This window comes from Chelonoidis abingdonii, chromosome 8, assembly GCF_003597395.2.
Source record: "Chelonoidis abingdonii isolate Lonesome George chromosome 8, CheloAbing_2.0, whole genome shotgun sequence".
Lineage (NCBI taxonomy): Eukaryota > Metazoa > Chordata > Testudines > Testudinidae > Chelonoidis > Chelonoidis abingdonii.
The window spans coordinates 106,009,292-106,072,870 of record NC_133776.1 but is presented as its reverse complement, the minus strand read 5'-3'; the positions used below and the strand labels follow the sequence as shown (position 1 = coordinate 106,072,870).

The 63,579-nt window shown below is 53.1% G+C and overlaps 2 protein-coding genes across 6 annotated transcripts; one reads left to right on the top strand and one right to left on the bottom strand.

The window, feature by feature from the left end:
* Window positions 1-2,838: 2,838 nt before the first annotated feature.
* Window positions 2,839-53,659, top strand: ZMYM3 (zinc finger MYM-type containing 3). Of its 5 annotated transcripts, none has more exons than XM_032794888.2 (25): window positions 2,839-2,897; window positions 17,911-18,807; window positions 20,337-20,380; window positions 20,742-20,814; window positions 21,487-21,778; window positions 22,219-22,396; window positions 22,888-23,100; window positions 23,895-24,045; window positions 24,407-24,522; window positions 26,421-26,507; window positions 26,903-27,053; window positions 27,632-27,804; window positions 28,196-28,361; window positions 33,186-33,244; window positions 33,993-34,152; window positions 35,072-35,187; window positions 35,386-35,560; window positions 36,197-36,343; window positions 38,126-38,229; window positions 40,192-40,360; window positions 40,563-40,714; window positions 49,563-49,677; window positions 50,955-51,209; window positions 51,285-51,402; window positions 52,076-53,659. In XM_032794888.2, the coding sequence occupies exons 2-25, from the start codon at window positions 17,925-17,927 to the stop codon at window positions 52,272-52,274; spliced, it is 4,296 nt and encodes a 1,431-aa protein (XP_032650779.1). In that variant the 5' UTR covers window positions 2,839-2,897; window positions 17,911-17,924; the 3' UTR covers window positions 52,275-53,659. The 5 variants fall into 5 exon arrangements, with proteins under 5 accessions (XP_032650779.1, XP_032650781.1, XP_074925030.1 ...); XM_032794890.2 differs by lacking the exon at window positions 2,839-2,897 and adding an exon at window positions 3,109-3,608; XM_075068929.1 differs by lacking the exon at window positions 2,839-2,897 and adding an exon at window positions 3,503-3,608 and having other exon boundaries at window positions 50,955-51,115; window positions 52,076-52,164.
* A 96-nt stretch (window positions 53,660-53,755) lies between these two features.
* On the bottom strand, window positions 53,756-57,821 carry LOC116833391 (gap junction alpha-3 protein-like). Its single transcript, XM_032794896.2, is given in 2 exon segments — window positions 53,756-56,481; window positions 56,484-57,821. Coding segments are annotated over 2 exon segments (978 nt in total). The 5' UTR covers window positions 56,617-57,821; the 3' UTR covers window positions 53,756-55,636.
* Between the last annotated feature and the right edge of the window lie 5,758 nt (window positions 57,822-63,579).

Sequence of the window (63,579 nt, the reverse complement as noted above, 5' to 3'; positions counted from 1 at the left end):
GAGAATGTGAAGTGAGGAGATTTTGGAGGGTGTTCTTGCGGGGATGGGGTGTCTCGGAAGTTGGGGTGTGAGGGGGTGGGGTGTGACTGGGGGGTCCTAGTGAGAATGGGGAGGTGAGGGGGGTGAGGGAAGGGGTGTCCCTTGAGGACAGGGTTTGTGAGGGAAAGGGATGTGGGGTGGATGGGGACGTGAGGGGGGGGAAGAGGGTGTCTGGGAGTAGGCGGGTTCTAGTGGATGGGCAGGGTCAGGTTGGGGGAGGTTCCAGGGGTTATGTTGTGAGGAGAGCTAGGTTGTTTCTGAGGAGGGGGACTGTTGTAGAAATGGAGTATGGGGGTCCCCATGAGGTGGTGGGTCCTCCTCACAGGCTGTGTGTGAGGAGATTGTGTCCCTGGAGGGCAATTGGGGTGTCGTGGCGCTGGCGGTGGAAGGAGGGTTTCCTGGGGATAGGTCCAGGGTAGTGGGTGGAGGAATGGGGGGGTTCCAGGCAGGATGGGGGTTTACGAGGGTGTGAGAGAGGTGAGGGTATCCATGGTGGGAGGGGGACTATGGGTGAGGAGGGATGGGGAATACCAGGGAGGAGTGGGTGAGTCCCAGGGTATGAGGAGAGGTGAGGGTACTGTGGGTTGGGAGGGTCCAGCAGCGTGGGGGGGGGGGGGGGGGGTGCCAGAAGTGGGCAGGTCCCAGTGGAGCAGGAGTCCAAAGGGGTGGGGAAGGGGTCCTGGGGAGGGTCTCCATAAATGGGCAGGGCCCAGGAGGGATCTGGTGTGCATGAGGTGTCCCTGGGGGAGGGGGCCCATGGGCATGGGGCAGAAGAGTCCCCTGTGTGTGTGTGCCCCAGTGGAGGTTGGGCAGGGTCTGGAGCTGAGGAGAGATAGGGGTGTCTGTAAGGGGGAGGGGTCCCTGGGAATGGGCGTGGTGGGGTGGGGGTGTCCCAGTGGGGTGGGATCTGGGGGTGTCAGTGGGGTGAGCAGGGCTGCCCAGAGGATTCAGGGGGCCTGGGGCAAAGCAATTTCGAGGGCCCCTTCCATAAAAAAAAAATGCAATACTATAAAATACTGTATTCTCCTGGGGGCTCTCTGGGCAGCCCTGGGGGTGAGGGGGTGCATGGGAGGGTGCCTGGCAGTGGGCGGGACCTGGGTTACAAGAAGTGGCGGTGTCCGTAGGGAGGAGACGTCTCTGGGAGTGTACGGGGCCCAGCGGAGCAGGGGGGAGCAGTGGGAGTGTCCGTGGGGGGCAGGGGGTGAGGAGAATCAGGGGTGTTACTGAGGGGGTCATGGGGGGGTGCCCAGTAGTGGGCGGGGCCCAGCGGGTGAGGAGAAGTGGGGGTATCCATGGGGGGCGGGGGTGACGGGAGTCAGGGGTGTTAGTGAGGGGGCCATGAGGGGGGTGCTCAGTAGTGGGCAGGGCCCAGTGGGTGAGGAGCAGTGGGGGTGTCCATGGGGGCAGAGGGTGTTAGTGAGGGGAGTGGATCATGGGGGGGTGCCCAGCAGTGGGCGGGGCCCAGTGGGTGAGGAGCAGTGGCAGTGTCCATGGGGGGCGTGGGGGATGTTACTGAGGGGACAGGGCCATGGGGGGGTGGTGTCCAGCAGTGGGCGGGGCCCAGTGGGTGAGGAGCAGTGGAGGTGTCCAGTGGGGAGGCGGGGGGTGTTAGTGAGGGGAGTGGATCATGGCGAGGCGGGGCCCAGCAGTGGGCGGGGCCTGGAGCATGATGAGCAGTGGAGTGTCGGGGGGGGGGCGGAGGGTCGTTAGTGAGGGGACAGGGCCATTGGGGGGTGGCCTAGCAGTGGGCGGGTCCCGTGTGGTGAGGAGCAGTGGGGTGTTCTGTTGGGGGCGGGGGGATGTTCGTGAGGGGAGTGAATCATGGGGGGGCAGCAGTTGGGCGGGGCCCAGTGGGAGAGGCGCAGTGGGTGGGTGTCCATAGGGGTGGGCGATGAGTGGGGGAGGGGGTCATGAGGGGGTGCAGCAGTGGCGGGGCCTGGAGCGTGAGAGCAGTGGGAGGTGTCTGTTGGGGGGGGCGGGAGGTGTTAGTGACGGGACAGGGCCATGGGGGGGGGGTGCCTAACACTGGGGGGGGGGCCAGTGGGGGAGGAGCAGTGGGGGTGGTCCGTTGGGCAGGGGGGATGTTAGGAGGGAGTGAATCATGGGGGAGGTGCCCAGCAGTGGGCGGGGGCCCAGTGGGAAGGAGCAGGGGTGTGTTCATAGGGTGGGGGACTGTTAGTGAGGGAGGGAGTCATTGAGGGGACGTGCAGCAGTTGGGCGGGGCCATTGGAGCGTGAGGAGCAGTGGAGGTGTTTCTTGTGGGGGGGCGGGAGGTTTTAGTGACTGGGGGACAGGGCCATGGGGGGGGGGCTGGCCTTAACAAGTGGGCGGGCCAGTGGGTGAGGAGCAGTGGTTGGTGTCCGTTGGGGAGGGGATGTTAGTGAGGGGAGTGAATCATGAGGGGGTGCCAGCAGTGGGCGGGGCCCAGTGGGAGAGGAGCAGTGGGGGTGTCATAGGGGTGGTGATGTTAGTTGAGGGTGAGGGGGTCATGGGGGGGGGTGCCCAGGCAGTGGGGCGGGGCCTGAGCAGTGAGGTGGCGAGTGGGGGTTGTGTCCGTTGGGGGGGCGGGAGGTGTTTAGTGGAGGGACGGGGGCCATGGTGGGCGTGCTGTGGCAGTGGGCGTGGCCCGGCGGGTGAGGAGCAGTGGGGGTGTCCGTGGGGGGGGGTTGGGTGGGCGGGTTGCCCGGGGGCGGGCGGGAACAGTCCGGCGCGCCCAGCCCGGGCTTTTTTGTGCGTGTCCCGGCCCCCGCCGAAGCCCCGCCCGGCCGCGCTTGTACTCCCGCCCGGGGGAGACGCTCCAGCTCCGGGAGGCGGCGGCGGAAGCCCGGAGCGGGTCGGGGCGGTCACGAGTGGCGCAGGTAGGGCCGGAAGCGGGGGGCCGGGAGCTTGCCCCCCGCGACGCCTCCAGGGTAGGGCCGCGCGGGGCCGAGGCCAGACATCGCAGGGCCCGAGGCGGGGCCCGCTCCGCAGCGGCCTCCCCCGGGCCCGAGAGGGTTAACGGGGCAGACGGCTCGGGGGAGGGGGGGGGAGCGGGCTGGTGCTCCCGCTCCGGTGGTAGATCCGTTCCGCATTTTGCGAACAGCCCCCAGGAGGGGACGATGCAGGCGGTGCCGTTCCTGATCCCGGGTTCCGCACCGTGATTTCACACCCCCAAGCGAGCATGGCGGGTAGCTGCGGAGGCAGCGTCCCTCACCGGGCCCGGCTGCCACACCGAGTTTCCCGGGCTCTCCCGATTCTAGGCTATGCTCCAGCTTCTTTGGGCTTTATCCTCCGTTCCGAAAATCCGCCCCGCGTTTTCGGGCCGCTCTGCAGATCCCAGGCTCTGCCTCCGATCCCGGACACTGGAATCTGCTCCGGGTTTTCGGGGCTGCCCACTGAAAAGAAGTCTCGCGAGCCCGAGCCCCGCCGCAGCCAATAGGGAACCGCCCCCCTGCCGCCGCAGCCAATGGGGAGTCGCCCCCGCCTCCCCTCGGGCTGCAGCGCGCTGAGGGCTCGGAGCGGCGCCTCCATTTAAAGGGGCCGCGACCCGAATCCGGGCTCCGGGCAGTGCGGGCGGCGCGGCGAGCCAGGTACGAGCCGCGGCCGAGCTGGGGGCGGGTCCTCATTGGTTGCGGTGGCTTAGCGCGGCCTGCGGGGTGGCGCGGTCCCCGATAGGGAGGGGGTGGCGGCTCCAGCCTTCTCTCGCAGGGCGCCTTCTGCCTGCGCTCCCGGGTGGGGGCGGGGCTGGGATACCCGTGGGGAGAGGGGCCGGGCCTCTGGGAGGAGGGGCCCCTTCTGGGCACGGTGACTGGCGCGCGCCTACCCTTGTCTCCTTTTCCGCGCAAGGGGAAGGGGGCGCGCAGTGACCCTTCCCCCACCCCCTTTTCCGCGCAGGGGGAAGGGGGCGCGCACCGACCCCGCCCCTTTTCCGCGCAGGGGGAAGGGGGCGCGCACCGACCCCGCCCCCTTTTCCGCGCAGGGGGGAGGGAGCATATATGTGCAGAGCCGCTATGGGGGAGGGGGAACAGGGTTGCGAGCGCAGGGGCGGGTACTGCACCCCTGATGGGGGAGGGTACCCGTGTCGTAAGGAAATGGGAGAGAAGATGGTAGGGGTCTATGGGGAGAAGGTGGAGCAGGTGAGGTGCTGTCTCTAGGAGTGTTTCTGTCTGTGCTGGTGGCAGGCGGCCGCAGCTGAGTGTTGATGCCTGTTGGCACATGGGGCAGTCCGGGTCCCCTGCCCCACTGCCCAGAATTTCAGACCAGGCTGTGCTGGCGTGGAGTGCTTCCTTTGGGTCTCCAGGAAATACAGTGTGTCTCTTCTACCCCCATGTCCTGACGTAGTCATTAGAAGCCCTGCAAGCCTCTGGTTTGCCCACCTAAGATGGTGCATTGCCCGTGGGTGGCTATACAGTGGTTGATTGTAGCTTGTGCTTTGGCCTCGGGGGCTTCTTGTTTCCCTCAGACGCCAAATGGGATCGGAATATTTACACCTATTGAGCTTGTTTTCCCAGTACCTTTTTCCACATCAGAGTCAAGCAGGGCTTTTTCCAGAGCCCTTTCCCCTTCTCTTTGCCACCTGTTTTGCATGCCCTGCAGAGACTTTATCTGCAGTGTCCCATGTGCTTGGCTCTCCACACATGAGAATAAAAAGTTTGCATTTGAAAGGGCCTAAAAATACTGTTGCTGATGGAGGGGTCACATTAGACTCCGGCTCCCTCTTCCTGAGCTATGTTGTGGGCCCTAGAGTGGGGAAAAAGGAGAAGATGCCTTTGTGCCCCTAAAGCAACAGTTCTACCAAGAGGGTGTGCCTGGGGGAGGGGGAATGGGATGGGGCAGGGCAAAGCTCTGCCTGGAGGTTGGTGTTGGATTGGTTGTGGTGGGACATGTCTGTTGGTGGTGCCTGCAGAACATGCTTGCTTGGAGTGGGCTGTGGCTGTTGATGGGAGGAGGTATGCCTCTGAGGGGTGAAGGTGGTGGTTTACCTGCCATGTGGGCTTGTTCAGGGTAAGGGTTGAGAAGTGGCTCTGTGCTGCAGGGAGTGGTCTTGTGGGATGGGGTATGGTGCATGGCTTTGGGATGCAGAGTGGAGATGAACCTCTTAAGTAAGGGAGAAGGAGCCATTATTTGAGTTACTTTTCTGCTCCAGTAGAAGCTTCCTCTCATTTCCTGATGTGTTGTGTTGTGTTCCAGCTCTGGTTCTAGCCTGCAGCTCGCTCACCTCTCATCGGTCTGCTGCTTCCTTGTAAACTGTGCTGCCATTCCCTCAAACTACCTCCCAAATTCAAAGCTCCTGATTAGAGCATGACTTTGTCATCAGCTCCATCCTAGCTTCATTTCTCATCTTGAAAGGGATAGTAGCACATTTGCCCTCTGGGGTTGATGGAGCAAAAGCGAAACCAAGCTGCACCCCATTGCTCCAGCCATGCCTCTTGCCCATTCACAAGCCAGGCCCCATTCCAAGTTCCCTTTGTGCCTACTGTCATTTCTGCCTCCCCCTTAACCCCCCAGCTGCTGGGGGCAGGGATGCAGTGTAACAATCCCACCCAAACAGCTGGTCACTCTAGACTGCCAATAAAAATCTGGCATCTGGGACAAAGGACCAAAGTTAGGTCCTATAGCTTTAAATTGGGTGGGTGGGAGAGAAGCCTAAGATTGTGTCTAGGCTACAAGCATCTGCTGGAGCTATGAGTTTGGGCTGTGAAGTGGTGTGATCCCTGACTGATATAGCTGTACTGGCAGCAGCTTGTAGGGTATGTACAGTGGCAAAACTGCACTTTTACTAGTCTAGCTTGTTTTGCTCAGAGTTAGAGGGTATAGCTGAGTTCACACGAGGAAGCCTTTGCTGGTATAGGTCTGGCCTAAGAGACACCATCCTCTACCTCTTCCTCCTTCCCCAATGAAAAGTGTTCTTGGTTGATGGGCATGGACCCTACCAGCAGATTCCTGTGGCTATCCCATGGCCACAGCTGATACTTGAAGTTCATCAACATAAAGGAAGAGAAACCTAGGATTTACCAAAGGAGTGGAAAACACTGGTCTATCCAAACCAGCATCCTTCTTCTGCCAATTCCTGATGCTCTTTGGAAAAGTGAAAATTCCCTGTAATGCCTCTGGCCAATTGTATACACCTGCATATGGGGAGAAAATTCCTTTTCTAAGAACCCAATCTGTGCTGGATTCTCACTGATGGGTCTTTGGTTCCTAGGTCGAAACTGGTTAGAACCCTCTCCTAGCTCTTCAGGTTTTGGGGCCCTAGAAAACAGCGTGGCATCAGTTTCAGGCTGCTTACTGGCAGTTTTGTCTGCTATAACCACGGAGTATAAATGTCTCCAGATGTTCAACACCATGGCTAGTAAATGAGCTTGCTTCAGGGACTGCACCTCAGCAAACCAGCACTCCCGCTCTTCCCCATGTCTCAGCTATACTCATCTGGTGGTGGTTTGTGTCTGAAACTGCTTTCCGGGCAGCTGTGGTCATCTATGGGAAGTTTTGAGGCCATGGTTGTGGTGGTGCATGTTTTGGCAACTTCCTTAGCATTGAGGAGCCACTATTCTTTGGCCTTTTCCAGAGCTCCAATACCTGTTTTTATCTTTTGGCTGGTATTGTGAAACTGAGCATGATCCACTTCAGCGTATCTTTCTGTTTGCTTGTTCTTCACTTAGTGCTCCCAGAGCCCTGTTTTTGTGTATGGTATTGTTTTGGCAGATGTCTTTTGGTGGCAGGTTTTTGGTCTGCTAATAAATGCTTGTGATAGTGTTAGTTGTACAGGTGAGGCTCTGGGTAGAGGCAGTGGTTCTTGGGGAGGGAGCTGTGCAAGCTGCAGGAGAGTTTGCTTTCTGCCTTGGTCTCTGACTGGGGTCAATTCTTGACAGAATTTCTCCCTGGGAATCAGGCATTGGAGTTGGGCTGATATTCCTGAAAAAGGAGATTGCCTGCATTTCTATCCCGGGGCTGGTGTATGTATGCAAAAAAGAAAAAAAGAGATTTACACTTAGAATATACCCAGATTCCATATTGTTCACTTCTCCCCTGGGAAGCTAATGGGCAAAGCCCTAATATCTGCCATCACTTGGCAAAGAGGTGACCTAGGTATCAGCAGAGGCTATTGGTGTCAGAAGAAGGGAAAACAAGGAGGCAGGAGGCTGCTCCTGTGCTCCAAAATCTGTCACAGGCTGCTGAGCATGCTGATGTTGTCTGCCTCAGAGTTTACCACTAGTGCCAAGGTGTTGGACACATCAGCGGATGTACCTGAGTGGTGAAAAGGCATGAGGAGTGACTTCAAGCCCTCTGAGGCATCCCAGATTGGCCCTGTAAGTTGGGCTTTCTGACACCCCCTGTCAAAGCCCCAATTCTGGACAGCTCTGCCTTAAGGCTTCTGGATTTCACCCTCCTGCATTCACTTGGCTGAAGCAGGGAGGAGGATAAAGTTTCTGGGTATATTCTGGGCAACCTAGCTTGATTACTCCTGCTCTTGTGAAACTGTCCTGAAGCCTACAATGCTGACTTCAGGCCATCCTGTTGCTCTCTCTTGGCAGGTGTACGATCACTTGATGAATCAGAGTAACAACTGCACCAAGACTGAGGCTTGAACCCCAAGAGTTTGGTGCTCCAGGTGCAAGAAACTCTGCTCTTGGTGCTGGTGTCCCTGGCACTGATAGTTGTGGCAAAGCCTGTGATGGTGTTTTCCAGAGAACTTGGGATAACTTGCATTGTGTAGACAATTTCAGTTGCATATTTGGGGGCGGGGGGAGCAGGCTTGAGGGATCATGGCATGGATGGCTGCTATTTAGACATATGAACTAGAAGATTGATACAGATTCAAAGGCCAGGAGTGGACGATTGTTCTCGTCTAATCTGACCTCCTACATAACTCAGGCCAGAGAACCTCACCCAGTGATTCCTGCATTTAGTCCAATAACTTAAGACACTGAATGGGAATGTAAAGACAGCAAATGATGGAGAATCTCTGTTGGCCAATGGTTAGTTACTGGTGCTGTTAGAAATTTGTGCCTTACTTACAGTTTGAATTTGTCCAACTTCAGCTTCTAGCCATTGGATCTTGTTCTGCCTTGTTTGCTAGATGAAAGAGCCATCTGCTATCAGAAATTTCCCCATGTAAATATTTCTAGGCTGTGATAAAGTACCTTCTTAACTTAATTTTCAGTAAACTAAATAGATGGAGCTCCTTATGTCTCTCACTGGAAGGCAAGCTTTCCAAACATTGACTGCTTCTTATGGCTCTTCCTTGAATCGGCCTGTTTTTCAATGTCCTTTTAAAAGTGTAAACACTAGAATTATACGCTGTATTCCGGCAATAATTTCACCAGTACCGTATATGTAGGGAATGCCACTCCCTCCTCCTGCTCTCCCTGTTTCTACGTCTGTCAAAGGCTACATTTCCCCAGTTGCACCCTTGAAGTGGGGAAGGGCATTTCATTTACCTCCTACATCATTACCTCATTACTTGGAATCCCCTTCCGGATGTCCCTTCATCTGTGCTGCTTAAGTCCACCCCCTTCAGTGGGTACAGAGCAGTCCAAATGGAAAAAAAAAAAAAATACTTCCATCGCCCTCGGGGCTTCATGCCAATAAAGGGGAAGCCAGTCATTCAGATCCCCAAAGGAAGTCTTGGCGTCTCTAGCTAAAGCCAAGGCTTAGTCCCAGGGGTTCCAAAAAAGGCTGGTTTTCTTTTGTCATCTTTCTCCAGAGGCTAGGCCAGGCAGCGTGCTCAAGCCTTTCCTTCAGTAACCTAGGGCCCTGGGCTGGGCGCCCTGTGCTCCAGGTCTACTTGTTTCAGTATGTCCCCTCAACTGGCCTGGATTCCTCCCTTTTAAGGGCCAACTCCAAGACCTGACAAGCCTCAGAGGCTTGTCAAATTGAAGCTGGTTGTGACCAAAGGAGTTCTGTAACACCACCTTGCCTGATGGCGGTGGGGAGTCATTTACATCACCACAACAACCAATAATGGCATTATCCATCTTAGCTGCAGCATTGCAATGGGAGCTCATGTTCAGTTGTTTATCTACAACATCCTTTGCAGAGGCTCAGCTTTCCCAGATACAGGCCCCGCCCTGTAAGTATAACCTACGCTTTTGTTCCTCCATGTTGGCCCTTGCATTTGGTTGTATTAAAATGCATGGAGTTTGATTTACCAAATTATGTGGATTTCTCTGTAACAGTGATCTTGTTCCCCTCATACCACTCCATCAACCTTAACGGCCTCTGCTAACTTTATCAGCAGTAATAATTGAGGTATAACTATTTAAACCAAGGGGATTAACCCTGACTGCAGGGCTGACCACACACACCACAGTTCCCTAATGCTCTTGGTGGCAGATGGGAAGGAACTAATGTGTTTGGGGGCTGTTCTCCCTTGATATGAGTTATGAAACTGAATGTCAATGTCAAAGGCCATGCAGCCGCAGTGAACAGCCCCTCAGACAAGGGGGTGCCAATCTTCCAAGTGTGAAATCAGAGTTGACTCATGAAGAACAAGTTACTGGTAAGTAACCTTTTACTTTTTCCAGGTCCTCGATAAAAATATTGAGTATCATTGGGCTGAGAACCAGTCTCTCACAACACAGTCATTCACTGATAGATCTCAAAATGTTAACAGAGTATCATCCGTTAGCTAGATTTTAATACACTTATTATGTGCCATGTTAATATTATACAGTGTTAATTTTTTAATCAGAATGTTGTGTGGGTACTAAGTCAAATGCCTTGCAGAACTCTAGGGGTGTTGTGTCCCCTAATTATTCTTATCAATCAAACTTATAATAGTCTCAAAAAATAATATCCAGTTTGTTTGACAAGGCATTAATTATAGTCTCATCCTGTAATTCTTTATTGATTGAGTCACTTATCAGCTGCTCCATTATTTTACTTGAGATCAGTGTCCTCCTTGCTCTTTTTAAATATTGCTCAAGATAAGCTTTTTTCTAGTCCTCTGGAAATTTCCCATTATTTAAAGATTTACTCAAAATTAACATTACTGTTCCAGAGAGTTCCTTGGCCAATTCATTTAAAACTCTTGGGTGCAAGTTACCTGGTGTATCTATTGGGTTTCAGGAAGTGGGCAGACAGAAGCCCGCCCACTGTTTAAGGATTCCCCATCACCAGCCCAAGGGGAGGATCTACAGGACCTCAAAACCCAACTGAGTTTGGGGGATAACTAATAAAAGAACAGGGACAGGAGTGTGGTCAGAGGGTCAAAAGAAGGGAGCCTGATGGGGACACCGAGCAGAGAACCCCGGACAGTGCCCACTGCTCCTCGAAGGCATCAAGGGAGCCGGTGGACGCCACCCAGAGGAACTCTGCCTGGATATGTGAATGAACAGAGGATCGGAAACAAACCCCACAGTCACCGGAGTCTCCATCGGCCAACCTTCTCTCCCTGGTTATGTAGATGGCCGTTTTAGCCAGGGCTAGGAGGAGGTTGACCAGGAGGTCCCGTGACTTTGTGAGGCCACGGATAGGGAGTGCATAGAGAAGGAGGTGATGGGAAAAGTGCAGCCAGAAACGCAACAGTATGTTCGTGAGGAGCTGGTCTAGGGGCTGCAGCCTGGTGCACTCTAAGTAAACGTGCGCCAGGGTTTCCCTCACGCTGCAGAAGGGGCAGGTGTCTGGAACAGGGGTAAACCGTGCCAAGTCTGCCAGGGAGCAGGGGCTAGATAATGACTGGCAGTAGTCACTGAGGCAAGGTTGGGGATAGAGGGTTGGGGTTTCCCTGAGAGGGGAGACCCAGAGACTGCGTGGGTATTGCAGAGGGCAGAACCCTGAGAGAGAGGTCACCGGGGTCTGGGAGGGACACAGGGCCAGCGGCAGGCAAGACATCAGCCGGCAGAGGGCACTCTGAAGCTGAAGAAAAAGCTAATTCCCTGGACAACCAGCAGGAGGCATTGCGCTGGTGAGTCATCACCCCATCTCACCTGGACTTGCTGATTTTAAAATGTTGAACTTTAGTAGAAGTTGTTTAACACCTTCATTATTCTAGTGATCTCCCCACATACACTCACCAACAGTGGCGGAAGCGGAACAGCCCGGCCCCAGCCTGCTCCACTCCGCCAGCTCCCAGCCGCATCGCTCCACTTCCCACCACTGCCGGTGAGTGTGCGGAGATTGGGGAAAGGAGCCTCTCCCCCCCAGTGGTGGGAAGCAGAGCAACACGGCCCCAGCCTGCTCTGCTTTCCTTGCCCCAGCCGTGTTGGTGGGGGGTGGCTGGTGAAAGGTCCTGCGGTAGGAAATGGAGTGCCGCAGCTGAGAGGTGGCGGAGTGGAGCGGGCTGGGGCCGCATCGCTCCACTTCCCGCCACCAGTGAATGCGGAGGGCATCCTTTCCCCAACCTCCCTGCGCTCACTGGCAGCAGGAAGCAGAGCAGCCCAGCCCCAGCCAGCTCCAGTCTGCCAGCTCCTAGCCATGGCACTCCACTTTCCACTGCAGGTGAGTGTGGGACCTTTCCTCTGCCGCCCCCCAAGTGACATGGCTGGGGCCAGGGCAAGGAAAGCAGATCAGGCTGGAGCCGTGTCACTCCACTTCCTGCCGCAGGTGAGTGCAGGAGGGTATCCTTTCCCCAACCTTCCCACACTCACCGATGGTGGGAAGCGGAGTGCCGTGGCTGGGAGCTGGTAGAATGGACTGGACTGTGGCCGAGCTGCTCTGCTTCCTGCCTCAGGGATGTTTCTGTGGTAGACATCAGCAAAGCTGATCTAGGGTCCTCTCCCCATGCATTTACAAGGTAGTTTTATTTGGACTGGCCTGCAGGAAGGAGTCCTGTTTCAGACTTGTGTTCCAGAACATGTTCACAAGATAGGGGAGTTCTTGTGGCATCTATATACTCAATGCTGGCTCAGTGTTCAGGGAGTTAACAAAGCAACTGCCTGCATGCTCAGCCAGAGCTGATTTGGTAACTCCAAAGGATAAAAAGGCTGCAAGGCAGGTAGATGCCTGGTCGACACCACAGAGGTAGGTCAACACAAGGCAGGTTATGTAGACCTAACTCTGTAAGAGTCTACACTAAAATGTCACTCCCACCAATGTGATTCACTCTCTATGCCCACTTAATAATGCCACCTCTGCAAGAGGTATAGCAGTTAAGTCAATGCAGTGTCAGTATAGATAATGCTTTACTTAAGTTGACTTCAGTGGCCTCTAGGAGGTGTCCCACTGTGACCATTCTGGTCATCTTTTTGAATTCCACTGCCCAGAGGCCAGGTACACAGGTAGACACCGCTCCTCTTTTAAAGCTCCACACATTTTAGAAATTCCATTTCCTGTTTGCTTGGTATGGATAGCTCACCTAGCAGCTGACCATGCCAGCTCAACGCTGCAGAGACACTTCCTCCTGGAGTACACCAAAAGTGGTGGATGGCTGTGGGGGCGTAGCTCTGATCCAACCGCGGAAACGTTGATGTCTACAAGCAGATTGCTTGGGACATGGGGCAGAAGGGCTATAAGAGGGACCTGCAGCAGTGCTGCATAAAAGTCAAGGAGCTGTGGCAGCGTACCAGAAGGCAAGGGATGCAAATAGTGTCTCTGGTGCAGAGAAGCAGGCATGCTGCTTTTGCAAATTGCTGCATGCCATTCTCGGTGAAGGCCCCACCACCACTGCCAAGAGCCCTATGGATACTTCAGGGGAGCTGGAGTAACAGGCTCCTAAAGTGAACAGGGAGGAAGAGGTGTTGGACAAGGAAAAGAAGGAGCATGGGGTGCAGGCGACCAGGGTGGATCCAGTGGTATGGTGAGCAAGGACCTCTTTCTGATGCTGGAGCAGTCAAACCAGTCTCTATTATCCAGCACCAGCGAGTCTGATGCAGGGGAAGGAACCTCTGGTAAGTATGCAGTTTGCTTTGGTATTGTCTGTTCATTTACTCTTTTTTGATCATGCTGGAAGAGGTAGTGAAATAGCTAACAGAGATAGAGGAACTGCCCCATGCTCTATGAATCCCAAGGAGAAGTGAGAATGTAGTGCCTGTAACTTGTGTGGATCAAGGGGAGTGAGTTCAGTATGCCAGGTTTCCATTTATCTTGTGAATACACTCACAATAGTACCTTTGTGCATTGCATCTTTTGCAGCTGGAAATGTGGCCTTAAGGGTCTCTTCATCCAGACCAGCAGAGCGGCTGTGCCACATGAGAAGGAGAAGGAAGAGGACATGAGATGATGTGTTCCAAAAGATCTTGCAAGCCTCTAGTGCTTCATATACCGAGCACGGGGCTTAGAGGATCACCCTCATGGATAGAGTGGACAGGGATAAAGCAAAGAGGAGAAAAACACAGGAAAAGGAGAGAGACGTGCAGCAGGAGATGCTAGTGCTTCTCAAGTGTCAAACAGGCTGGAGACTCTTGTTCATCTTCAGCTTCAACAGACCCATGCTCGCCTCCCTCTGCAGCCCATAGAGAGCTGCATTCTGGCACCTCTCCACACTCCTGTCCTCCCACATAGTGTCCAGGGATGACATGTTACCCCTACCACTCCTCCCTGTGACAGAGACAGTTAGTGTGTGTGTGAGAAATGGAAATAACTGTTCTTTCTTCAAAGGTTCTTTTCCCTGCATTTATAAAGTTTCATTCAGTTACAAATGTCTGTTTGCAGGGGTTTGGAATAAAAGTCTATTTATGGAAACTTAATTCATTTTTATTAGCTCACAACATGTGATGGCTAGGGCTGACATTCACAGATAATAGCAGTAGCTGCATTTCCAATGTTATGGTACTACACAGAGCACTCATTACAAGGTTCATATGGGGCTGCGCATGTGCAAAAAAAAAAAAAAAGCCAGGTAGAGCATGATACAGCAGCACACATCACTGTGGCTCTCTATTAAAATGGTCTTTCAAAGCCTCTCTGAGTCGCCTAGCTCCCTGTTGAGATCTTACAGCCCTGGTGTCTGACTGCTCAAAATCAGCAGCCAGCTGTTCCACCTCCATCCTGGTGGAAACTTCCCCCCTTTTGCTTCACAGATACTATGAAGCACGCAGCAGGCACCGATACCCAGTGGGATATTTTTTTTCACTGAGTAATCTCATGAGTAAATAGTGCCAATGTCGTCTCAAATGGCCAAAGGCACATTCAGCTGTCATGCTGCACCTGCTGAGTCTGTAATTCAAGCACTCCTTGCTGCTGTCAAGGTGGCTGGTGTATGGCTTTGTGAGCCACAGGGCTAAGGGCAGGCTGGGTCTTCCAGGATCACTATCATCATTTCAACATCCCCAGTGGTAACCCTCTGGTCTGGAAAGAGTTCCTGCTTGGAGCCTTCTGAACAGGCCTGTGTTAAAAATGTGTGTTCTACACCTTTCCTGACCATCTTACTGTACTGACATCAATGCATCCCTGGTGAGCAGCACTTGCAATACCGTAGAAAAATAGCCCTTTCTGTTTGGGCAAGGTGGTCTGGTGCCAAAATAGGGATATGTGTGCCATGTACCCCACCCTGTCCCAGGTTTGGAACCCTGTTGCTACAAAACCATCCACTGTCCTGCACATATCCCAGAGTCACAAATCCTCATAGCAAGATGCGATTAATGGCCCTGAAAACTTGCATCACAGCAACCCCCATGGTGGATTTCCCAACTCCAAATAGATTGCTACTGATCTGTCAGTAATCTCACATTGCCATCTTCCACAGTGATTGCCACTTGCTTCTCCACTGTCAGTGCAGCTCTCATTGTGGTTTCGCTGCACCGGAGGGCTGGGGCAAGCTCTGCACACACTTCCAGGAATGTGGCTTTGCCCATCTGAAAATTCTACAGCCACTATGCCTCATCCCATACCTGAATAACAATACAATCCCACCAGTCAGTGCTTGTTTCTTGGGCCCAGAACTGGTGCTTCCTCATCTGCAGCTGCCCTGTGAAGGCTAGCAACAATCTTCAGTTGTTTGTGTTCCACAACAAGCTAGCCTCCGTGAAATTGTGATGCTCCCCTCAGCTCCTCTGGTGGCTCTGCAAGTGCTGCAGGATCAGGCGCCTTATGCTCATAAAATGGTGCAGACCTGTGCAGGAACCATGCTTCTCACAGACATAGCGAATGTGTGGATTTGTGGGGCTTTTGAAAAGAGTCACAGACATCATAGGATGCAGATAAAATTATGGGATGAAGAAAACTTCTTGCGATGTTGAAACCGTGTTCCCAGTTGCCTCTGAGTGACTCATTTGCCCCCATGAGGCATTGCAAACCCTTCCCAAACCATCCTGCACTAGATGGTGGCAAGTTGTACAGTGGGATAGCTTCCCGCGGTGTCTGCTGTCTGCATCAGTACAAGTGCTGGTAGCGAGGACGCACACCACTGACACAAGGAGCATGGCATGGACGTGCAAAAGCAGTTTAATTACTGTGGCAGCTGTACATTGGTGTAACTTAGGCTCGACTTAATTTTGTAGTGTAGACTTGCCCTGAGGGGGACTGCAGGGAGAGGTGTCCTTCAGCAGGCTGGTGAAAAGCTTCCAAACCAACCAGCCCACCCAGCAAAGGGAGGAGCAGGTCAAAGAAGCTGGGGAAGACTACAGAGATAAAAGTAACAGCAAGGGATTGAGGAGGACTGGTTTCTGGCTGTCCCAAACAATGGCACTGAGCTGCAACCCAGTGGAACCCTAGCCGGGGACTTCCTAGAGAAGAAGCTCCTTAACGCAGGTGAACTAGGCCTGTTTAGCCCCTATTACAGGAGATCAAACTTTCCCTCCACCAGATGAAGCTTTGTGGTGGTTTCACACAGTGGCTAATCTTGTCTGTGTGTTTGGCCTCTATGGCTCGTTCCGCAGGCTTGTACATGGCATCTAATTGTGGTTTTGAGAAGTGTCTTTCCCTGCTTTGTACATCAAATGAAACCCCTCCCTGTTCACTGGGCTGGTGTTGACCTTACTGCTGCTCGCTGCTGCGGTGTACTAACTTCTTACTCTCCAGAAGTGGGAATCCCAATAGAGGGCATCTTTAGAAAAGGAGAAATTATTTAACTTTATTCTACTTCTCCTCTCTGGAGCATTCTCACCTCCGCTAAGGCTCTGGACCTTTTCTTCATTGAGGGGCTTTTGACTCATTTTTTTTCTCTCTTTTCCTTTCTCTGAGGCACATCTTAGATATTATGTTCTTGAACTGGCTGGGGCGGGCTCACTGTGGGAAGCGCAGGGAGGGCAGAGGATGCTGAACGCTCCAAGGAGAGACCCAGGAGGTGAAGACGTGAGCTTTTGGCTCTGAAAAAGTCTGCTCCAAGGGAGAGGAGGCTCCCTAAAGTCCTTCCTGGCTTTGTGGGGAGCAGTTCCAGAGCATCGCCTGGGGACTCCATGACAGACATTCAAGTGGTAGAGCTGCCACAGCTTCCCTGAAGAAAGATTGGAAAAAATAGGGATTGTTACCTTTAAAGAGGAGACATGAGAAAGGTCTGTAAAATAATGACAGGTCAAGAGAAGGCAGATCAGGAGCTCTTGTTTTCCCTGTCTCATGACAGAAGAACAAAGGGACATTTTAATGACATTAAAAGGTGGCAGATTCAAAACTGAGAAAAGGAAATACATTTTTACGCAGTTTGTAATTAACTATGGGACTTGCTGCCACAGGGTGTCACTAAGACCAAAAACTGACCATTTAAGAAGCGAGTGAACATTTACAGGGTTGAGAATGTCCAGAGTTAGAATAGTGATGGGTAACAAAAGTTGGAAGGCACATTAGACCTCCTGCCTCGGAGCTTAGACCAATTTCTAACTCTTAGGGATTAGAATGATGCTTTATCCTACATCTGCTCTTGTGGAGTTCTTGCTCCTTCCTCTGAAGTGTCTGGTTCTGGCCTCTGTCAGAAAAAGAATGCTGCACTGCGTGGACCATAGATTTGATAGAGCTGTACACTTCCCAGGATCCCTCTCCCTCTGACTTTTACACCTGTCATGTAGTTGATGGTAGTTTTTCCTTGTTTAGCAAAGACATGTATTTCACTCTCCATTTCTCCTCATAATTCCAGCTCCTCCAGCCCTTGATCATTTTTGTGACTCTCCTTTGACTTCAACTTCCAATCTCTCACGTAATGAGGAGCCCAGAAGTGATCTCATTTCAGCAGGGGTAGCACAGATTGGTGCATCCTTGCTGCCTAGCTTGCTCTGTACCAGTTTAAGGGTAATTCCCCAAGATACTAGTTTATGATTTTCTGTTATGTTTTGTCAGTGGTTTTTAGTCTTTTAGGGTTATTTCTGTCTTCACTCATAACCTGCCTTACTCCCTGGCGGAAGGTTTCTTTCTGCAGAAACCAAACACTCCACAACTCCTGCACCTATACAGCTGGGATCCCAAAGATATGTCCTTGTCTCCCTGTGTTTTTTGACTCCAAGCTGTTGGGGATAGTATGTCTCCATGGCGAGGGCTACATAGATTGCAGGGGATTCCTACAGTGAGGACAGGGGAGGGGTGGGTCCTGGTGGTGAGATGGACTGGCTGGGAGAAAAGGCATTTTAAATAGTAGCACGTGGGCAGCTGTGTGAGAACTGACCTATCCTGTCCCCTGGTCTGGCTCTGGTGAAGTACTGAGGGGGCAATGGGGCACCTGTCCCACTACCGTATTACAGATTGCTGAATAGCTACACAGAGTCCTCTGAATTGAAACACAGTTCCTCTGTAGTAGCTCACCGTGTTTCTCTGCTGTAAACATACTTGCTCACCCTTGTAGTTGAATCTTGGCTATGGTGGAGCATAGGCATGTGGTAATAAATTCCCAGGCAGGCAGAGCTCAAGGCAGCTTTTTGGCTCCAGAAGTTTGTAACTCTCTTTCTTATACTGTGAGAAGTGGAGGTGGGTCGCTTGTCTCTTGATCTGTGCTAGATTTCCACCAGTAATCTGGTACAGCCTGGAAGAGTGTGTAATGCTGTATGTAGACACTGTAACACTGACTTTCTGGCTCGCTCTCATTCCCAGTTTGCTTCTTCTAAATGGATTCCAGTGAATTTCCTGGATCTTTGGACCCACTTTCTCTGCCTGATAAGCCGCTGATTGGTGATCTCCCTGCTGACATGGAGTTTGGGGAAGATCTTCTGGGCTCCCAGACAGCTTCTACACAGCAAGTGTCAGGTCTTCAACCCCCTCTGATGGAATGGGATCAGACCAAGCAGGTCACAGCAGATGGGGACTTAGACCTTTTGGTGAAAGCAGACAGTTTGGCTGACCTAAGCAAATCAAACAATCTTGATCTAAATAAACCCAGTGTCTTGGACATTCTGGAGAAACCTGGTGTCTTAGATGACTTAGATGACGCCACTGACTTGATGGTTCTAGATAAACCAGGGGATTTGGAGGGTCTGTACAAGGCACATTCTTCCCAGGACAAGGCGGATGGGCATGGGGACTCCTCTGTGCTGGCTAGGGAAGACATTGTGCCAGAAGCTTGGAAAGAAGGGGAAGATAAACCAAAATATGACTCTGGGGACCTAAAAGATGATTGTGCTGCTGCCACTGCTGCGCATTGTGATGGCAACACCCTGGAGTCCCCCCTGCAGCCCATTCCTGTTGCAGGGGAGCTGAGCTGTGCGCCATCCACAGAGGAATTTACAACGCAGCTCTCAAGTTTGCCAGCGGTTTCACCACAGCCCAGTCTTAAGCAGGCAAAGAAAACAAGGTTGAAGGCACCAAGGAAAAGCTCCCCTATGCAAAAAGAGGTGGCGGCAGCAGAAGAGAGGCTAGAACAGAGCCCTGCCCTGCCCCCTGAGCACACTGACGAAGGCCAGGCTCAGGAGGAGGAGGAGGATGGTGGTAATACCCTCAGACAAGAGAGCAGCATGCCGAAAGCACAGGAGACCACACTGTCATCATCCCCAGGTAGATCTTCCAGTGCCGGGGCAAAGTTCTTGCATGACAAGTGGTGGGCAGCCTTTGCTCCAGTAAACTGGAAACTGATCAGCTCTCGACTTACCCTGGGGTCTCCTGCCAGAGTTCCCTCTAATTTTTCCCACCCATGTGCAGAATACATTTTATTATGTGCACCACTATGGAGGTGATGTGTGACACATGAACTTCATATTGGTGCAGATAACAAAATTTATGTGGTGGGGGTGATGCCAAAGGGTTCAGAGAGTGGGAGGGGGCTCAGGGATGCAGCAGAGAGTTGGGGTGCCAGGGGGTGCAGGCTCTGGCTGGGAGTGCGAGCTCTGAGGGGAGTCTGAAGGGTTTGGAGTGTGGGAGGGGGCTCAGGGTTGGGGCAGAGGGTTTTGTTGTGTGTAGGGGGTGAGGGCTGTGGCTGGGAGTGTGGGCTCTGGGGTGGAGCCGAGGATGAGGGGTTTGGGGTGCAGGAGGGTGATCCAGGGCTACAGCAAGGGGAGAGAATTCCCCCAGCTCACTCTCCCCACAGCAGCACCTGAGCTGGGGCTGCAGGATAAGCGCCCTTCCCCTTATCCCCGCAGGTCTGGGCCAGGGCTGGGTTCGGGCCTGGGGAGGGGTGCCCCGGCTGTACCTGGGGCTAGGCCACGCTGTGCCTGGGGCAGAGCCAGGCCACTCCGGCCACAGCTGGGTCCATAGTGCCCTGGCCACGGCAGGAGAGGCACGCCTCCCCTGGCTGGTCCCTAGCTGCGCAGGTCTCCGGGCAAGTTCCCTGAGTGCCTGCACTGCTCTAAATAGCTGCTGCATGGCTGCGCAGCTTACAGGGAACTTAGGTCTCTTCTTTGTGTGAACCAGAATTGCCTGCTAATTGGGTGGGCTGGGGAAGTAGCCCCAATAGGAGGGATTAATAGCTCTGGCAGTCAGGGCCCTGGGTGCAAATGAGCGCACTCATTGGCTGTCGTAGCTTGAAGTTTGGTCCTATTGGCTACTGGTCCCCCTGCCAAAGCGCTGGATTCAGCCCATGCTGGTGCAGTTGGTGATGTCTGCGGCTACCTTGGCACTAGGGGTGGAGCAGCATGGGAAGGGCATGTCTCCATTAGGCAGGGTTCATGCCCTGCTCTCCACACCAGGCTGAGGAAGGCCTGGGCCTACCCACACCCTTCCCAGGCTGAGTCTGTTCTGTGTTTACAGAGAAGATTCGGTCACCAGGTTGGCAGGCTGGCTCCGAAAGTGTAGAAGTGACAGCTGCAGCTGCCCAGTGTCTCTCTCCCACTCTGCATGCAGGCCTGCTACCCATGGCATGCTCCTGGGTGTGGATACCCCACCTTGTATGTGGTTCTTCCTCCATGTGGCTCTGTGGTATCAAGCCTTGCTGTGCATGCATAGGCAGGAGGAGAGGCAGGTCGTCTTCCCTGTGATTTCTAGCCCCTCCTGTTTATGAAGAGGGCGGCTATCTCTGAGCAGGAAGCTTTTCCCCTGTCTGGAGAGAATCAGGGTCTGGGATTCAGGTGTCATCTGTATTTCTGTTTCAGGAGAAGACCTGGCCGGGAAGGGAAGCGAACAGCCAACTGAAAAGGTGAGGAGAGTTCAGACAAGTGCCTCTATCTGCAACAGTACTTGAAGGCCACCCCTCTGAGTGAGCATGGGAAGGAGTGTGCATGTCTTCTGGGACAGACACCTTCTCTGTGCTGTGCAGGTGCCTTCAGTCTTAGCTCCCTGCCACCTCCCAGGCTACAGCCCCTTTCTCTTAAGCCGGCTCAGTCCCCCTGCCCTTCTAAACCCAGTCAGGATTTTGACTGGGATGCAGCAAAGCTTGAACCATCTGCAGTTAGTCTGAAAGAAAAGCCCTGAAGCTGGGCCCTGGGAGTGGCCAAGGCTCTCTGTCCATGGTCACCCCAGAAGATGGTTGGTCTGAATATTCTCTGGGTATATTCCAGGAGCAGAAGAGAAGCGAACGAGCCAGGAGATCAGAGGCAGCCAGGCCTGAAACTGTGAATTCCTCCGAGAGCAGTAAGTAACCTAGGCTGTCCACTCAGCCCATTTCTAAGGGAGGGGAGGGAGAGGAGGTGGGGGATGGTGTGAGGAGTCATCTAAGAGGCCCCTTCCCAGCCAGGAGCACAATCCGCTGGGCAACGCTGTCCCTTTCTCCCCATCCCACCTGGGGATCAGGAGGTGGGCTTCATAGTAGGGGCTTTCCTGGGGGAAAACATCCAGTGTCTTCCTCTGAGATGCAGAGTCCAAAAGTGCTTGTGGCATCTGCTGCTCCTTCCTCTAGGAGTGGGGAGGAGTTGTGCCCCTCGCACCCTGGCTGTGCCACCTGCTCCTTCTCTTGTGGGAAAGGGCTGGGGGGAGCTGCCTTGGTCTCTGTAATGCACAGTGGAACGTACAGAGACTTCTGCAGTCTGCTCTAAGTATTTGCACTTGAACTTGCTGCTTGGCCCCAAAGAATCGTGCCTTTCATATGGAGACAGCAGTGCCGAAGGCTCAGTGAGCCTGGGGGTTTCCTGCTTCATCCCCTGCCAGCACATTACAGCTTTCCAAGGTCCCTTACTCCTTCCTGCTGAGGAAATTCCAGGTTCTGCGCCCTGAAATGGACTCCAGAAAGCCCCGTCCCCAGTCTGGACATAGGGTTATGCTGCGGTCCCTAATGGGGAATCTGTCTCTCCCTTTCCCTGCTCACAGTCCCGGTCTCTGACGAGGACTCGGATGCTATGGTGGATGATCCCAATGACGAGGACTTTGTTCCCTTCCGTACCCGGCGCTCGACCCGCATGTCCTTGCGCACACAGATGGCTCAGCGGGCTGCCCGCTCCACCGTCACCAAGATGACTTGTGCCAACTGCCGGACCCCACTGCAGAAGGGCCAGACCGCCTACCAGCGCAAAGGGCTCCCTCAGCTCTTCTGCTCCAGTTCGTGTCTCACCACCTTCTCCAAGAAACCACCTGGCAAGAAGATCTGCACCTTCTGTAAAAAGTGTGTGCCCTCCCTGCCTTATCCGCCCTCTCGCCCCCCTCCCCCTGCCTTCCATCTGACTAGCCACCCTTGCCCCCATCTCACCCTGCCTTCCTCACCCACCTACTCATGTGCCCTGCTTTCACAGTATTGCTTACCCCTACCTACCTTTCCTCGTGCCCACCCTCACACTCTCCCCAACCCACTATCCTTCCTGCTGAATCCCTTGTCTACTCTCCTCCCCATGTCACCCCATCCTGCTCCCTTGCCCCCCTTCATACTCCTGGCCTCCCCCGCAATACCCTGTCATTCCCCACCACAGGACTCCACTCCCTCTAGCTGCACTTTCTGCTCCCCCTCACATCCCCCGTCCTAGAGCTCCTTGCATTACGGCCCACCCTCCCTCTTTGTCCTGGAGTGGGGGTGTCCCCTGTGCTAACCAGTCCCTTCCTGCCCTGCAGAGAGATCTGGAACACTAAGGATTCTGTTGTGGCCCAAATTGGCTCAGGTGGCTCTTTCCATGAGTTCTGCACCTCTGTGTGCCTCTCCCTCTACGAAGCACAGCAGCAGAGACCAGCTCCTCAGCCTGCAGAGGCCTCGGACACCAGCCGCTGCAGTGTCTGTCACAAGCCTGGGGAGGTAAGCAGAGCCCTGGTCTCTCCAGTGTTTGGCCCAAGAAGCTTTGAAGCCATCTGTTGGAGCTGGAGTTAATGCAACTGCCCACACCTTCCAGGTGCTTGTGAGCTGCCTAATCTAGTCACAGGGGCTTGGTTGAGCTTATCAGTATCTGGGATGACTTGGGGAACCTGCCAGGGACTCCTGTGGCCTCAGGCTGTGGCCTGTGTGCAGATCTGGGCTTGTTTTCAGATTCTTCCTTTTCCATTGTTTTCTACCCATAAGCCCCAGAGGCACAGCTTCTGCTCTCTTCTCCCCACGCTGCCCCTTGCAGCTCCCCGTGCCGCTCATTCCATTGTCCTGTTGAGATGGGAGCCAGCCTGCATAAGTTTCCTAGAGTAATGGCCCTTCCTGCCCAGAAACACAGGCCAGCTCGAGGGCCAGGCCCCTGCGGAATGGCAGGGGTGGGCCTGTGCATGCCTCTGAGGCAGTGCCTGGTGCTGGTGTGTGTACAGATCCAGCACGAGGTCAGCAATGGGAACGTGGTGCACCGGCTCTGCAGTGACGCCTGCTTCACCAAATTCCGAGCCACCAAGGGGCTGAAAACCAACTGCTGCGATAACTGTGGCCTCTACATCTACAACAAGGGGCTGCCGCTGGAGTACCTCTTCCACGAGGGCCAGCAAAAACGCTTCTGCAATTCCACCTGTCTCAATAGCTACAAGAAGGTGAGGGGTTCCTGGAGACAGGGAGGGGCTCTGGGGGCACCCATCTCCCTTTCCCAAGGCTTTTACCAGCCTTCCTCTGGCTCAGTGCAGGGCGCTTCCTCTGCAGTAGCAGCAGCGCCGAGCAGTCTCGCTCTCATCTCCAATGCTCAGGAAGCTTCTTAAGAAAAGAGATCCAAAGGCTCTCTTCAAAGCAGACCAGTGGAGGTGCACTGAGCTTACTCTTGCTGCTGGGGCTGCAGCTCCCCAGGTCTGGCCCTGTGGCCGGTGGGCTGGCTGGATAAGTCGGCCTGGCCCTGGGACCTGTGGGCTGGCGCTCCTGGTCACTTGCCTAGTGAGGCTGATTGTCAAAGGCGCAGAGCTCTCTTCTTATGGTGGAGCTGGTCAAAGGCACAGAGCTGGTTCTATCCTGCTGTGCTGTGCAGGATTCCGTGAACTAGACAATATCCCCACTGAGGGGCCTCTCTTGCATCCAGCCGTGGGTCCCTACAAATCAGCTGTGTGCCCCAGGGTAGCCAGAGATCTAGGTGGGTTCTCAGATGGTAGAGACGAGCATGACCTGCTCTCGGGCATTGCCAACAGCTGCCAGGGCTTGTGACCCAAGGGGGGAAACAGAGTGCAAGCTTGTCGTCCATGTTGTGTGTTCATGTTAGCCTGCTGTAGAACTGCCTTGTGGAGCTATTGAAGGGGATGGGAGGAGGGAGAGTGGGTAAGATCGGGTGAGGATGGGCTAGGACATGGGATGGAGGAAAACAGGGGCCTGAGCTCTCCAGTCACCCTCTGCTTTATGCTTGCAGAAGAATACCCGTGTGTACCCCTGCATGTGGTGCAAAACGCTGTGTAAGAACTTTGACATGCTGCCCAACATGGATCGAAGTGGCAAGATGGGCCTGTTCTGCTCCATCTGCTGCACCACCTCTCACAAAGTGAAGCAGTCGGGTCTGACCGGTAAGAGAACGTCAGCCCCAAAGGGCCCTGTGTCGCTGACCTCTGACCTGTCAGAGTGAGGCTTGGGGGGAGCCCGCAGAGAGAGAGGTGTCACACGTTTGGAGATCTCCAACATTGCCCTAGGTAAGCCCGGGTTGGTCACCAAGCTGGAGTGAGGCAGCGACCTCCCTGTCCCCTGAGGCAGCATTTCTGCCCTGGCAAAGCCCAGCATCCCCGTTCTCCTGCGATTGTTGCACCAGGATGTCTGAGTACCAGGCCTACTATAACAGACCTGGAGAGAATGGGATAGGAACGTGCAGCCCATTCTCTCCCTCCAATCCCACCTTCCACACTGCTGCCATCACTGTCTCTGTCTTGCTAGGTCCCGCTAGGCCCTGCAGCTTCTGCAGAAAGAGCCTGTCTGAGCCCTGCTATTACAACAAGACTGACCGGGTTGTGTACCAGTTCTGCAGCCCCAGCTGCTGGACCAAATTCCAGGTACTGAAACATGCTTCCTGTCAGGGAGGGGTCCCCCTCCCCTCTCCTCTCCCAGCAGAGGCTGCTGCTTCCTGGGACTCCAACAGGGTGGGCACACTGGAAAGTCCCAGCTGGGGCATAAGAGTAAATTACAACCAGCTACATCTTGCAGCCAGCCTAAGAGCAGAGGGTGGGACCAGCACTAGGGTTACTTACAAGCACAGTCCCTGCAACTCCTATGCCCCTGCTGAAACTTTCCAGTGTGCCTTCCCTGTAGGAGTCCCAGGAAGCAGCAGCCCCAGATAATGTGGACCAAGAGTCCTAAGAGAATTGGAGTTCTTTGGCCCACTGACATGCATTTTTAGTGGATCTTGGAATACTGAGGAAATTCCAGAAGACTTGGAAGAGAGCTAATGTCATGCAATGGTTCAAAAACGATAAGCAGGATGACCTGTATGGTCCAGTTAGCCTGCCATCAATCCCTGGCAAAGTAATGAAAAAGCAAATACAGGAATCAATCAATAAAGAATTAAAGGATGGGAATGTAAGTCATTGCTTTATGGAAAATAGGTCTTGTTGAACAAACATGGTTTGGCTGATGAAAGAGAACTGTGTAGATGTAATACAGTTAGACGTTAGTAAGGGGTTTGTCATAGTGACACGCAACGTGTTGATCAAAAAATTACCACTCTGTGATATCCGTCAAGCACATGTTAAATGGATTAAGAATGGTTAATGGACAGATCTCAAAAAATAACTGTCACTAGGGAATTACTGAATAAGGGAGTCTCCAGTGGGGTCCCACAGGGACTGGTCTCCTAGGCCCAGTGGTCGCTATTTTCATCAATGATCTGGAAGGAAATATAAATTTTTGCTGATACGCTTTGTGGATGACACAAAGCTTGGCAGTGGTAAATGATGTGAGGACAGGCAGGCATCCAGAGTTATCTGGTTTGATTGGTAAATTGGTCCCATTCAAACAACATGTGTTTTAATAAAGCCAAATGCAAGTTCATGCATCTAGGAGGAAAGAATGCCAACCACTGGGGAAGGGGACTGTGTCCGGAAAGTAGGGACTCTGAAGGGTTTAGGGTCATAGACAAGCAGCTGAGTAAGAGCTCCCAGGGCGATGCTCTGGCAAAGGGCTAATGTGACCCTTGGCTGTGTAAACGGACATAGTGAGTGGGGGAGCTGGGAGGGGACCTCACCTCTGAATGAGATGTTGGTGATGCTGATCTTGAACTGCATCCAGCTCTGGTGTCCACAGCTTAAAAAGTGTTGAAACATTGAAGAGGGTGCAGAACAGAGCCACAACAAGGATTTGAGGGCTGGAGAAAACGTGTGCTGGGGAGAGACTTAGAGGCCAATGTGTTTAGCTTGTCAGAAAGACACTTGAGAGGTGAGTTGATCACAGTGTCTGAACACCTTTGTGGGGAGAAAATACGGGGCACTCTGTGGCTCTTTAATTTAGGAGAGAAAGGCAGAGCAAGAACCAGTGTCTGGCAGCCAAAGCTAGAGAAATAAAGCACCAACGTTTCAGAGAGGGTGATTAGCCGTCAGCACAAACTCCCCAGGAAGTGGTGGATTCTCTGTCTCTTGAGGTCTGTACATGAGGGCTGGATGCCTTTCTGGAAGATCTGCTTTCAACATAACCCCATGTTCTAGGCTCAATACAAGGGGAACTGAGTGGAATGTAAGGGCCTGTCACCATCAGGAGGTCAGACTAGATGCTCTAATGGTCCCCTTCTGACCTTAAGCTCAGTGACCTTAGAATGTGCTGGCAGGCAGAGGTGGGTGGGGATACATTGGCCAATGAGTGTGGTGGGACTGGGCAGGAATGCTTCAGCTGGTGGGCACGGTGGGTACATCTGTCCCCCACATGCCCTTTCTCCTTTAACTTTCTCCCTTTCTCCCTGCAGCGCACCAGCCCCGAGGGGGGGATCCACCTAAACTGTCATTACTGTCACAATCTCTTCAGTGGGAAGCCAGAGATTCTGGACTGGCAGGTGAGAAGGGACAGCAGAGTCTTGGGCCCTGGGTACATGGGGCTGAGGCCCAAACCAAAGGGTTTGCGGCACCTCCTCAGGTTCCTTTCCCTGCTCTGAAGAGGGAGCAGGAGGGGCAGGAGTGGAGCCACCCTTGGACAGTGGCAGAGCCCAGGTCAGCCTGTTCTCGACCAGATTAGCTGGCAGCCTTAGCCCTATGGGGGTGGCTATGAAAGACATTCTCCTGGTGTTCAGGGTACAGGTTGGGCTGGGTGTGGGGTGATTCCCTCTTGCCCTAGTTCCTACACTGGGGACATTGTGACTCTGTCTGCGCAGCGCTATGATTCCGCTCCTGCTTTCCTAGCCAGCCTAGGTTTGTCCAGCCAGGCTGACCCAGGCAGCGGTCTCTTTGGCAGGATAAAGTGTACCAGTTCTGCTGTAAGGACTGCTGCGAGGACTTCAAGCGGCTGCGTGGGGTGGTGTCCCAGTGTGAGCACTGCAAGCAAGAGAAGCTGCTGCACGAGAAGATCCGCTTCTCTGGGGTGGAGAAGAACTTCTGCAGCGAAGGTATATGGAGGAAGCATGGGAGAGGAAGGTGCCTGCTGCCGACCCTGTGGCTTGGGGAAAGGAGAGACCTTGTAGTGGAATGGAGGGAGGTCTGTCATGCCATGGCAAAGGCCTTCCCTTGTAGTGCAGGGAGGCTGATTCAGGGGTGGAGTATTGGCAGCCAGCACCTGGGAAGAGGCGTTGCCATTCAGTGTCAGCTTGGGGAGGGCTGTCTCATTGCTTTTCTCTGTCTGAGGGTTGGGGGAGACAGCAGGTGGCAGCTCCGCACCTCCTGTCATCACACATCTGCACTCCTGCACCTGGGCTGGTCTGGCCTGACCTTGTCCTGGCTGGCAAGTTTCTGCACACAGGAGGCTGGAGGCGTTTGTTTGAAGTCAGGCTCTTCCTAGGAGCAAAGAGGTGAGAGATGGCAAATCCGCAGAGGTCCCATGTTGTTCCAGCCCCAGGGCCAGTGCAGGATTGTTCCCGACAATGTTGTGCTCTGTTGTGTCTCCACACACCTGGCTTCTGGTCTTGTTCAGGTCAGGGAGTCCCCCAGTGCATCCTGGGAAGGTTTCACTCCTATTGTTTCTCCGCAGGGTGTGTGCTTCTTTACAAACAGGATTTTACCAAGAACCTGGGTCTGTGCTGCATCACCTGCACCTACTGTTCCCAGACCTGCCAGCGGGCAGTCACCGAGCAGCTGGAGGGCAGCACTTGGGACTTCTGTAGTGAAGACTGCAAGAGCAAATACTTGCTATGGTACTTCAAGGTCAGTATCGGCATTGACAGCCTTGCACTGAATTGCGGTTGTGGGCACTGATACAGAGAACTGGATCCTACTGTGGGGAGCTGGCCCTGCTGGAGTCCCCAGCTGGCTCTGTTGTGGGGAGCTTCCGTTGCTGGAGTCCCCAGCTAGCAATGATGGGACACTGCTGTGGGGAAGCCCACAGCTGATCCTGCCAGAGCACTACTCTGAGGAGGTTTGTACTGTGGGAGTCCACCACTAGTGGTGGTGTGGAGAAGCTTGCACTGCTGTTGCTGACAGGGCACTTCTGTGGGGAAGTTCACAGCAAATTACCAAGTGTTCCTCTTTCTCTGCATGCAGAGTGCATGTGGTTAGTTACTTGGTTGTTTGTGTCTCCTACCACTTGGGGCTTTAGGCAGCTCGGTGCCATGCCTGCAAGCGTCAGGGGAAGCTGCTGGAAACCATCCACTGGCGGGGGCAAATCAAACACTTCTGCAACCAGCAGTGTCTGCTGAGGTTTTACAATCAACAGAACCAGCCCAACCTGGACACGCAGAAGGGGCCCGAGAGCCTGCTGAACAGTGAGTAGGGAGGAGGGAGGAAGCCCAGCAGATCTCAGCCTGAGAGAGACAGGGAGAACTGGAAGCTCCAGTGCTGGGACTGGACGAGACACTAGGGAACAATCCTGCACTGGCCCCTGGGGGGATGGACTGAGTGGGACCTACTGGGGCTTCTCCATCTCTGACATCTATGGTTCTATGACACACAGGGCCCAGATGGGAGGAGCCGGCGCCAGCATGCTGCCTGTAGCTCTCACTCTTAGCGAGGATGCTCAGGTTTTTAACGGGCGACTCCAGCCTCTTTCCTCAAGTTGCCAGCTGGGAGCTTGATTTAAAGGGTTAGGGGACAGCGTGGATTGACTTGATAATCCACCTCCAGCCCCACACCACCTCTGAGCTGTGACCTCCTCAGATCTCATAAACTAAGCAGGATTGGGCCAGGTCAGTGCTTGGATGGGAGACCTTCAAGGAACACCCAGGGTGCTGCAGGAAGTGGTGCTGGTGATGCTGTCGGTGGGGCTTTTCCCTCAGTCAGAACTGAACCAGTAATGGAGTAGGACAGTAGAGGGTGCTGTGCTGCTCTTTTAATGAGACATGACATGGAAGTGTCTCTGCTTGTCTGCAATCCCAGGCAGTTGTGAGTAGTGCTGGGGTTGCTAACCCCAGTGTCCTGGACAATCCTGTGCTGTGTTCCAGGAGTTCCAGTTGGAGGTTGAATTCTGTCTGCCTGTTGCCCCGTTTCCTGTAGTTAACTTGTGTAAATCAGTGGTAAGACATTGCAAAGTGCCTTGGGATGTCCCTGGATGGCAGGTGGCGATCGGTACCATGAGGGGACACAGCTAACCCCATCCTGGGCACACAGACATAGCCTTGCTCTGCTTGGCTGTTGTTGGGGTCAGGACCTCCCCCTTGTTACTCACTTGATTTGATTTAGGCTTGCAAGCTGCCAAGGACATGTGGTGCTTTTGTAACACTGGGAGCTCAAATGACTTGAACTTCAGATGGACCCAGCATCAACTTTTGCCAAACCCTGAGCCTGCTGCCACAAGCACTACACCCTTAGAAGAGCAAATATTCCTCACTAAGAAAATCCCTGGCTCACCTGCACCAAGGTGAGGGAATACATTCCAGAGACCAGGGCTCTGCCCCTAGTCTCCAGGCTCTGTTGCCAGGTGAAGGGGACAGGAATGGACCAGCACCATAAACCAGATGGATGGCAGGGCAGCTAACAGCAGAGCTGTTCCGTGTACTCCTGGTGAGAAACAGCGCTCAATAAGTGGCAGCCTTTTCTGTAGCCAGTGAAGCTCCTGATCGCTTTCTAGGGGTCACTTCACCAAAAGCATGTTGGAGCAGCAAAGGCCAGTAGCAAGGGCAAGGCCCTGCACATCGGAAGGGGGCAGGAGGGCCTGTGTGCTGGAATGACCCACCCTGGCGACCCCAGGGGCCCGGAACTTGTGGCTACCTGGATAAAGCACTGTTGGCCCCTCGTGGTATTGAGACATCTGGGAGCTGAGAATCCAGCCAGGCAAGATGTGTCATGCTCTCCTGACAGAGGACGAGTGCTACCCCTGCCATTTCCCAGTTCAGCAGTGTTGTCTCTGCCATGCTCTGATCTCACCTAGCCACAGGGGAAGCCGATAGCTGCACTGTCCATAGCTGGTAACGTGGACTCCTCCACAGCTGAAGGCACTGCAACTCCACCACCTCCTTCCTTGCCCTTGAGGTTGTGCATACTCTTGAGGGGCCTCTAACGCTGCCCTCTGGAGCACTCACACAAGAGCCGCCTGGGCAAGGAAGCCATTTGTGCCTCTGGGCCCTAGGGAAGGACCTGGTTCACACGTGTGGCCATTGCTTCTGCAGCGCAGGCTGCAAGGGTTCTGTAAGACTCCCCTTCTCCCCCTAAGCCCAGTAATCAGCCAGCCCATCTATCCATGTTGCTGATCTTCTTTATCCCCTTTGAAAGTGATGAATAGGTGGCTCATCTGAAATACGCCCAGTACTGCCCACCTTTGATGGCAGTGCCATTTGTATGTGAGCCCAAGAACAGGCATGGAGCCTCCTGAAGAGAGGCTGGGACTTTACAAGGATGTTTTCTCAGCACAGAGCAGTACATACATGGGAAGTGAAAGGCTTGAAGGATCTTACTGCTGTATGCCACCCCGATCCCCAAGATGAGCTGGGCAGGTGCTAGGTCTCAGGAAATGGATAGGTTAGAAGCCACCTGTGTGTAGTAACTAACTAGATTCCGATCGACAGCCCATGGAGTTCAGGTCTGCAGCAGGATTCCCCCGGAGATCCCAGGTTTGGAGGGTGATATGCCTGTCCCAGAACTGATGGGTTCGAGTGACCTGCCAGAGCACAGAGAGACAGCAGGAAAGAGCTCCTCTTGCAGGGATGTGTATTCTGTTTGGGCCCTGTACAGGTTCAGCTCCAGCAGCCCAAACCAGGAAAAGCATTTCCTATCAGCAGTGCTCTGGGTGGTTCAGGTGACAGCACAAAGGAGATGGCACCATCTCTCCAGAAGCAGCCGCAGGGTCTCATAGACTCATAGACTCGTAGGTCAGAAGGGACCAATATGATCATCTAGTCTGACCTCCTGCACAAAGCAGGCCACAGAACCCTACTCATCCACTTTTATAACAACCCCTAACCCATGACTGAGTTATTGAAGTCCTCAAAACTGTGGTTTGAAGACCTCAAGCTGCAGAGAATCCACCAGCAAGTGACCCATGCCCCACGCTGCAGAGGAAGGCGAAAAACCTCCAGGGCCCCTGCCAATCCGCCCTGGAGGAAAATTCCTTCCTGACCTCAAATATGGCGATTAGCTAAACCCTGAGCATGTGGGCAAGACTCACCAGCCAGCACCCAGGAAAGAATTCTCTGCAGTAACTCAGCTCCCATCCCATCCAACATCCCCTCACAGACCATTGAGCAGACTTATCAAAGAGATGAAGAACTCTGGAGGGCCACGAGTGGTAAGAAACCAGTGTCTGTGCCTGGGACAGACCTGGAGCCTTCCGTCCCAAGCACAGCCGCTGGCTGCTCATTCTTCAGGCTCTTGTGCCTCGTGGCTTTCCGGAGCTCTGCATCCCTTTGACCCTGTGGCTGCTTCTGGAAAGATAGTGCCACTGGAACTGCTTAGCGAATTGTAGGTTGCCACTGCCCTTCTTTAGACTAAGTTTCTGTGTGTGAGCACCAGAGCCTCGGGCTGGTTTTGGGGAGACCTGTGTCCCAGAGCTGTGGACAGTCTCTCACTGGGAAGGACTGGCTCTCCAGCAGGCCCTACTGCACTCCATCCCTCTTGGGCTGGCCAGACATTCCTATGCAGAATGGCAATCTTCCCAAATGGGGGCTTTGAGGGGTCTGACCTGATGGCAGGAAGAACCCAAGAACCAGGCAGGGTGCCTCAGAGGAGCACCTGACCCAGAAGATGGGGGATTGGTCACTTAGCTTGTGGGGCTCTGTGAGGGACTTTCTAGGCTCCCATCCCCTCATGCAGAGAGTCCTTTCTTCTTGGCCAGGCGGGGTGCTGCTCTAGGCCTCTGACTGCTCCTCTGCAGAGATGCCTGTCACCCAGCCTAGCTCATGCCCCCCAGCTCTGGCCTTCCCCACTGAGAGCCATGCTCTCTTGGAGACAGGCACGTTATGGGCTCCATTCTTTCTGGGCTGGCTGCCTGTCTGCCGAGAGGTGGGAGGTCCCCCACGAGATCTGTAGGTTCTGCAGCTGGAGACCCTTTCCAGCCCTGCAGCAGTATTCTCGGGGAAGGACTTCCTGCAGCCCCCCAGCTGGAATCATCAAGTGGGCTGTGCTCGGATTTCCCCATCAGCTGTCTGTTTTTCCTACAGAGACAGAAGATCTGTGTGGGTCAGGCACTCAAGAAGGGCTGATCCCATGACCCCTTCTGTTGCCTGACAGGGCTGGCCCATGGGCAGCTTGCTCTGCTCAGGGAGGAGTGCACTGTGGGGGACAGGTGCCTCTGTGACTCCTTCTCCTTAGCATGTTGAGGCTCTGCTGAAGCCTGCACGGAGAGCTGAGCATGCCATTGTTGCTCCATCTTCGTTAGTACTGTGTACGGCCGTCCCTGCCCACCGGTGCTCACAATCTGATGCCTGCTGCGTAATTCTGGACACGCTGGCAGATGTGGGTGAAGGAGCTAACAACAAACTACTCCTGAGAGAGACCTGGGGAGACCATTCATCTCTATGCTTAGTAGCTGGTTGGCTGGTTTCCTGACCTGGTCTGCTATTACCTCTGCCAGACAGAATCCCTGAGTCAGGTCATCTGTCTCCAGAGTGCTCTTGGCTATGCCATCCTCGCTCCTGGGGGGCACAGCGGAGCAGATTTTGGCAGTATTGTTAATCATTTGACCTTCTCTGCCACCTTCCTCCTGCGGATCCCAAAGCACTTTGCAAAGGAGATACCCTGGTTTACAGTGGGGAGACTGAGGCACAGGGAGGGGAAGTGGTTCAGCTAAGGCTATGCAGCAGGTCAGTGGTGAAGCGGGGAATAAAAATCTGGAATCCGCTGCCTACCTGCCATGATGGGGATGAGTAGGTGCAGGCCAGTGCTGACAGCTGTGATGGAGTGCTGGGGAAAGCAAGATAACAGTGGAGACGATGATGTGATTTTTAAGGTCCAGTATCTTGTGACCTCATTGGGCTAGAAACATTGGCAAGTATGGTCCAGGACTGGCCCTGATCTAGTGAGAAGAGAGCATGTCAGTCCCTGCTCTTCTGGCCAGTGGCTGCTGCCATGTCCAGGCCCACCAGTGGGACCCGCCAGCCTGAGAGCGCAGGCGAGCAAGAATGCAGCACGTGCTCATGGTTCTTCTCTTTCCCTTGCAGGTCAGACTCCCGAGCCCAAACCTCCTGGCTCTTCCCCACAGAAAGCAGAGACTAATATGGTGAGGCCTGAGGGGGAACACATTGGGAGAGGCCCTTGGGCTGCCCTTGCCCCAAAGGGGGACTTCTTGAGTTGGTAACAAATTCTAGGACCTGGCCAGTGTTTCCAGGGTGACACGGGCCCCATCTGAGGCTGGGGCAGCATCTCTGTGCATGGGCAGAGGACCCTGAGGTGTGCTGCAGGGACCCAGCCTGTGGGGAGGGCAGTACGGTTGCGTGGGCAAGTGGCAGTGGCTGACTGGCCCTAGGAGAGCAGATAAACGCCATGGGAGGGCACATCAGTGCAGAGCTAGGAGTGGTTCCCAGCGCTGTCTGACGCATGCCCTCACCCTGTTTTCTCCCCAGCTTGTGGCTGTTCATTTCACTTGTGAAAGCCTGGGACCCTGAAAAGACCAAATTCCTTCCCTGCTCCTTAGGGTGGGACTGATGGGTGTATGATCCCTGCTAATTGGGGCTCATCGGTCACCGACTCTGAGCTCGCCGCTCCTTTGGCCAGGTCTGCACCCAGGCCCGGCTCCCTGTCATGGGGTGTGTCCGTAGGTACAAGCACCTGCTGAGTGTTTGAGTTGAGAACAGTGAATGATGCTCGGGTGGGTACCTGGGGGTCTGCAGGTACTGCCTGAGATGGTGGCAGCTGGAGGTACCACCAGCAGCAGCTTGAGGGAGAAGGGCCCTGGCCATGTGGGTTGTTGGAGGAGGGGGTGTTTGCCAGCACAGGACACAGACTTGTCCCTTTCTGGATTTCGACAGGTGTCTGCAAAGGCCTCCTCAGCCCAGATGTCCCCAGCCCCCCCACCGCCACCAGTTCCCGCCACGCCTCGGAAGAACAAGGCTGCTATGTGCAAGCCATTGATGCAGAACCGGGGCGTGTCCTGCAAGATAGAAGTGAAGTCCAAGGGATGTCAGACAGGTAAGAGCATGTGCTGTGTCTTCCTGGGACTGCAGGGGCTATTGGGACAAGTTCCTGACTGAGTGTGTGTGAACTCACTGAACGCCCAGCACCAAATGGAGAGGGGAGTGGGAGTGGTTATAACTTCTGTGCTGAAAGCCTGGAAGAGGAGGGAAGCGAACTCACCAGTAGGTGCCAGCCAAAGAGAAGTGGTCTGCCCCTGCTGAGAGCAGAGCAAGTTGGCCCAGTCTTCATTCTAGCTTACTCTGAATAGCACCTGTGCCACTTGTCCCTGCAACCTCCCCACCCCTTCCTTTGGAAAGCCAGGAAATTCTGCACCTCTTGCTTGCTAACTGGCCACCTCCCCAGCAATCCCCACTGCTTAGCCCCTGCTGGTGCTGCATCCATCCCAACAGTAGGCATGAGGGGACTGTGCCTTCTCCCTAGGGCCAAGTGGGATTTTCAACTCTGACGGATACTTGCATGTCACTCCAGAGAGCCGGTCTCATTTGGGGGCGGGGTGGGCAAGCTAACTCCATGCAGGCTCTGGGCAGCAGCAGCATCCGAGCCAGCCTGCCAACAGGACCCACACAGACTGCCGAAGAGGTCTGTGCTTGTGGCATTCCCTTCTTGGAGGAGTCCGCAATCTAAATGCCATTAGCACTGTAAGATGTGTCCTGGCCATCGGCTCTCTAGGAGAGGAGGGTTTGCAGCAATACCCCATCACACAGGATTTGCCTGTGAGTTCAGGGAGCTCATGTCTGGATGTGCATGCAGGACCCGGTAGCGCTGCAGTGTGTGTCAGCATATGGAGGAGAGTCAGAGACTTACAGCCAGCAGGGGGTGCTGTAAGGAATAGAACCAAGGTGGGGTGCAAGAGAGAGACTGGTCCCCATCCCAGCCAGCAGAAGGCGCTGACATGCCCTTTGTTCTGTGCCAGAGGCAGACTGGAAGCCACAGGTGATTGTGTTGCCGATCCCCGTCCCGATCTTTGTGCCTGTGCCTATGCATATGTACTGCCAGAAAGTACCCGTGCCTTTCTCCATGCCTGTCCCGGTAAGCAACACACCCATTTGCTCATGCTCCCTTTCCCCTGAATTTCCTCTTCTGCACGGGCCTCTCTGAGCCCCGCTTCCTTCCTCCCTCCTGACTTTGGGTGCACTTGGCAGAGCCAGAGTTTGCTGTTGGGTGCAGACCCCAAAGTGGAGGCTGTGTTTCGCTCTGATCTCTGCCTGTTGTCCTGCTGACTGATAGGTGCCTGTGCCAATGTTCCTGCCCACCACACTGGAGAGCACAGATAAGATAGTGGAGACCATTGAGGAGCTGAAGGTGAAGATCCCTTCCAACCCCCTGGAGGCTGACATCCTGGCCATGGCCGAGATGATCGCAGAAGCTGAGGAACTGGACAAGGCATCCTCAGACCTGTGTGGTAGGTTTCACCGCCATTCCCTGTACTGGAGCCCCTCTCAGGAGCTGGCCTGGGCTCAGCTGCTACAAAAGCCAGCCCTTCTGTCCGTGCTCCAACTTCTGCACAGCCTGGGGGGTGGGGGTTGCTAACTGTAGGGAGCACCACCACTAAGATGGATGCCACTGAGAAGGCACCTGAAGAGCTGTGTTTCTGGCAGAGAACTGTGCCTGCAGCCCTGTCTGGAGGGGATGGGAGTACTACACATGTGCCTCAACCACCCTGGGTTCACTTCCAAATGATTTATTTTAAAATGGAGCTCCTGGCAGGAGTGCAAGTCCCTGTCCCTCGTGGGCTGTGGGTGTGCAGCACTGCACACAGAGTAAGCATTTCCCAAGCAGTCACCTGAGAGGTTTCTTGAGTCCTACTTTGCAGCCTCTGACTTGGTCTCCTGGAGAGGCCATAGGGCCACTCCAAGCACTGGAGAAGGCTCTGCAGCGTGGCTTTAGGGAGGTCAGCTGCACTTCAACACAGAGCCTCAGCCTAAGAGTGTGTTTAATTCTGCAAGTGTCATTTAACCATTATGTCTGTTTCCAGTTGGAGGGGGTGGGGGAGGCTAATTTGGAGCGTGAGTATCCTGAGCTGCTCTTGTGTCCGCAGATCTGGTGAGTAACCAGAGCGCGGAGGGTCTCCTGGAGGACTGTGACCTGTTTGGGCCAGCGAGAGATGATGTGTTAGCCATGGCTGTCAAGATGGCAAATGTCTTGGATGAGCCTGGCCAGGACCTGGAGGCCGACTTCCCCAAAAGTAAGAGCAGGCTGAATGTGGCACAGGGATGCATTCAGACTGTCCTGGGGACCCTGCTGCTCAGACAGCATTTACAGAGAAACTGTTCCTTGTCAAAGAACAAATGGCCAGCTGGGCACACAGGGCCAGTGGCAGCTGGAGGCAGAAGGGGCTGATATGTTTGGGGGGTGAAGCTGGTCCCTCCAATATGAGTATGAGGAGAGACCAAGAGGGCAGGGAACATGCTGAAGTGTCTCTGCACAATTGCAGGGAAGCCAGTGAGGCTCAGCAGTGACCCTGGGCCCTGACAAGTCAGGGTCACTGGTGCAGTCTGTAAAGGGCAGAGCGTGGGAGAGACACACTGCATGGCATAAGGAGTAATGCCAGGGAGGTGCAGATGAGGTTAGCAGCAAAACCTGCAGAAAGGTGAGGCCAGGAACGAAGTGGGGTGGAACTGTGCCACATCCCTTGAAGATTCCTGCCTCAGCTGTAGTGTGTCTCAAAGTGAGCTTGGCTGCTCTGGGTTGTGGCAGTGTCCCCTAAATAGGGCTTGGCTGAAGGCTAGTGCCAAGTGACCGCTGAGCTGGACGAGGCGTCCGTCAGGGAATGGGTTAGGTCTGTCCTTTGCTCCAGGGATCTGGCTGAATAAACAGCAGAGTGATCCAATGTGCTGAGGCCAGAAGGATGGGCAGGAAATAGAGCAGACAACTCCACAAGGGGTTCTAACCCAGCTCCCAGGTGCCCAGAGGGACAGGAAAGCCTTGGAAGCAGTAACTCCTCTGCAAAGCCGCAGGGTGCAGGATGGACGGCTAGAGCCTGCCTCTTGGCATGTCCCATTGCAAACCAGCAGCCAGGCAGCTGTGATGATGCTCCCCACTCCCCTCCCCCAGTGCGCAGGGCATCTTCCCTCAGTCAGGAAGAACGCAGCATGGCAGCCAAGGTGGCCCCTTCTGGGGTGACCTGGGACTGTGACCTACTGGACAGAGCAGCAGAGACGGGGGCTGTTCTCAGGCATCTGCTCGCTCCTGGCTTATTGGCTCGTAGGTGTGGGTCAGAGATCCCTGGAGTACTTAGCAGGCCCCTCACTGTCAAGGAGTGAGAGACTCCAAAGAGCCAAGTGCCATGGGACTGAGGGAGCATGCCTACAAGCCCTATGTACAGCAGGGCATGGCCTGGCCGCAGCATTGGAAGAGGGAGACCATTTGGGACCATGGCACAGCAGGGGCTCGAGAGGTGCCTTTGGGGAACCCCCCTCAAGAGGGTAGTTTGCTGAATATTTTCAGAGGCCCAGATGTTATCATGCACTATGGCAGGGGTCGGCAACCTTTCAGAAGTGGTGTGCCGTGTCTTCATTTATTCACTCTAATTTAAGGTTTCGCGTGCCAGTAATACATTTTAATATTTTTAAAAGATCTCTTTCTATAGGTCTATAATATATAACTAAACTATTGTTGTATGTAAAGTAAATAAGGTTTTTAAAATGTTTAAGAAACTTCATTTAAAATTACATTAAAATGCAGAGCTCCCCAGACCAGTGGCCAGGACCCTGGGCAGTGTGAGTGCCACTGAAAATCAGCTTGTGTGCCACCTTTGGCACACGTGCCATAGATTGCCTACCCCTGCACTATTGCTTGGTGCTGTCAGTGCTGCTGCCTGCCATTGACTGGGGCTAGGAGATCTCCCTGGGGGGATCCCTGGGTAATGCCCACATTAGCCCGGCTGGCTCTGTCCCTTTGGGGGGATGGCGTGGCTGGCGAAATCCCATACCCCTGAACCCTCCTGTGCTGCCTTGTTTCCCGTCAGACCCTCTGGACATTAACCCCAGTGTGGATTTCCTCTTTGACTGTGGCCTGGTGGGGCCAGATGATGTATCCACAGATCCAGACCTCCCTCGCACCATCCGGAAGGTGAGCGCTGCATGTGCATATGCAGGGCTGCAGTGGCCCAGGGCAGCTGGTGAACATTGCCTGCTGAACCCTGTGGGGTTCTGGTCTCAGTTCGGGCTGTGGGGGGGACAGGTGGTGGGCTGTGCAAGGGTGCTTTGTCACTGAGTGGACTGCAGCCTGGATGCCAGGTTCTCTCCTTGGATGCAACTTAGATGGAGCAACTATAAGATGGGTGCAGAACTGGTTAGAAAAGAATTCCCAGAGAGTAGTTATTAGTGGTTCGCAAAAATGCTCAAAGGGCATAACGAGTGGGGTCCCGCAGGGATCAGTTCTGGGTCTGGTTCTGTTCAATATCTTCATCAGTGATTTAGATAACAGTATAGTGAGTACACTTATAAAGTTTGCGGATGATACCAAGCTGGGAGGGATTGCAAGTGCTTTGGAGGACAGGATTAACATTCAAAACGATCTGGACAAACTGGAGAAATGGTCTAAAGTAAATAGGATGAAATTCAATAAGGACAAATGCAAAGTGCTCCACGTAGGAAGGAACAGTCAGTTGCACACATAAAAAATGAGAAATGACTGCCTAGGAAGGAGCACTGCAGAAAGGGGTCTGAGGGTCATGTGGATCACAAGCTAAATATGAGTCAGCAGTGTAACGTTGTTGCAAAAAAAGCAAACATTCTGGGATGTGTTAGCAGGAGTGTTGTAAACAAGACAGGAGAAATAATCCTTCCACTCTACTCTGCGCTGATTAGGCCTCAACTGGAGTATTGTGTCCTGCTCTGGGTGCCACATTTCAGGAAAGATGTGGACAAATTGGAGAAAGTCCAGAGTAGAGCAACAGAAAAGATTAAATGCCTAGAAAACATGACCTATGAGGGAAGATTGAAAAAACGGAGCTTATTTAGTCTGGAAAAGAGAAGACTGAGAGGGTAACAGTTTTCAATACATAAAAGGTTGTTACAAGGAGAAGGGAGGTAAATTGTTCGTAACCTCTGAGGATAGCACAAGAAGCAATGGGCTTAAATTGCAGCAAGGGAGGTTTAGGTTGGACATTAGGAAAAACTTGCTAACTGTCAGGGTGGTTAAGCACTGGAATAAATTGCCTAGGGAAGTTGTGGAATCTCCATCATTGGAAATTTTTAAGAGCAGGTTAGACAAACACCTGTCAGGGATGTTCTGGATAATACTTAGTCCTGCCATGAGTGCAGGGGACTGGACTAGATGACCTCTCGAGGTCCCTTCCAGTCCTTTGATTCTATGATTCTGTGTCCAGCTAGGAGCCCTCGTGATGTAGATTTTCCTTCTGAAGGAGCCAGGCTACTCGGCTCTAATTGTAGAGGGACCCTGAGTTCAATTGAACATAATAGTCAGCCTGTTAGAGGGTGAAGGACTGTCCGTCGCTGTGTCTGTACTGCTCTCAGAGCTTTGTGGGCACTAAACAAACCTTGGGAATGTCATATGAAGATCAAATGCTCAGCTGAGCATATCACTGATATCCCTGACCCGGAGAGCTTTGGCCCTCAGAGCTTCTAGGCTTTGTTGGCTTTGCTATGGGAGTTCACAACCTCTGTTAACATGTTGAATTAGTGCCATCATTGCAGCTCCTGCGGCGTGGGAGAGGGCTGGTCTGATGGTTGGCCGTCTCCTTTTGGTGATAGCTCCATGGCTGCCCCCGGTCTGCCCTCATTGGTAGCAGGTTTTGGTCCTTTGCCCCAGCAGTGCCTGCACCTGTCTGTTGTGACATCCTGTGATGATGGGGTGCTCCTATATGCCAAACATGCTAACAAGGCATCTGAACCTGGTCTCACAGGTGATTCCCCAACCATTACTGTTGTGGGTGTTCTGGAGAGGCCTTCCAGTCCTACCTTTCTATGAGTCTGTAGGCATTCTGGGATTGTTTGGGACTGTCAGTAACACCTGCCTCTGCACCCATGTGCTCTGGCATTCCCAGCCTTATGGTGAACTTCTCTGCAGGGTCAGAAGCGTCTGATGCTCTCTGAAAGCTGCTCCCGGGACTCCATAAGCAGCCAGCCGAGCTGCACAGGACTGAATTATTCGTATGGGGTGAATGCCTGGAAATGCTGGGTGCAGACAAAGTACGCTGGCGGGGAGTCCAGCAAGGGAGAGGAGCTGCGCTTTGGGCGTAAGTGTTACCTCTGCCCCAGGGATTGCTGGGGAGGGGTTGCAGCACCAGTGGGCCTGGGAAGCCTGTCCAAAGAGCTCCTGAGTCCAGCGAGCCCCAGGGACCTGTCCTCGACGCCAGCAGCCAGGCTCCTTTCTCAGCACTGAGCACTCAAACCCCCCAAGAGCTCTTGCCTGAGGTTGATCTGCTTCTGTCTCTGCAGCTAAGCCCATGCGTATCAAAGAGGATATCCTGGCCTGCACGGCTGCTGAGCTCAACTATGGTCTTGCCCAGTTCGTCAAGGAGATAACACGGCCCAACGGCGAGCGCTATGAGCCAGACAGCATCTATTACCTCTGCCTCGGCATCCAGCAGGTAGGGGGGCTCCCTTGGCCTCATGTGCTCCACCCCGACGCCAGGCAATAGGAAAGCGTGGGCATGTCTTGCACCCCTCCCTCACCCCAGTACCAGTAGGCTCTTTCCTGGGCCTCACACCCTCCCCACCCAAACCTGTACGCAGGGGCAGGGGGCTTCCCTGGCCTGCTCCACCCATGACCCCTAGTAACTAGCAACTCTTTGTGTTCTGGCTGTGTGAGGATCGCGCTGGGGGCTTTCTCTTCAGGTCTTTTTTTCCAGGCCTCTAACTCTCCTCACCTTTCTCTGAATTCCCTCTAATTCTGCAGTGTGCGTTCTGACCAGTACTAAGAACAGCCAGGCTGGGTCAGACTAAAGGTCCATCTAGCCCTGTATCCTGTCTCTGACAGTGGCCAGTGCCAGATGCTTCAGAGGGAATGAACAGAACAGGGCAATTATGTGATCCATTCCCTGTCCCAAACCCAGCTTCTGCCAGGCAGAGGGACAGCCAGATCATGGGGTTGCATCCCTGACCATCTTAGCTAATAGCCACTGATGGACCTGTCCTCCATGAACTTAGCTAATTCTTTTATGAACCCAGTTATGCTCTTGGCCTTCACAACATCCGCTGGCAATGAGTTCCACAGGGTGGCTGTGCTTTGAGTGAAGAAGTACTTCCTTATGTTTGTTTTAAACCTGCTGTCTATTAATTTTGCTGTATAAGAATGGCCATACTGGGTCAGACCAAAGGTCCATCTTGCCCAGTATCGTGTCTTCCAACAGTGGCCAATGCCAGGTGCTCCAGAGGGAATGAACAGAGCAGGGAATCATGAAGTGATCCATCCCCTGCCGCCCATTCCCAGCTTCTGGCAAACAGAGGCTAGGGACACCATCCCTGCCCATCCTGGCTAATAGCCATTGATAGACCTATCCTCCATGAACTTATCTAGTTCTTTTTTGAATTCTGTTATAATCTTAGTCTTCATAACATCCTCTGGCAAGGAGTTCCACAGGTTGACTGTACATTGTGTGAAAAAATACTTCCTTTTGTTTGTTTTAAACCTGCTGCCTATTAATTTCATTTGTTGACCCCTAGTTTGTGTGTTATGAGAAGGAGTAAACAGCACTTCCTTATTTACTTTCTCCACACCACTCATGATTTTATACAACTCTATCATATCCCCCCTTAGTCGTCTCTTCCAAGCTGAAAAGTCCCAGTCTTACTAATCTCTCCTCATACGGAAGCCGTTCCGTACCCCAATCATTTCTGTTGCTCTTTTCTGAACCGTTTCCAATTCCAATATATCTTTTGTGAGATGGGGCGATCACATCTGCATGCAGTGTTCAAGGTGTGGGCGTGCCATGGATTTATATAGAGGCAATATGATACCCTGTGGAAGAGTCTCTGCAGCAGTCTTCCTTGGTCAGGTGCATCCATGTATTCCACACAGGTGTGTGCATGCCCAGTGCACTGGAGCTGGAGAATTTAGCCTAGCTGTACCTGTAGGAGGCAGCGCTCGTGCCTCATGCTGATAGTCCCTCCCCTGGCTATTGCAGGCAGCGCAGCCTCTACCCCCTCAGTTCCTTCTTCCTGTCCAGAGCTCTGTGTGGCTCCTAATCTTGCTATGTCTTAGTGCCTTTCTCCAGTTGAGTCTAGTTAATTAGTGCACTTAGTCTGATGTGTGTTAGCATTAGTTTCAGTTAAACATTGTCCGTCACAACGATCCCCACATGCAGAGCTTGCTGTGCTTAGACAAAGCCAATGGCAGGGGGTGGTGTTCAGTTCACAAATTATTCACCAAATGGACTTAGGTAGAGAGAGATCTTGGTCTGAAGCAGCCCCTGCTTCAACAAGCCGCATGGCCTGTTTCAGCACCAAGGCCTACATGGGATCGGAAGTTGCCCTCAGGTTATGAGAGTGCTGCTGTTTCGCACTCTGGAGCTGGCGCCTCTCTCAAGAGATGGAGGAGTCACTCCCTGCTGAGTGTGCCAAGCAAGAGGTCTCGTAAGACTGATCGTGGCTGCTCCAGGTTGTGTGTGGACTCATCTGCCTCCTCCAGAAGGAGTGTGCACCAAAATGATGCGATGGAGCAGTTTCCGTCAACCTCTCCCCGGTACTGCACAGGAAGGTCAGAGACCCTGTACTGTTGTCTCCAATTTTGGCTCCGTGGCATCTGTTAAGTCCGGTACCGATGAGGGTGATGCCAGCACTGACTGTTTCTGCTTTTCTGTCCCGACTTCTCCCTTGGTCCAGGACTTTGCCAGGGCTGCATCATTTATAGCCCATTGACTGGGCAGGCAGCTGCACTGAACATAAGAATGGCCATAATGGGTCAGACCAAAGGTCAGTCTAGCCCAGTATCCTGTTGTGACGAGTTCAGTCACAAAGAGGACTTAGGACTGTCACCTGATGTGCTGGAATTACCTCTGAGCCCATTTTCCACTGCCAGCTTGAGACTCCAGAACCTTGCCTGGTTGAGTCAGACACGCTAGTCTGCTGCAACACAGACCCAGGGTTTGGTCCACTCCCCCAAAGCTGCCGACTTTAATCCAAAACCACTCAGCAAGTCACCTATTTCCAGCACCCAGACACCCAGTTCCCAAATAAATCTGTTTTACTCTGTATAAAGCTTATACAGGGTAAACTCATAAATTGTCCACCCTCTATAACATGATAGAGAGATATGCACAGCTGTTTGCCCCCCCAGTGTTAATCACTTACTCTGGGTTTACTAAGAAACAAAAGTGATTTTATTAAGTATAAAAATTAGGATTTAAGTGGTGCCAAGTGATAACAGACAGAACAAAGTAAGTCACCAAGCAAAATAAAACAAAACACATAAGTCTGAGCCTAATACATTTAGAAACTGATTACAGGTAAATCTCACCCTCAGATATGTTCCAGTAAGCTTCTTTCACAGACTAGATTCCTTTCTAGTCTGGGCACAATTCTTTCCCCAGTACAGTTCTTGTTAGTTCCAGCTCAGGTGGTAACTAGGGGATTTCTCATGACTGCAGCCCCCTTTGTTCTGTTCCATCCCCTTTTATGGCTTTGGCACAAGGCGGGAATCATTGGTCTCTCTGGGTCCCCACCCCTCCTTCTAAATGGAAAAGCACCAGGTTAAAGATGGATTCGAGTACCAGGTGACATGGTCACATGTCCTGTGAGACCCCAAGCCTTCATTCCTCCCAGCCTGACTCACATGAACACAGGAAGGCTTACAAGTAGACAGAGCCATTTACAATCAATTGTCCTGGTCAATGGGAGCCATCAATATTCTAAACCACTATTAATGGCCCACACTTTGCATAGTTACAGTAGGACTTCAGAGTTATATTTCATATTTCTAGTTTCAGATACAAGAATGATACATACATACAAATAGGATGGATATATTCAGTAGGTTATAACCTGTGTAATGATACCTTACAAGAGACCTTTTGCATAAAGCATATTCCAGTTACATTATATTCACATTTACAAACATATTTCCATAAAACATATGGAGGAGTGCAACGTCACATCTGCCTTCTGACAGTGGCCAATGAACAGAACAGGCAATCATCAAGTGACCCATCCCCTGCCGTCCATTCCCAGCTTCTGGCAAACGGAGGCTCGGGACACCATCCCTGCCCATTCTGGCTAATAGCCTATTGATGGACCTGGGGGTCTGTCAGCACCACGCACCGATGTTTCCCTTCCACAGTCAGTGGAAGTGGGGCTGGGGCTGGGACCAGGCTCATCACAAGGAACAACTCTGGCATCCTTGTTGTCAGCCTGCACTCATCGCTCTCCACTTTGGCACCATCAGTCACCTTGGTACTACTGCTGGTTTTGAGGTTGACACCACTTCCAGCACTAGAAATTATGGAGGCATACTCAGTGTTGGTGATTCTGTTTCCTCTGTCGGCCCCAGTTCCCTCTCCATTCTGGGCTATAGGTGAGTCAGACTAGTTGCTCACATGCTCAGGGCAGGTGCCACCTTGATCCCTTGAAGCCCGGGACTCCTTGGCGTCCAGGTCAGGATCTTCCTCTCGCTGTCCATCACCTGATCTGCATCAGGGGCAGTTCATGGAGCCATATCAGTACCAGGATTGTCTCGCAGTTGGGATGGGGTCCCCTGACCCGACACCTACTGGCACCAGAGCCCTATCCATACCAATGGCCTCAGTGGAATCTGTGGGATGATCCTCGATCCAGAGTTCCCTCTCCTCATCTTGCTCTAAGGTGAGATCACTGGGCAGGTCCGTGGTGGTGACTGTTGATTCACCATAGCCGCAGGTACCTGTGAGCCTTCCCCTTGCAGAGCGTCCAGAGTTGTCCCGTCCAGGCCCATCATTCCTGGAACACGATCCAGCATGGTCACAGTTAACCACTCTGTCTTTGTCTCGGACGATTCCATGGTGCCTGGATCTTCCTCTCTTTCAATACCAGAGGATTTCAAGGCATAGCAGGACCTCTTGCAGTGTGGTCTGGCTTCTTTCCTGGGTGTTCAAGCGGAGTTCCTGCAGGAGAATACCTATACGTTGTTGGATATTAGCTATCTGCCCCTGGAAGAGTCGTCCTCCCTAGGAACAGTACGCTCTGGGAATGCCAGCTTTGGTACTGCCTACTACAAAGTGTTGGAGAAATGATACTTCATTCTGGTGCAGGGATTTGATGGTTTCTATTCCTCTCCAGCCCTATATTCCCTGGTCATAACCAAGGTGAACAATAGGAACCGGCAGGGCAGATTTAAGTCCATTCCAAAGGATAAGGGCTGTGAACAGGTGGATGTGATGGGAAGAAAGATATACACCTCCTCCTCCTCCGTGCAGATACGGATTGCTAACCAGCAGGCACTGCTGTCCAAATATGACTTTGTGAACTAAATAGCTATCTCTAAGTTTGCAGACCAGCTGCCCGAAGCCTCCATTGAGAAATTCCGGGCACTTCTCTCCGAAGGCTGCTTCGTAGCTTAAGACTTAATTGCAGTCCACGCTGGATGTCATGGATGCTTTTGACCTTGCCAGTGACCATGAGAAGGGCGTCCTGGCTGCAGAATTTGGGCATTGCTCCCCATGTGCAACAAGTCATAGAGCAGTAACTCTCAAACTTTTTCACTGGTGACCCCTTTCACATAGCAAGCCTCTGTGACCCCCCCCCCCAAATTAAAAACACTTTTTTATATATTTAACACCAATATAAATTCTGGAGGCAAAGCAGGGTTTGGGGTGGAGGTTGACAGTTCACAACCCCACATGTAATAATCTCGTGACCCCCCTGAGGGGTACCGACCCCCAGTTTGAGAACCCCTGCCATACAGGATTTGCCCTTCAATGGCCGAGTGCTTTTCTTGAACAAGACAGCCAAGACTCTGCACTCCATCAAGGACTCTACGGCTTCCCTGTGGTCTTTGGGGGTATATATGCCAGCAGTGCAGAGATGCCACTAGAGTGGTCGTCAGGAGCAGCAGTATCTGCAGCACACACTTGGGCAGCCTTTCCCTCCCCAGAAACAGTGGGACTACCCCAGAAAGGTGCAGAGGTCCCAGAGGAGGAGGCATTCGGGTCTGAGGTTTGGCCAGTCAACTCGCTTTCCCCCAGTGCCACCCAAGCACCCATTTTGACTCCTTGGTCTGGAGCAGTGTTCATGTCATTGCTTCCTTCTCTCCATCCCCTCCACTTGGGGACAGGCTGCTTCACTTTCTCAGTGCTTGCAGGTTGATCACCAGCATGTGGGTCCTAAGGATCATCAGATTGGGCTATACCATCCAGTTCCTCTCCATCCCTCTTACCACTCTCCCTCTCCAGGGACCCCTCTCACAGGATACTGCTCCTCATGCAGGTTCTCTCTCTACTGGCTGCTGGAACGACGGAGTCCGGGACTCTATTCCCAGTACTTTCTGGTGCCCAAATCCAAGGGGAGGAGAGGTAAAACCCATTCTCAACCTTCACTGCCTCAACAAATATATCAGGTACATGAGGTTCTGAATGGTCACTCTATCAACTGTTCTCCGCATGGTGTCTCAGAATGACTGGTTTGCTGCTGTGGACCTTCAGGATGCTGATTTCCATGCAGCAACTTATCATAGCGAAGCACCATTTTCCAGATATGGTGCTTCCCTTTGGCCTCTCTTCTGACCCTCGGGTTTTTACTAAATGTATGGTCATGGTGACTGCATGGCACCTCAGGAAGAAAGGAATCCACATCTTCCCAGACCTGGATGACTGGTTACTGAGGGGCAGGTCCAGAGAGGAAGTCCTTTTTCACGTCAGCACTACACTGTGCATTTTTGAGCATCTGGGTCTCATTCTAAACATGAGGAAGTCAACTTTGGTTCCCACTCGGAAAATTGAATTCCTTGGGGCCCTAATAGACTCTGCAAGTTTGGGAGCATTTTTGTCAACTGGCCATTTACAGGCAATTTGCCACCATTACCGCAGTCTGCAGTCTCAGCCCTCCATGACAGCTGGGTAGTGCATTGAGGCTTTTGGGCCACATGTCCACTTCCATGCAGTTGGTACAGTTTGTGAGGTTGCATCTTTCCCCCCTTTAAATGTTTCTCGGGACAGTTTACTATCCAACTCTTCACTCTTTGGACAGATTGGTCCGTCTCCCTCCACTGGTCCTGGATTCCTTGCAGTGGTGGACACTTCCAGAGAATGTTTGTCAGGGCTTTCCCTTCGTCTGGCCCTTACAACTCAGGTCTGTTGTCACAGATGCTTCCCTGATGGTCTGGGGAGCGCATCTGGGGTTGCTGAAAGTTCAAAGTCTGTAGTGGGAACAGGGGCCTCACTGCATATCAATGTGCTGGAGCTTCAGGCCATCTATGATGCCTGTCACACTTTTCGGGGCCGTATCAGGGCTCAGTGGTTCGCATACTAACAATACCACCGTGTTGTATTATGTGAACAGGCAAGGGGGAGCATACTCCAGGGTATTCTGCCAAGAGGCAATCAGGCAGTAGCAGTTTTCCACTGAGGAGAGGATCACTCTTATAGATGAGCACTTGCTCAGGGTGTGGAATTATCTCGCAGACCACCTCAGCAGGAATTTTTCCCTGAGTCATGAGTGGTTCCTGAAGATGTGTCCTCTGGTTTATCTTTGCAGCTTGGGGCATTCTGGCGATCGACCTGTGCTAATGCCATCTGTTCTGTTCTGTTCTGTTCTAGAGGGGGCCTCAGTCCAGGCTGCGTGTCCGACGCTTTCCACCTTAGCTGACAGTCTCTTTTTCCTGATCTCAACCCTCTCACAGGTCATCCTCAAGCTGAAGGTGGATCAGGCCAAACTCATTCTCATGGCCCCAGCATGACCGAGGCAGTGCTGGTTCTCTGGCCTTCTCACACTGTCAGACCCCTTCCTCTCTATCCCAGCCTACTCACTCAGAATCATGGCTGCACCTTGCATCCCAGGATTAGCTCCCTGCATGCCATGGCATGGCTGAACCAGGAGAAAGTGTGGTGTTCAGCCACTCTTCAACAGGTCCTGTTCAACAATAGAAGGCCCTCTGCCAGAATGGCGTATTCGGTGAAATTGAATGGTTTTCAGTGTGATGGCTGAATTTCACAGCCCAGTCTAGGACATCTTGGAGTACTTGCGGCACCGTCAGTCATTGGGTCTTGTGCTTAGCTCATTGAGAGTGCGTCTTGCAGCGATATCAGCATTTCATCCCCCTCATTCAGGGAACATTAGTCTTCTCCCGTGCCATGGGGGCAAAATTCGTATAAGGGCTTCTTTGTCTCCATGCACTGGTCTGAGAGCCAGTTCTCCTTGGGACCGTAATGTGGTCCTAGCAGCTTTGATGGGACCTCCATTCAAACCCCTGGCATCTTGTTCCTTTCTGCTTTTGTATCAGGAGACTGAGTTCCTGGTAGCGATAATATCCACACGGAGAGTCTGTGAGTGGCAGGCTCTGATGGCAGAGCCTCCTTATATGCAGTTCTTCATGGACAAAGTGACTTTACGATCACACCCAGCGTTTTTGTCTGAAGTAATTTCTCAGTTTTATTTGAACCAGGCAGGATATTTGCCTGTGTTCTTCCCGAACCTGCATTCACTTCTGGAGGAGCAGCCTCTTCATCCATTAGATGTCAGACGATGTCTAGCCTTCTGTCTGGACACAACTAAACCGTTTTGTGCCTCGCCTCACCTGTTTGTGTCATATGCAGATCACATTAAGGGTCAGGTGCTCTTGTCACAGATGATTTCTAAATGGATAATGTCCTGTCTCAAGACTGCATATGAAATAGCTTTGGCTATGCCTCAGTGGGTGCGAGTGCATTCCATGAGAGCACAAGCAACATCAATTGCGTTCCTCAGTGACATCTGTGTTGGATATTTGCAGAGCTGCTCTGGGGTTGTTGATACGTACCTTTAAAAACCATTATGCCATTACCATATCTTCCAGGGCAGATGCAAGTTTTGGTAGATGGTCCTGTGATCCTTGTGTACGTAGACTCCAAGCCCTGTCTCCCTGGGGTGTGCAGGGGGGTGTATTACCTCTTGGAAGCCCATTAAGTGGAATACACAGCTGCATGTACTCGAAGAAGAAGAAATGGTTCCTTCCTGTAACTGGCTTTTCGAGATGTGATGCAGACATGAATTCTACAAGTCACCCTCCGTCCCCTCTGCATCAGAGTCCAGTCTCTGGGTGTTCAGTGCAAAGGAACTGAGGCGGGGTAGGGCGCAGCCACCTTAGATAGCCGGGGCGGGAGTTTTGAGCATGAGGCACGAGTGCTGCCTTCTATGGGTAATGCTAGGCAAAATTCTCCAGGGCACGCACCAAGTGAAATACACGTCTGCATCACACTTCCAGTACAGAACAATTTCATCCTGTACCCATCACTGCTTTCTCCCTTCACTGACCATGTGTTCTCTCCCTTCTAGTACCTGCTGGAGAACAACCGGATGGTGAATATCTTCACAGACCTTTACTACCTGACCTTCGTGCAGGAGCTGAACAAGTCCCTGAGTGGCTGGCAGCCCACACTCTTACCAAACAGTACGTGTCCCAGGGCCGCATGCTCCTTTATTAGCAGCCACTAAGGTCAAGCTCTCAGGCCTGGCTGGAGTTGGTCAAGCAGGGGCCAACTTTGCCGCCCCCTCCACCCCCCCGGGATGCTTCCTGGGGAAGTTTGCCATGGGAGGCAAGTGGATTCTTGAATCCTCCTGAGGACACAGAGCCAGGCCTGCCTACTGTTCTTCCTGGAGGGGGAAGGCCACTGCTCCTGCTGCATCTTGGAGCCTCATGTAACCTCCCCCCAGGACACCACACCAGAGCTGGGCCAGGGATTGTCAGCAGTTGGGATTCAGCATCTCAGGCTGACTGAGGGTTGAGTCCGGGCTAGCGGGTGCCTGTGGAAACCACATTATCTGTCCAGATACAACAGGGGACTCTCCATCCAGCCCCTTTGGAGCAGGTTGCTGCTTTCCATAGCAGGGGAAGGCCCTGCCCCAGTCTTTGGGAAGCACTGTGTCAGACCAGGGGGCTTATGAATCTTTGTCTCCTTCCCAACTCCCAGGCCAGGGGGTTTGTGACCTCCCTGGCTTCCTGGCATAATCCAAGCAGTAACAGAGCCATTCCAGGGCGCTCGGCCCCCGGTTAGACACCTACATAAGGGCCATGCTTTCCCTAGTGCTTGGCAGCCAGAGGGCACCCCCATTTGGGCCCCATGCTGGGTGCCCTTGTCTCCATGTACCCTGATAGCGGTCGAGCTAACTGACCCAGCATCTTGCCTGCTAGGGGAGGCTCTTGGGCTGGAGCAGTTTGCCTTGGTTTTGCATGGGAGTTGCCTGATCCTGTCCTGCCTGCTGCTGTTTCTTTCCTTCTGATTGTATTAGCACATGCAGCTGTGTGTGACACTCAGTACCGAGGCGGGGGGCCCTTGGTTTGGTCTGCGGCTGGCTTGCACCAGTTTTGCTGTGGTGGGTTAACCTAGGTTGGGTCATGGCTAGGGAGGGTACAGTGGGATAGCTCCCAGCCTGGTGTCCGCCAGCGCTGCAAGCATGACTCCTCTGGCTGTTCCATCTGGACTGGGCACTTCGCAGGGCAAGGTGTTGTCCTGCCACTGAGCCAAGCTCCCTCTGCCCAAGGCAGGGAGAGAGATCCAGGGGAGGACTCCTGTGCCCTGGCTGATGGTCCCCTGACACACATGGCTGAAGCTGGGCCGGTGGTGGCAGCCACATCCCCTCCAGTCTCCCTGCCAGGTCAGACCTTGCCAGGGAACCCGCAGCATGCCAGATGCTTGTGACCCAGCTTCTTCCGCTGTGTGCTTGCAGACACGATCTTCTCCCGTGTGGAGGAGGAGCATCTCTGGGAGTGTAAGCAGCTGGGGGTGTACTCCCCCTTTGTCCTCCTCAACACCCTCATGTTCTTCAACACCAAGTTCTTCGGCCTGCAGACTGCGGAGGAGCACATGCAGCTGTCCTTCACCAATGTGGTACGCCAGTCCCGCAAGTGCACTACAGCCCGGGGCACCACCAAGGTGGTGAGCATCCGCTACTACGCCCCCGTCCGGCAGAAAAAAGGGCGAGGTAGGGGCCTGCGCATGTCTGTCTCCCCGCCCCTGCCCCGCATGTGCACTGCTCTGACTTGGTCTCTCTCTGCAGACAGCAGTTCTGGGAAGCGGAAGCGAGAGGAGGAGCTGCCGATCCTGGAGCAGCGGGAGAACAGGATGAACCCACTCCGGTGCCCAGTCAAGTTCTATGAATTCTATCTCTCCAAATGGTGAGTCTCTCGGGGATAAGGAGCCACCGCCCATCTGCTGGGGCGTCCCCTGTTCTCCTGCAGCCCTGTGTGCCCAGTCTGGTCCCTCGCCTGGCTGGAAGAACATTGCGGAGCGGCCCGAGGCTGCCCCTGACATGTGCTGCCTTTGCAAAGAGCTGTGTAGAGCACTGACTGCCAGGGTCCTGCCAGTGAAGCAGGAGGCATGGAGAGCGCGTCTCCAGGGGTTGGTTTCTCACATCCCCAAGTCCCAGAGTGCTGTGATCACAGCCCTGGGGCTGAGTAACTCGTCTCAGTGGGCACCGTCCCTCTCTCCCCTTGGATTGGCAGGAGGAGGTGGCTGTGGTGCGTCGGGATCCCCCACTCCTGCCTGCTATGAGCATGGTCCCAGGTCACCTTGGGAGTGGAGTTCCAAGCCCAGCTCATGGGCCCTTCCCCGCAGGAGGACGAGCAGTGCCCTAAGTGCTAGTGCCTCCTTTACAGACCCTCAGACCAGGGGGCTCTAGAACTCTCTGTCTCCTGGGTGAATGGGGGGGCACCAGGGCTCACTGGGCCCCTGGAGGACTTGCTGGGTTCCAGGTCAAGAGGGAAGGACCCTGTGGGCTCAGGGTGGCTGAGGAGGCCAGGGCTTTCTGGCCTCTAGGTTGAGGTTCACTCTGCCCCTCTCTTGCCACAGTCCAGAGAGCCTGCGGAACCGGAACGACATCTTCTACCTGCAGCCAGAGCGGTCGTGCATTGCAGAGTCACCTCTCTGGTACTCAGTCATCCCCATGGACAGGAGCATGCTGGAGAGCATGCTGAATCGCATCCTGGCCGTCCGGGAGATCTACGAAGAGCACAGCCGGGGCAGCGGCCTAGAGGAGGACATGGACTGAGCGCAGGGCAAGGCTGGAGCATGGGCAGGTGGCACCCAGAGCCCGCTGGGCTGGGTCTGCTCTGGCCTGGGAAGGCGTCTCCCCTGCTCTTCCTATCTGGCCAGGGTTGCGGCATGTGAATGTGGCATGGCATGGCATGGGGGTGTAATGCCGCTCCCAGCCCTGCAGACTTGGTAGCGCTGTCCAGCTCAGTGCGTGTAGGACTCTGAACATCCCTGCCTGATGCTAGTAACATGCCGTCTCCTTCCCGCACCAGCCCCCTGGCACCCAGGCCGTACCTGTGCTCTGCGTGACTGGGCCAGCGTCCCACTTCCCCCACCTGTCTTCCCAGGGGTGGAGATAGGGAGCCAGTCCCTCTCCCAGCCAAGAGCCCCAGAGGGCACTGGCCTGATGAGCCCTGCCTGTCCCCTCTCCCCAGGGCTGTTCTCAGTCTACCCCTGCCTGGTGTAACATGAATGCCAGGCTGTGGGGCCATGGGGACAGGCTGGGCCCAGCAGCTGGCACAGGAGGCCCTGAACTTACAGTCAGCTCCATGCCCAAGCAGCAGGAGTGGGGAAATAAGCCATGCTCAGCACGCAGGGCTCTGGGAGGAGCTGTGCCAGCCAGGGTAGCAGGACCATTCCCAGACGCTGACTCTTGTGGGCTGGAGAGGGCTGCGTTCCCAGAGGGGCCTGGCTGTGCTGTCTCTGGCTCATCTCATTCTCCTCAGCAGCAGCGCAGAGCTCACTGCCCAGGGGGCTCCTGGGATCTCCCTTCCCCAGCTCTGCATTAGCTGTGGCTTCACTCTGCATTGTGCACTCACAACAGCCACTGGGGGCCATTGAAGGTCTGAATTCTGCATCGGGCATGGGAGCCCAGGGGCATCCTCGCTGCCAGAGCTGACAAGCATGGGCCCCTCCCTTCCTCCCTGCCCCTCAAGCTGCAGCAGAATGGACTGTGCCCCCGTTGCTATCCTGACACTATCAGATGGAGGAGGTAGCTCTGTGCCTGGACTCTGCTGCTGGGCCCGTCTCCTCCAAGCCGGCATTAGACTGAGAATCCTGCTGGGCCGTGCCAGGCCAGAACTTGCAAGCAGTGGAGGGGGGCCGCAGGCCGACGGGGGAGTGGAGCCCGCCTGGGTCTCTCCACTCACCCAGCTCCTGCCCCAGCTTTGCTGTTCCCTTCTGGCTCCCTCCCCTTGGTGTTATGATTTTTTTATCAGCTGTCAATGGGACTCGGCACTGTCTGTTGAGTCTGTATATATTGTTCTGGGACCTGGCCTGGGGCCCTCTGTCTCCATGTCAAGAGTGAGCCAGTCACCGGTCTTGTTGTAGTGCTAATGGGGCATTAGGCTAACCTTGTGTCTCTAGAAACCATTCATTTCAAATAAAGACCCAAAAACCTGCCGGCAGCTGCTGTCCTTAATCCACTGAAGGGCAGAACAGGGGCTGCCTCTGCTCCAGAGAGGAGGCTGGGGCCGCTGCCCCCTTGCCTGTCTCAAGGGCTCAGTCATCAGGGAGTTATGCTTGATCCTTGCCCCCGCCATCCATTCCAGGGTCTGTGACAGGGTAGGATCACCTGCCAGGGCACCCTACCCAGCAGCTAGGAGCTGTAATTCCCAGCATGGGTCGACGTGCTAACTCTGCCTGAGCTAGAACCTAAACCTGTGTGGCCATGGTGGCCTGTCACTTCTGGCATTAGAATCTATGAACCGTGGTGGGAGCAGCCCTGGCCTGCACTAGGGGGGGATGGAGGGATGGCCTTCCTGCCTCCATGTCCTATGAGCTAAGCAGGGAGTGGCCAGGCTGTGCCCTTGAGGGCGTGAGGGACACCCTGTGTGCAACACAGCCTTCTCCAACCTGACCAGTCCTGCATGGGACCAGAGGAGAGTGTGGACAGGAGACAGCCAAGCAGCCCTAGGTCCAGGTTCACGGAGCCTCCCTGCAATGAGATGAACTTGATCAAGTGCTGGGGGGCTGAAATGAATGGTGGGGCCTGCAGGCGCCGTCTCTCCAGCTGCTGTCGGCCTTGGAAGAAGGTTCCTCAGCTAGCCTTGGTTCCAGCTGCAGTGGTGGTCCCTTCCCTGTGTCACTTGGCAATCATGGTAAAACCTGCAATGATCTCCCTGCCCACGTGCCCGTCCCAAGGCTAAGGCAAGCGACCAGAGGATGAGACAGAACTGCAATCCAGAGGTCGCTTCCTTGTAATGTAGCCCAAGCCTGGATCCTTCTCTCCTTGTCCCCACAGCAAAGCCCAGGAATCCTGATGGCTGCAGGGAGGGGCCGCTCCCATTCAGTGCAGAGCAAGGGCCTGGATCCTTCTCAGGAAGAGCACAAAGACTGTCCAGCAGGAAGTTCCCTTCCTGCCCCTGCAGTGTGGCCCTGCACGCAGATACCCTGGGCAGGGGCAGAGAGAGAGGCAGCTTAGGACTGAATTCCCCTCTCCTGTACCTTGGCTATGGGACAATGTGCCTGCTCTTTACAGAGCTCATGTCATCTTGTTCCACTTTTCACAAGAGAGAAAATTCAGTCACATCACAGTAAGGGGTGCCCAAATACAGGTCCAGTGCAGCCTTGCCAGGAGCCCAACAGCTGTAGCTGCTGCTGAAACCTCAACATCACCTGAACATCACAGCTGCAGTCTTTGCTTTCCCACACGTGTTGATGGCTTGAGAGTCACCCCGGCTCGGGCGTGGGGCTGGGGAGGGAGCCATGTGGCTAGGATGCAGCGGCAGTGGGTCCTAGGCCTTCCTGCTCGGAGCAGCACCATCTTCCCTGACAGGCTGTTAAAGCAGTAGCCTGCAAAACACATCGAGCTGGGACCCAGGTGCGTGGCAAAGGCTATGTCCATTCCCATTCTCCTTGCTAGGGCCTGGAAGGTCTCTTGGCCCTGAGCAGCCACCTACTCTTAGTCTGCTGGGGCCTTCCTAAGCTCTGTTACTACCCAGGAGCAGAGGTCAGGCTGGGGGGAGGGCGGAGGCGGCTCTCCACCCAGAAAAGGGGGAACACCAGTGTCACATGGGGAAGGAAAAGCTACAGGCCCTGCCTGCGTCCTATCAAGTATAGAGCATTTACCCCCGTTGGCTCCCAGCCCACGCCCTGCCTCCTACCCCTGACAGCCACAAGGCTGCTGCAGAGCCACCGAGGGGAGAGGGCTTGAGTTGTGCACGTCTGGCCTAGGCCTCAGACTCCCGGACACGTGTCTGTATTATGGGCCCAGTATTTCCATGGTGGGGACAACATGGCATCCATGGAAACACAACAGGCTCCTGAGCTGAGCTGTGCTCCCCATGATGCAGCCTCGTGGTAACGGTGCTTGTTTGGTACAAGAGCCCCCTTCCCCTGCCCATCAGCCCTGGGCCAGTGCAGGGCTGGGCCGCCTCATTAAACAGCCAAGTCACTGGGTCTAAGCTTAGTGCTGGACTTACTGGACCTGCTGCCCTGCTGCAATAGTTCTTCCATGACCAGGCCCTGGTTGCCTGTCTCGCAGCTGCTCCGTGCTGCACAGCTGTCCCTGCCTGCTGAGGGAGCAGCTTGGCTGGCGTAAGGCTGCAATGGAAGGCTGGGGTCAGCGTCATGGGGAAGGCTGTAGGGTGCAGGACAGTGGGGAATGTGGTGGTCGCTTGTTTCTCTGGGAGCGTTGGAGCTGGCCTTGGAGTTGGGTGCCCGACAGTGGTCGGCTGCCAGCCTCTGCCTGCACTTGGTGAAGCTCAGGTGGTACATTTCTATCAGGTTGAGGAGCAGAGACAGGCATGCCACCCCCGTCATGAAGAGGATAAAGATGGTCTTGGTGGGCTGGGCTATGTAACAGTTGACCGTGTTGGGGCAGGGCCAGTGTTTGCACGTGTAGAGGGGCTTTAGTTCGAACCCATACAGTGCGTACTGGCCCCAAATGAAGCTCACCTCAAAGAGCATCTTAAAGACAATGTTGCAAATATACGTCCTCAGAATGGCACCCTGCAGGTGGATTTTGCCACCAACATCTTTGATGGAAGGTTTATGCTGCACCAGGGGTTCCTGCTGGGCCCCCCAAATCTCCTCTCACTGCTGCTCCTCCACCATGCACACCAGATGCAGGATGTGGCCCAGGTAGACGAGGCTGGGGGTGGAGACGAAGATGATCTGCAGCACCCAGAAGCAGATGTGGGAGATGGGGAAGGTTTCGTCATAACAGACGTTCTGGCAGCCTGCCTGCTTGGTGCCGCAGGAGAAGCCCGACTCTTCATCCCCCAGACTTTCTCGGCAGCTGCCCCCAAGACAAGGATACGGAAAATGAACAGGACAGTGAGCCAGACCTTCCTCACCACCGTGGAGTGCTCCTGAGCACTCTCCAGAAGCCTCCCTAGCAGGTTCCAGTCACCCATGAGTGCAAATACCGGCTCATCCTAAAAGAGAGGAACACGCCTAGATGTCGGCATCCCAGAGACTCCAGCACCCTGCACTGCTCCAGACCTGTGAGAAGCTAGCATGGGGGCACCCAGCACTGGGCACGTCCCTACGGCAGAGCCCTCCCCGGTTCCCATTGCACACTCCCACATCTGGAGCTTCCTCCCTGGGGTCCCAGAACAGCAATGCCTGACAGCCAGATACAGCTCACAGCCATGCTTGTCGTTTTCTGCCAGGGATGTGTTTGTAAAAGCCATGTGCTTGACTTGAGAGCAAAGCCAGGGCAGAGAGCGGGTTAACCTGAGGCTACCTGAGCCCATCAGCTACCTGTAGCTGCAAAATCCCTCCAGGATTAACCCATTTGGCCCCAGTATCCCGCTTTAAGAGCACTGATTGCTGGGGACTGGCTACACTGACAGCACTGGGCTGTAGCCCTTTCACTGCTGGAGACTGGCTCTGAGGTGGCCCCAAGTTCAGCATGGCTCAGCTCTGTTCCTAGCTCTGCAGCAGCTTCTCAGGGCAGCTGGAAATCAGTAGCCTCCTGAACAGAACAGCTGAGCAGGTGGCTGGGCAGTATGGGGGAGCCTGCACTGCGCTTCCTCTTCTAGGGGTTAACTCACGTTGAAAGCTCCAAGGCTAGAGTTCAAGGCAAAGCCATTTTGCTCAAGCCCTTTACCTGGTGCTTGCAAAACACTGCACCAGGAACTTGTCCTGCACCACAGGCAGCTATGGCAGATGTCCAGCCCAAAGCTGCTCCCCATGCAGCCAGGGCCACACGAGGGCAAGGCTGGGGCGAAGGTCCGGGGTTTCTCCCACAGACCAATGGAGGGCAGGGTCAGGGCCCATCTGTGCACGTTGGAGGAGACACCAGTGCCTAGTGCATTTGGCAGCTGCCATGAGACCACAGGCCAGGCAAAAGGTGAAGAAACCCCCTCACTGTTTGCAGATCCTGTGGCTGTGGAGGCAACTCAGCTGCCCTGTGCCTCTTGGGTAGTAGATCCCCGCAGCCGCAGCAGGACGTGTCCCAGCACCTCTTCCGGGGGGCAGAGGTGTCCGGCTGGTCTCTGGCAAGGGGCAGGCGTGTGAGTCTGTCTGTCTGCCCAGCATGTTGGAGCAGGCGCTTCATTGCTGTCACCATGACTGACAGTGGAAACAACCACTGGGAAATCTTTTTACCTCTTTATTTTTGGCTTGAGCATGTTTCTAAATATAATCCCTACTGCAGGGAAGGGTGTAGGGGCAGCAAGGGGGGAGAGCTCTCTGTGACTGAGCCCAAGCAATTCCATGGCTCTGGACGCCTCAATGCCATTGAAGGGTCGTTTTCCTGACCGACCTGCCCCATGCGCTGCTGGGCCTGGGGGCCTCTGCAAATGCCCTGGCTCTGACGCCATCCTCACATGGTGCCTTGGTCTCCTCCATGTGGCTGCCCGGTGCCCAAGGATGGAAGACTCTGCCTGAATTTGGGGGGAGCATGCCCCAGTGTGAGGGGGCGGCTAATGCAGCCCCTGGCGCATCTCCGCTCACCTGGCCAGCTGGGGTGCACTCCAGTCAGAGCCCTGTGCTGTAGCTGCATGACAAAGCTCAGCGGACCAGGGCCCCCTGAGATCCTGCACAGGGAGGGGTGGAAGCTTGCAAAGCCCTCGCTGCAGTGGGGGCAGGGCATGCAGTGTAGCCATGCTCCCTTGTTAATATTTATAGTGTAGAGGTGGAGTTAACTGCCCCTCCCTCCCCCAGTTTGTAGAAGCTCAGAGGGCAGGGGACTGGGCGGATGGGGTTCCACGGCTCAGCCTGCCCAGTGAGATCTGTGAAACACCAGACTTGTCCCCAGCACAAACCCTGTCCTGGGCCAGCTGTGGGATGGCCCCCTCTGCCTGTCCCAGGGCTCAGCCTGCCCAGGGAGATCTATGAGATCAGCTGTCCTGGGCCAGCTGTGGGATGGCCCCCTCTGCCTGTCCCAGGGCACAGCCCGGCTACGTGCCCACACGTTGCACCTCCAGCAGCAGGGACACCAAGTCCAGGCACCAGGGATACCTCCTGCAGTGACTGTTCTGACCACTGGCTAATAGCCATTGATGGACCTGTCCTCCAGGAACGTTCCTCATTTCTTTTGTGAACCAGTTATAGTTTTGGCCTGCTCAACATCCCCTGGCAACAAGTTCCTATATTGACTGTGTATTGTGTGAAGAAATACTTCCTTGTGTAGTTTTAAGCCTGCTGTCTAGTAATTTCATTGGGTGCCCCCTGGTTCTTGTGCTATGAGAAGGGATAAATAACACTTCCTCATTCGCTTTTTCCACATCAGTCATGATTTTATAGACATCTATCAACTCGACCCTTAGTCGTCTCTTTTCTGAGAGACAGTCCCAGGCTTTTTAATCGCTCCTCATATGGAAGCTGTTCCATACCCCTAATCATTTTTGTTGCTCTTCTCTGCACCTTTTCTAATTTTAATATATATTTTTTTAGATGGGGTGACCAGATGTGGGTGTACCATGGATTTATATAGTGGCAATATGATTTTTACTTTCTTATTAGCTATCCCTTTCCATTGGTTCCTAACATTCTGTTCACTTTTTTTGACTGCTGATGTGCATTGAGTGGATGTTTTCAGAGCACTATCCACAATGACTCCAAGATCTCTTTCTTGAGCAGTAACAGTTTATTTAGACCTCATAATTTTATATGGATAGTTAGGGTTATGTTTTTCGCTCTACATCACTTTGCACTTATCAACATTGAATTTCATCTGCCATTTTGTTACCCAGTCAACCAGTTTTGTGAGATCTCTTGGTAACTCTTTGCAATCTGCTTTGGACTTAACTATCTCGAGTAAGAAGGAATTTCCCCCAGGTCAGGCTGGCAGGGACCTTGGGTTGTTTGCCTTCCTCTGCAGCCTCAGGGGAGATATCTCTGGGTCTGTGTCGCTGACTCATTTCCCTGCCATTGCTGGGGCCTCAGGCACTCCCCCCCCCCCGCCCCTCGATCTCTGCCTATGGGCTCCTGTGGGCCAACTGCAGCTGCTGGGTGGGGCTGGTGTAACTGCAAAAACTGCAGCAGGTGTAGTGTATTAAACTGCTCTCCATAGGAATGTGCTACTGGTAGCAGTTACTGAAAGCCTAGGTTGCATTTCCCTCCTTTGTTTATGAGACAGTCATGGGAGACGGTATTAAAGGCAAGATAGACCACATCTACCACTTTCCCCCATCCACAAAGCTTGTTACCCTGTCAATGAAAACTACCAGGTTGGCTTAACACGATTTGTTCTTGACAAATTCATGCTGTTACTTATCACCTTATTTTCTTCTAGATGTTTGCAAACTGATTGCTTAATTATTTGCTCCATTATCCTTCTAGGTACAGAAGTTAAGCTGACTGGTCTGTAATTCCCCAGGTTGTCCTTATTTCCCTTTTTATAGCTGGGCACTAGATTTGCCCTTTTCCAGTCATCTGGAATCTCTCCCATCCTCCATGACTTTTCAAAGATCATTGCTAATGGCTCAGATATCTCCTCAGTCAGCTCCTTGAGTATTCTAGGACACATTTCATCAGGTCTTGGTGACTTGAAGACATCTAATTTGTCTAAGTAATTTTTAACTTGTTCTTTTCCTATTTTTGCCTCTAGTCCTACCTCATTTTCACTGACATTCACCATGTTAGGTGTCCTGTCGCCACCAACCTTCTTGGAGAAAACCAAAACAAAGATGTCATTAAGCACCTCTGCCATTTCCACATTTTCTGTTATTGTTTTTCCCCTTGTTGAATAATGGGCCTACCCTGTCCTTGGTCTTCCTCTTGCTTCTAACGTATTTGCAGAATGTTTTCTTGTTACCCTTTATGTCTCTAGCTAGATTGATCTCGTTTGGCACTTTGGCCTTTCTAATTTTGCCCCCACAGACTTGTGTTATTTGTTTATATTCATCCTTTGTAATTTGACCGAGTTTCCACTTTTTGTAGGACTCTTTTGATTTTTAGATCATTGAAGATCTGGTTAATACAGGGTGGTCTCTTGCCACACTTCCTGTCTTTCCTATCCAGTGGGATAGTTTGCTCTTGTGCCCTTAATAATGTCTCTGAAAAACTGCCAATGGTCTTCAATCGTTTTTCCCCTTAGACTTGCTTCCCTGGGATCTTACCTACCAACTCCCTGCATTTGCTAAAGTTGCCTTCTTGAAATCCATTGTCTTTATTGTGCTGTTCTCTCTCTTACCATTCCCTCGAACAGTGGTTCCCAAACTGGGGTTTGCAAAATGTTACAGGGGGTTCTCAGGAAAAAATTCCCTAATGGCAGACAGAGCTGTCCCTAGGTACCCTGGGCAGCCTGGGGCCAGCAGCAGCCCAGAGCCCCTGGACCTCCAGGAGCTAAGCAGATCAAAGCAAGCTAGGGTGACCAGATGTCCCAATTTTATAGGGACAGTCCCAATTTTGGTGTTTTTTTCTTATATAAGCTCCTATTCCCCCCTGGTCCCCTCCCCCCGATTTTTCACATTTGCTGTCTGGTCACCTTAAAGCAAGTATATCTATCACACTGTGGAGATTTAAACTTCAAAAATCCTTATAAGAAATGAAAAGGGAGGTGGATGTTTTTTGCTGTTTTTTTTAAATTAATTTTTAAAACAATACTAGCTGCCTAGTTATTATGAAGAACAAGTTTAAGTTTTATTGTAATGTGCATTGTTTCCCTGGATTGCTCAAAACCTGAATGCTTGTGTAGGAGGAACTCTTTGAGTTGGCTTCTTAAATACCTTCATGCTGTTTCACATCTGATACTCCTTGATGAAACCTAGGAGCCTTGTACCGTACGACTGGAGAATTGCTTACGTAGTTCCTATCTTCAAGAAAGGGAAAAAAAGTGATCCGGGTAACTATAGGCCTGTTAGCTTGACGTCTGTAGTATGTAAGGTCTTGGAAAAAATTTTAAAGGAGAAAGTAGTTAAGGACATTGAGGTCAATGGTAATGGGATTGAATTGGCAACATGGATTACTAAGTGATAAGTGCCAAACCAACTGATCTCCTTCTTTGAGAAGGTGACGATTACTTAACAAGGAAATCGGGAATCTAATTTACCTCGATTTCAGTAAGGCGTTTGAAGCGGTTCTACACCATGGGGACTGTTAGTTTAATTGGCAAAGATGAGAGATATGAAGTTGTAAGGTGGATAAGAATGGTTAAAGGGAACCCTAGCGGGTCGTACTGAGGGTGAACTGGCAGGTGAGGAAGGAGTTACTAGTGGAGTCCCTCAAGGACGTTTTTGACCGTCTTATTTAACCTTTTTTATTACTGACCTCGGACAAAGAGCGCGAAGGCTAATAAAGTTTCGGATGACAGCGAAGGGGGGTATTTGCTAACAGGAGAAGGACCGGTGATCTATACAGGAAGATCTGGAGCCACCTTGATAAACTGGGATAATAGTAATAGGATGAAGATATTAATAGTGAAAAGTCAAAGGATCTGACTTAGGGATTAATTAAATAGAAATTTTAGCTGATTAATACGTTGGGACTGAATCAGTTGGAAATCAAAGGGAGGATGAAGGAAACTGGGGTATTGGTTGAGTAGCAGATGTCTATGAGCCGCCAATGCGATATGGCCGTATAAAAAGCATAATGCGGTTTTAGGTGCATCAGGCAGGTATTTCCAGCAAGGATTAAGGTGAGTACCATTATAAAGGCCTGGGAGACCCCACCTGGAAATTGTGCAGTTCTGGTGTCCATGTTTAAGAAGGATGAATTCAAAACTGGACAGGTTACAGAGACGGGCTACAGGATGATCTGAGGAATGGAAATCCTGCCTTATGAAAGGAGACTAAGAGCTTGCTTGTTTAGCCGGCCCAAAAGAAGGCTGCGGGGGATAATCTTGCTCCTAATAAATATATCATGGGGAATACGTTAGGGGAGGGAGAGGAATTATTTAAGCTTAGTATAATTAAGGGCACAAGACGAATGGGTAAAACTGGATATTAAGGAATTTAGACTTGAAAGTAGACAAAGGTTTCTAACTATTAGGGATGAAGTCTCTGGAACAGCTCCGAGAGGAATAGTGGGGCAAAGACTTATCTGGCTTAACGACGAGCTTGATAAGTAATTTGGAGGGGATGATAATTGGGATAGTTTAATCTTGGACAATTGGATCTTGGATATCAGCAGAAAGTCTGCTCAATGGTCTGTGAAGGGGATGTTGGATGGGATGGGATCTTGAGTTACTGCAGAAATTTTCCTGGTTGCTGGCTGGTGAGTCTTGCCAAAGCTCGAGGTTAGTAATTCGCCATATTGATGGTCAGGAAAGGAATTTTCCTCCAGGCGGATTGGCAGGGCCCTGGATATTTTTCGCCTTCCTCTGCAGCGTTGGGGCAATGGGTCCTTGCTGGTGGATTCTCTGCAGCTTGAGGTCTTCAAACCACAATTTTGAGGACTTCAATAACTCAGTCATGGGTTAGGGGTTGTTATAAAAGTGGATGGGTAGGGTTCTGTGGCCTGCTTTGTGCAGGAGGTCAGACTAGATGATCATATTGGTCCCTTCTGACCTACGAGTCTATGAGTCTATGAGTCTTATAACAGGCTTATTCAAAGTGACACAAGCTATGAAAGTGAGAGCTTGGTATTGTGTTGCCATTTTCATAATGTAATAAAAATACTGTAATGATACACACTATTATTAATTATTTGATAAGCATATCATAAAAACAAATTTTGTATTTCCAAGGTCACTGCTTTTATCATTTATATTCAGGTAAAGGAGAAAATCCCTGGAAATATTAATTTTTAGGAGGGGGTTCATGAGACTTGACATTTTAGTGAAAGGGGTTCACAGGTTGTTAAAGTTTGGGAACCACTGCCCTAGAATCATGAACTCCACCATTTCACGATCACTTTCACCCAAGCTGTCTTTCACCATCAAATTCTCAATCTGTGCCCTGCTGTGTTATTTTCCCAACAAATGTCTG

Excerpts from the sequence above, each read along its gene's own strand:
- ZMYM3 (XM_032794888.2), top strand. The coding sequence starts at position 17,925 with ATGGATTCCAGTGAATTTCCTGGATCTTTGGACCCACTTTCTCTGCCT. Across the intron at positions 24,046-24,406 it reads GAAGCAGTCGGGTCTGACCG|GTCCCGCTAGGCCCTGCAGC; the intron begins GTAAGAGAACGT and ends CTGTCTTGCTAG. Across the intron at positions 34,153-35,071 it reads GTCCAAGGGATGTCAGACAG|AGGCAGACTGGAAGCCACAG; the intron begins GTAAGAGCATGT and ends GTTCTGTGCCAG.